At 44.2% G+C, this 72089-nt stretch overlaps 1 protein-coding gene across 3 annotated transcripts; it reads right to left on the bottom strand.

Moving 5' to 3' along the window:
• Positions 1–15145: 15145 nt before the first annotated feature.
• Positions 15146–57389, bottom strand: LOC138294224 (peptidoglycan DL-endopeptidase CwlO-like). Of its 3 annotated transcripts, XM_069233362.1 has the most exons (4): positions 57340–57389; positions 56987–57051; positions 43956–44079; positions 15146–16784 (listed from the first exon to the last, which is right to left on the bottom strand). In XM_069233362.1, exon 4 carries the CDS (start codon positions 16763–16765, stop codon positions 15968–15970), a length of 798 nt encoding a protein of 265 aa, XP_069089463.1. In that variant the 5' UTR covers positions 16766–16784; positions 43956–44079; positions 56987–57051; positions 57340–57389; the 3' UTR covers positions 15146–15967. The 3 variants fall into 3 exon arrangements, with proteins under 3 accessions (XP_069089463.1, XP_069089465.1, XP_069089464.1); XM_069233364.1 differs by lacking the exon at positions 43956–44079; XM_069233363.1 differs by lacking the exons at positions 43956–44079; positions 56987–57051; positions 57340–57389 and adding an exon at positions 34857–34900.
• Positions 57390–72089: the final 14700 nt, after the last annotated feature.

Raw genomic sequence — 72089 nt, 5'->3', positions numbered from 1 at the left:
TGAGCCGGCGTAGTTGCAGGGGTGCGACGGGTGCAGTTGCACCCGTCGCGTATTTCAGTGTCTGCAAAGCAGACACTGAAATACTTTGCGGGGCCCTCTTACGGGGGCCCCTGCAGTGCCCATGCCATTGGCATGGGCACTGCAGGGGCCCCCAGGGGCCCCGCGGCACCCCCTACCGCCATCCTGTTCATGGCGGTAGGGGGTGTCAGAATCCCCATGGCGGCGGAGCGCGAGGATTCCCCCGAGCAGCGGAAAGTCGGCGGGAGACCGCCGACTTTCCGCTTCTGACCGCGGCTGAACCGCCGCAGTCAGAATGCTCGTGGGAGCACCGCCAGCCTGTTGGCGGTGCTCCCGTGGTCGGTGGCCCTGGCGGCCACCGGCCGCCAGGGTCAGAATGACCCCCAAAGTCTTTCTGGTAGGAAAAAATGTCACCTACTTTTTCTACTATACTGTTTTTACAATATGGTTTTCAGTTTTTAGTTCTATCTACCCAGTCAGATAGGGCACATTACAATTAAATTTTTGGTTACATTAAAAAACAGTTTGCATAGTTAAACAATATCTCACAACAACATCACACTGTAGCCACACTTCATTCGACTGCACACGGTCGCCTTCAGTCACAACAAACTAAAATGTCAATAAAAATAGCTTGCATGTATTACCCTTATGGCCTTGCTGATTCACAAAGGAAAAACAAAAATTCACATGTAAGTCGCATACGTTACCCTTACGGCCTTACTCATTCACAAAGAAAAAACATAAATCACACGCAAGTTGCATGCTTTACCTTTATGGTGTTACTGATTCACAAAGAAAAAACACAAATTGCACGCAAGTGGCATGCGTTACTCCACGGCCTAACTGATTCACAAAGAAAAAACAACACAAATCGCACCGTAGTTGCATGCGTTACCCTTACAGCCTTACTGATTCACAAAGGAAAAAAAAAGACACAAATCGCACGCAAGTCTCATGCTTTACCATTATGGCCTTACTGATTCAGAGGAAAAACACAAATCGCATGCATGTCGCATGCGTTACACTTACAGCCTTACTGATTGACAAAGAAAAAACACAAATTGAATGCAAGTTGCATGTGTTATCCCACGACCTTACTGATTCACAAAGAAAAAATAACACAAATTGCACGCAAGTTGCATGTGTTACCCTATACGGCCTCACTGATTCACAAAGGAAATAAAGACACAAATCGCACGCAAATGTCATGCTTTACCCTTACGGCCTTACTGATTCACAGAGGAAAAACACAAATTGCAAGCAAGTTGCATGCGTTACACTTACAGCCTTACTGATTCACAAAGAAAAAACACAAATTACATGCAAGTTGCATGCTTTACCATTATGGTGTTACTGATTCGGCAAGAAAAGAAAACACAAATTTCACGCAAGCATTGCTCTTATGGCCTTACTGATCAACAAAGAAAAAACACAAATCGCACTCAAGTCGTATGCGTTAAAGAAAAAACACAAATCGCATGCAAGTTGCATGCGTTAACCTTATGGCCTAACTGATTCATAAATTTAAAGAAACCCACAAATTGCACACAAGTTGCATGCATTACCCTTACGGCCTTACTGACTCACAATGAAAAAACACAAACTGCAAGCAAGTTGCATGCGTTACCCTTTCAGCCTAACTGATTCACAAATTTAAAAAAACACAAATTGCACACAAGTTGAAAGCGTTACCCTTACGGCCTTACTGATTCACAAAGAAAAAACACAAACTGCACATAAGTCACATGCATTATCCTTACGGCATTACTGATTTACAAAGAAAAAAACAACACAAATCAGATGTGCTTACATTACAGTTACCTCTGCGTTTAGTATTGCCAAGAAGAGTTCACCTATTTAAAAGGAAGATCGCAATTTGCTTTGTCCTCACCTTTAAGGGGACAGCAGTCCCCGGAACATATCCAACACTCGTGCACAGGCACAACTTCAATTAACTCTTCTGCTCACCGCATCAAGTTTGTGCACACTGGTTTCTCTGCAGCAGGGGGCAGGCGGTCTTCCAGTGCCTGACGTCAGGTGGGGGTGCAAAGGAACCTCTTGGGGTGGCTCGCCAACTGTTGCAGGGTGAATGAATATGCTCAATTGACTCAGAAATAGACTCTTCTTGGCAATTCCAAAGACAGTATTTACTAACTGTCCCAACAGGGAGAAAAACACTGTGGACTGCTCCTCCGCCCTGCCTCTACGGTTTCTCTCACCTGCCTGTTCACAGACAGGCCACAGTACAAATCAGTACAATACTTTATTACACATGATTAACAATTGATAACTTGCAAGTTTACAGATTAACGTGGAAAACAGTCAAAACCATGTGGGCCCATAACCCAGAATTCCTAGGTTAAGACATTACTCGCTGTTTATCATACATTCGACAAACGTTTATGACCGAGCATTCTTTGACCTATGAATGTGTATCGGGTGGTTTGTAAATGTAATTTACTTGAAGTGTGTGCTGACAGCATTGTGGGTTCGAGACTCACAAGCATTTGGAATTTGGTTCCTTCCTGCACCAATTGTAAATTGCGCACCTGTGTGCTTTGAGCTAATTCAGTTATGTGCCCAGTAACTGATCAGTCTGCGATCTGTTCGTAGGCATGGAGATTGTCCGGGAGACTCATGTGCTAATGTTGTAAATACTTGCAGGTTGGTCAGACATGAGTTGGCCTTTAACAGATGACCCTTTAGTGTTTCTTACTTGGCTACATCCTTGAGTGAACCTTTCACCTTACTCGTGCCAGTGTGAGGGTTTGGCCTAAACTGCTTTTTTGAACAGCGTTGTTGCCTCTATTGATGCTTAATGTTGTGTAATGTTTTCACGTTTCGTATTCGCGGTAATGTGTTTATTTTTCACATTTGCTACAGCAAATACACACAGCTCTAGTGTTCAACAGGCAGGCCCTGAGTCCCACTTCCCTCACACTAACAATAGTGGTTATTCCCCATTTTCAATAGGCGACATTCAGGTAAGGGCGCACTAGAAGTCAGAGTCTCTGGAATCCCACTCCAACTCTGGTAAAAGTCAAAAGTGTTCCAGCGCCCCAAGCACTATGGAGCAGAACAAGTTCCCCCCATGGCCGACTGGCCCAGAGATCCGTCTTACACATTCCTGCGAGGTTGGTGCAATTGAAGTGTCCACGGGGAGCAGCAGCAGCTACTTTTTCTGTGTACCACTTGCGGCTCAGCAGGGGTAGCGGCTGGGTAACCACAGTCCTTTATCTTACTAAATTGTATGTTTCCTCAGATCCTTCTCACAGGTGGTGGTGTGGAGGTGTTCCAATTCCAATCCTCAGGTGGGGTTTGGGCCTGCATGGGTCACTTCGGTGGCCCCTCCTCAAGACAGGTTTGGGCCTGCCTGGGTCACTTCGGCAGCCACTCCTCATGACAACAGCTTTAACTCGGCAACAGTCCCTGTCCTTTCTGGTGGCCCCAACTGGCATACAGGATTGTCAACTTTACTCCACACATGGGCAACAGCAGTAATCTTCCCGGTGGCCCTTTCTGACATATGAGTTTGTTGACTTCCCTCCGCACACGGGCTATGACCAGGTGAGCCAGGTAGTAATCTTCAAGGAGGCCCCACCTGGCATATGGGGTCACACACTTTCCTTAGTACATGGGCTACAGGTCATTTGGCAGGGCAGTAATCTTCACGGCAGCTCCACCTTGCATATGGGATCTCAGACTTCACTCAGCACAGAGATTACATCCAGATCAGCATGGCAGCGATGTTGACCACTAGCATACAGGGTCACCAACTCGAACCTGAACACGGATGATGACCTGATTGGTGCAGTAGCTGTCTCCCCATGCATTGCTACAGGGATCCACTCACCAGGATCTGCCACTGTACCCCGCTCCCTCAAGCGCTTTCCTCTCCATCTCAGGGCACACTGGTATTGGCAAGCAGGCAGGCACTGGTGCTCCAAGCTCAAGGGACAGGTGATCTTGGATGTCCCCTCACCCAGCTGGGAGACTAGCAGGCTATGCCTCCAGCCCTAGTCACAGGCAGAAATCTTGCAGAGCCTCTCCTTCTCGCACAGCCTGACTGGCTGATTGACAGTTGACCATTTTAGGGACCTTCAGCTCGCTGTGTTATAGTCCATTTCCATAGCCAAATGTGATTTAGGGTCTGAGAGTTTGAAGGATGTGTTGGGAGTCTGCTTCATTTTGAAGCTGTCACTCCTCTGTCTTGCCCTTCCTTCAGAAAGCAGTATGTCATAGCCGGAGCTATTTCAAATCAGAGAGACCCACAACATAGGCCTTAGGAGTGACTACAGGTTGACACTTGGATGTTAGCCACAGTGATGTGTGCATCAAAAGGTTATCCTAGGGCTCCTGCCCCGACTTTCAACGATTCTCTTATAAGTCCATTTCCTTCCTAAGATGTGTCCAGTCTCCTTTCTAGTAACCTCTCCCTGAATCAAAGACCACCCTTTGAAGTGTTCTAAGAGCTGACTTTTCCTCCAGTGTGTGTCACACCAACTCACAGGAATGCAGCAATCCACAGATCAGACGGAGGGCATTCCTCTATGTGAGTTGCTAATCTTCTGCCTGAAGATTCCATAGGAGCAGATGAATTCTCCCAATTCCGTCCTACTCTTGCATGCATAGAATGTACTCTTTGAAAACTCTTCCACAGCAATGCACTTGCAGAGGGAAAAGGGAAGTGGAGAAAAGAGAAACAGCATTAACATATGGACACAAATATTACTTCGACTGCAGGTAGTTCCCTTCCCTGTAACTGACAGCCAAAGAGTTTGTGCTGCAGGGGGTTGGGCCTACTTGTCCCAAGGACAAAATAAACATGAAAACATGTTGTCCTTGACTGCAAACAATATGTCCTGGGCGTCAGGCTGTAGGAATCCCCCACCACTGAGTATGTGTCACCATGTTCTAGTCCTGGGGATTCACTTAACACCTAAATTAATTCTAGTAGATACAGTCCTGATTGCCACAAAATGGACTCTGCTGCCAAATTCATAAATGTCAATGTAAAGCCGAAACAATTTGATGTTTGAAGCAGGAGAAAAATAAAATCTTGTAATATTTGAGAAATAAAGTTAGGAGTTTCCTGCCTATACACCATTAATTTTTACTTTTTGCAGAGGTTTACCGCCACCAGGATACAACAAAGCTTTCCTGAAAATGATCATTCGACATACAGAGAGCAGTCACTAGCCTGGCTGGATGAACAAGATTGTGACACTGATACCAAAGCAAATCCACCACTCTCCTATTTGGAGGGAATCGCATGCTTGAGGTGATAAACTTGCACAATCACCCTCACCCCAGGGGGGAAATGGATTAGGAAGAGGGAAAGATATTAAAACACCGGAGTTGGCCCCACTGGCTTGATCTTATTTCTGTGGTCACTCAGTAAATGATTCCAATATGTCAGCTATCAGCTTTCCACGTATATTGCTTTTTGTAAGAAACAAAGAACATACATTAGAAGTTGGTGAAAACCTCTACAGCCCATTTAGCAACCCTTCCCACATTCTGGAGCACCAGCAGTGGACCCATATGCCAAATGCTAACAGGATCAACAGCTAACAAAGGAACAGTTAAAAAAGGTAAAGGCTGATAAAACAGGAAAAGGGTAAAAAACGGTAGAGCTAGAAGGTCAAAAGTCAAGGCAGCACAAAACAACCCACTAAGTAGCAGCAGTGGAAAGCCCTATGATGGAAGAAGTTGGGAGGTAACTTCTACCTTCCTGACTCTACTTAACCTAAACCTTAAGCACTGACTCAGCTCCTCTTTTTCTCCTATGAGTCCTTCACCTGTTTGTGGCCTGCTGCCACCTCATGTTCTAGCTTTCCAGTCTCTACAGGCCTGATTTCTGACTTCCCCATACACTCAGTTCTGTTTTTTATTTTACTCCTATATCCTGTTTCGCTAGTTTATTGCCCTTCCTTCTTACAAGCTTTTGCCTTACGTTTCTGACAACTCTTCAAGTCTTACTCATTGCGAGTGAGACTCAACACTTGGAGGTCAGGTTGCCTTCTCTCCCCCAACAGGCTAAATGTCACACCTTGTAAGAAGGGCTAGATTTTCAACATAAATGTCATTCTTTGCTAAGCTCTGCTGTGTGAAAAACATCTTTTGGGTGCTGAAAAGACTTCAGGAGGCAATTCCACCACAACAGAAATCCTCTTATAGGCCACTTCAGTTAAAGTACGAAGCTGGTTTTGACACATTAGAGCGCTGCTCCACTACATTGAAAGTTATTGCTCTACTTTATTGAAGTTTTGCTGTTTGTTCACTTTACAGTTATTCCTACTTTTTATGTTATATTTGATGTCGAGGTTTGTGTGACATCACTTTCTGTGTGCTTATTAGTTCTCACTCATAAGAATTCCCAAAACTTGAGAGCTCTGTGAATACATGTCAACAGACTGATGCATACAAAAAGGTGATGGGTGGAATGCTTGAATTGGACCCAGCCATATGCAAATCGGTCTTGACCCCGCTCCAAAATAAATGTAAATGTAATTCTTGTGTGCAGAGCAGCTTCTGGGCACTGAAAAGACTTCAGGAGGTGATTCCACCACAACAGAAACCCGCTTATTGGCCACTTCAGTTAATGTAAGAAGCTGGTTTTCACACATCGGCGTGTTGCTCCACTACATTTGAAACGTATGGCTCTACTTTATTGAAGTTCTGCTGTTGTTTTATTCAATTTACAGTTATTCGTATTTTTTATTATTATTTAACCATTCACTTTTTATGTTAACGCTCCAAAAGGAATGTTCCAGTGCACATTGCCAGACCAGGTCCTCCCTGAACTGGAACACAAACATCCCAAGACCATTTTCACCCTGATCAGGGCTTTTCAATCAGGCGTGGCTGGATTCCACTGGTACAGTGAGCAGGGGGCCCACCATTGGGCACACCCATCGCACATAGGGCAGTGCACTGAAGTGTACAAAACAGTGATGGATAGAATGCTTGAATTAATTTCAGCCATTAGTAAATTATTGGGGCTGCATCCCAGTTCTTTGTTATTTTGCACACCATGTCACTTCAGTTTGGACCCAGCCATATGCAATTTAGTCTTGACCTTACTCCAGTAGGAACAGTCCAGCATGAACTGCCACGCCATGTCCTTCCTGAACCGGAGCACGAGCCACCCAAGACCAGTTTTGCCCTGATTGGGCCTCTTATGTCTGGTGTAGCTTGGTTCCAGTGGCACACTAAACACAACAAAAGTCTGGGCATACTGGTCACCGTGAGGGTTGAGGCTCCTAATTTTTAAAGCCACAAGTGACTTTCATTTAGCTTTTACCCCCAAAATTGTCTCCACTTCAATGGAAGTCAGTGTGGAAAAATAAATTCCCACAATGTTTTGCAAAATCTTGCTCTTTCTTGGTTCCAAATGCAGGCATATATGCTCCATCCTTAGACTCTAAACAGGAAAATTGTTATAATAAGCAAGTCTAACCTATGAGTCAATAGGCCAAACCAGCTTTGGACTCCTTAGAAAACACGGAGGCCTTGGGCTTTGCCTAACTGTAAGTGGACCAACAGGCAGACACATCCTCGACTAAGTTCTGTACAACCTCAAAGCTTTCAGCATGTTAGTCTAACCACAGACTTGGTTAGACTGCTCACCAGAAACCTCATGTTCCACTTGTTTCGAGCGCGACTCACACATTTGGAGGTGATATTGAGCACTGACAAAGGGCTAAATATTACACCCCGTATAAGTGAACACTCCTTCAGATCTCTTTTGTTGATCTGAGGAGCTGCTTTGGGCCTATCAGAGTGCTGTTTCACTATATTTATAGGTCCCTAGACAAATTTAGTCAAGTTATGATGCTCTATTATTTACAAAGATTTAGATTTTTGAATAATTACAATGATGTTGCTCCTCATGTTTTTGTTGTTTTTCATATTAAAGATTGTGTGACGTTACTTTTTATGATGTCATCCAATATGCTAAGATATTCTTACAGATCTTATTTTCAGATATTTTTATTTTCTTTGAAACTTATGTAAAATAGCAACCTTTACAAAAAAAAAGAAAAGTTTGTTATAGATAATACAGCTCAAGGCAAAAAAATGATGGGTGTGATCAACTGACTTTATTTCAGAAAGTGAAATATGAGCCAAATGAATACAGATTTGTTGCAAAGTGGTACAGATGGAAACAGATTCTGTATAAAAGGTTTGCAGAAATATAATTTCAGCAGTTAAGTTTTGTAAAAGATGCCAAAAATCCTAAAGTTGCAAATAATATTACCTACACAAAAATTTGCCTACATGCAAAACTTGGACCAACATTTTTTGAAGAGCAATTTTCCAGAAGTCCAATTTACCATGAAGTCAGCGTTTGCGGATTTTCTCCTAGCAACATGTTTTTGAAGAATGTACAGAGTTTTTGGAATTATACGGAGGATAACCTTTCCAAATTAGGACACCCTTAATTTGGTTTCACAATTGAATATCTGTTTGACCATTAAAAAAAACAGGCTCAAAGACTCATAGTAAAGCTTTACCCCAGAGCAGACAATTAATTTTCCTAAGTGTACTAGCCCTTTAATCGTACAACAGCTTACTATGTCTCCTATTCGTTACCCACATGTGCAAATGACATTCTTTACCAAATGCTATACCACATGGGAGAAAAAAAAACTGGGAAGGCTGATGGTAATCAGGTAAGGGGAGCAAAAAAATGTATGGACATGGTGCTCATGTCCAAGTAATAGATTTGATATGAGGTGGAAACCATCAGGATAGACCACTGCGTGGAGAAAATAAATTAATCAAGGGTGGCAAAGAGCAGGGAATTGAACATGTGTGATGGCAACAAGGGGACTGGACAAAGATTGTGTGTGAGCAAATATTTATAGTGTCAACCTATGCCCTAAGCCTTCAAAGCTCCAGAGAAATGCAGCAACTCACATAACTCCCAGTTAGAAGATTCATCAGGAAAGAAAGATTTTAAGCTCTTTTATAAAAGTACGTAGATTGTCCTTTTGACAAAGTAAGATCGGGAGGGCAGTTCACAAGTGAGGAGCCACTACAGAGAACGTTATGTCTTTGGAGATGCGAGGTAACCTTTTTTTTAAAAATCTTTGTTTATTGGTTTTTCACGCCATTTAGAAATCATTAATACAGATACATATTCTTCAATACAATCTATACTTAAGGGCTCATTTTATACATTCGGGTCACGTTCAACGACAGGGTCATGCGTAATTCGGCTAGTCATTGTATTAATCATCCACCTGTGCCTGCCATTAACGCTTCCCATCCATTCTCATGTCCTGTTTCTACCCGCGCACTTGAAATCCCCATTGAAACTGTAACCCATCTAAACAACAAGGTAGCTAAAAGGTAACTACTAAAAACAAACAGCGTGCAGGTGGAATAAGTGGTGGCATGTGGGATTCATTCTGGCTATTACTTCCAGATCTCTCTACTGTTGGGGTCGGCTTAAGCGTCCTCCTGTTCCTTCCTCGTTGTGCATTGTCCCCTGTTCCAACAGGGATGCTCCAGGTCTCAATTAGAGTCATCCTTCCTGTCCAGTGTGGTATCAGGATCTCCCTTCCCTCCTCAGAGTTCACCCTTCGCTGCCAATTAATACATCTCCGCTCATGGCCCCCCATGCTCATGCCTGTCTTTCCTCCCCCTCCCATCCCGCATTGCCCCCCTCCTCTGCCTCCCCCCCTGGGATTCCATCGTCTCTGTACTCCCGTGCCCTCTCCAATCCTCGTCTCCAGTCCTCCCAGGCCTCCATCATTTCTTTCCACGATGGGGCCAAATGTTTTGCCCTAACCCCTCATGCCTCCTCTCTTTGCAGCGCTTGAAGTTCGGCTTGGGCCCATACCGAGACATCAGTTTTCCAGTCCTCCAATTTCAGTCCCACCTGAGACTTCCAGTTCATTGCTATTCTGTGCCTAAACAAGACCATTGCAAGATCCAAAAAGCTACTACCCACTTTCTTAGATGCAGGTCTCTTGTGTTGTGCAGTCCCACCAAGCACAGGAGAGGGCTCTTGTGTAGCTGAGTACCGAGGGTCTCTTCCAGTTCCTCCAATACTCTCGTCCATCCCCCCTGTATGCTGGGGCAGTCCCAAACCATATGGTGAAAGTCCGGGTCTGGGTCCGCCACCTGACATCTGGGGCAATCCCTGCCCCCCCCCCCCTATAGATCACTCTAAGTCTGTGTGCGGTGAGGTATGCTCTGTGGATATAGTCATATTTAATGTATTTGAACCGTGTGTTTCTGGATACTGTCCGAGGATATGCCAATACTTTTTGCCACGCTGTATCCGTTAATTCTCTACCCCATGTCTCCTCCCACTTCGCTCTCAGGGTCTGTAAGGGCTTCAATGTAGTATCAATGGAAGCCTTGTAAAGTTTAGTGACCAGATGACTGTCCTCCCCCGTCAATAGTAGATGCAGTAAGGCAAGGGTCTCCGGTTCCGCACAGCTAGTACCAGCATTTGGTACGTCAGAAATTGTCCCCCGAGATCCCATCCTCTTCTATTAGTCCCACAAAGATCTCAATACCCCCTCTCGAAAAAGGTCTCCTAACGTCAGCACCCCGCCTGGGTCCAGGCTCTGACCTGGCCCCCACTCAAGGTGTGGCCCGGTGCTCCCAGCGGTATTCCAGTCAGCGGTAGCCCAGGGGAATAGGCCACCGTCACCTCAGTGTGCTTCAGACTCTTCTTCCAGCAGAAAAGAGCTGCCATCAGTAGGACCGATCTCCCAGGCAGGAGGTTCCTAGCATCCAGCAGGCCCGTCACCAGGGCATCTGTCGCTATCTCACCACCAACTACACTCAATCCTGTCCGATGTCCCCCAGAGACCCACCTAGCCACCCATTGGAGCTGGCATGCCTGGTAGTACGATTCAAAATCTGGGACCGCCAGTCCCCCCTCCATTGCAGGTCGGCAAAGAGTAGAGAGCGATGTTTGCTGATGCCCCCATCCCATAAGAGCCCCCTAAGGAGCACATTCAGTTCCCTAAACCAGCTCCCTGGAATAGACACCGGTAGGTTCATGAAGTAATAGAGGAGGTGTTATAACATGATCATTTTAGACAAGGCAACCTGGGCCATCATTGGGAGTCTCAGGGAGTGCCAGAACTGCACAGCAGATCGTAAGGAGTGGAGGGATGCTCCCAAGTTCCCATTGCGTAGATCATACATATCGTGAAAGACCTGGATGCCCAAGAACCGAAAAGAGCGTGGCGACCAGGGGAGATCAGCAGGGCACACGGACAGGGGGTCGGCACCCTCAGATAATGTAAAAACATGCGTCTTCCCCCTGTTAACTCTGAGACCTGATTGTGCACCGAAACCTTCAAGCAGCACCAGTGCCCATGGAATCCCAGACCCGCCGTCCCGCAAATATATCAGCAGATCATCTGCATAGAGGGATATAATGTGTTCTTTCCGGTTCAACATTACTCCCTTACCCTGTCCCTCCACTCGGAACTGCGCCGCCAAAGGCTCAATGGAAATCGCAAACAATAAGGGCGAGAGGGGACATCCCTGTCTGGTGCCACGGCATATGGGGTAGGATTCAGATATCGTTCCTCCTACTCGCACCCTGGCCACTGGTCGATGGTATAGCAGCTCGACCCAGCATACCCAGTTCTCTCCCATCCCCATTCTTATCATCACTGCTCGAAGATAGTCCCATCTCACTGAGTCAAATGCTTTTTCTAGGTCTACCGATAGGAGCATACCCTCAGGGCGCCGCTCCTCTAGTGGCCGGTGCAATATCGCAAATAGGCGTCTAAGGTTCAGGGAGGTGCTTCGTGTGGGCACAACCCCATTCTGATCCTCGTGAATAAGAGCGGAATGTGTTGCAACAGCCTATTAGCCAGCGCCTTGCTAAGGATTTTAAAATCACAATTCAACATGGACAGTGGGTGGAAATCAGACACCGATCTCTTGGTTGATTTGGTCTTGGTTAGCGGAACCACCAGCGCCTCCCTCAGGGTCCCGGGGAGAATGCCAGTCTCAAATGCTTCCGCATATAGATCAACGAGTACTGGGGCCAGGATTTCCACATATGCCTTGTAGTACTCCATGGGTAGCCCATCCGTGCCCGGAGCTTTACCCACAGCCAGCTGTGTGATAGCAATTTTCACCTCCTCTAGTGAGATCGGTTCTCCCAAGTGACTCCTATCGTCCAACCTGAGGCCATCCAATGGAAGGGACTCTAGCTGATCCCCCAGCATCTGCGGCAAGTCGTCCCCTGGGTGCCTGTAAAGAGTCCTGTAATAGGATTTGAAAGCATCATTAATCTCCGATGGTGTGTACACCTGGTCCCCAGCCACCCTTCGTACACTCATTATCAGGGCGTTACCTCCCGCGGGTCATACCAACCAAGCAAGTAATCTGCCCGCCCTGCCCTCCTCAGCCTGTGCGGACATCATGTGCCTCCGGTAATCGTGGCATCTTAATCTTTCTAGCATATGGTGAAATGCCTCTCTAGCCGTAAATAGTCTACGGTTGGCTTCCAGGGCCGCTCCTTGTTCAACCTCTCTGTCATGAAGGTCTTTTTCTAGCTGAGTCAATTCACTTGCAGGAGTTCGTCTAACCCCCACTGACTGCCCCATGCAATGGTCTCTAGTCACTACCTTGAGAGTCTCCCATTCCATACTGCGGGATCCTGTGGAGCCCTTATTGATCCTACTATGTTCCCTGAGGTGTGTCCGGAGCTCCTCTCTGTACACTGGTACCTCCAGTGCCCTCGGCTGAAGTCTCCATGTCGATATGGGGGCCCTCACCTCTGATCTCTGCCAGGTGACCGGTAATGGGCTATGGTCTGTCAACGTGCGCCCCAAATACTCAGAAGAAACTATTTTGTGTGTAATGAAGCCCGAGCACACCACCCGGTCTATCCTGGTGTGTAGGTGGTGTAGCCCCGAGTAAAATGAGTAGTCCTGGATCTGCGGGTGCTGCAATCGCCAAACGTCTTCTACTCCCCAGTGTCTCACCCACTCTCCAAAATTCTCCACCATTTTATGTACCGCCACTCCAGGCGTGGGAGGAAAAGAGCGGTCCATTCCGGGGTCTAGTACACAATTAAAATCACCCCCAATCAAGAAGCGGTCCCCAGTGCACCTAGCCATTCGCCCAGAGAGTGTCTGCCAAAAGAAGGTCTGCTTTTGGTTAGGTGCATATATACAGCTCAGCACTATGAGCCTCCCTTGTAGCCTACCCTCTACAACGACATATCTACCGTCTGGATCTAGATCTATAGAGAGGGCCTCAAACGGGACCCCAGCCCTGACCCAAATCAGTGCCCCCCTCGCAAACACCGAATATGCAGTGGCAAAGAGCTGTCCCCTCCACCTATGCCTCAGTCTGTCTACCTCCTGTGTGGTGAGGTGTGTTTCCTGGAGCATTGCTATGTATACCCCCTTCTCTTGAGGTATGACAGGATCTTATGACGCTTAACCGGTGACCCCATCCCCCAGAAATTCCAAGTTATCAGTTTGTATTCCATCGGTATGCGGGAACAGAGTCAATAAGGATCATTAGCCCCCTCCACTGTTTGCAACTCTTCATCACTCTTTCATGTCTCAGTCGTGCCATATATATTGATTCCAGGGTAATTGACCCCCTGCTCATGAAATGTAACAAAAACATCAAACCCCAACTCCCTCTTCCCAGGGCAATTCCGCAACGAGCGGTTGTCCAGTTTACACTCAGTGAACAAAACAGTAACAGGAAGTCATGTAGATTTCTCGCCATTTTGTTATGTTGGTCGAGAATGAGATGCGAGGTAACATTGAAAAGGATATTGGTTCAGATCTCAGTTACTCTGATCTCTATTACGTGAATATTTTGGTAGTTGCCTCAGGAAAAAAAGATGGTTCTCCACATAGTAGGCAGCATAATTATAGCACAGGGCCTTAAACTTAATGTGTCTCTCTACTGGGAGCCAATGCCGAGATGGACAAGCATGTGAAGCAGAGTCAGATTTTCGAACTTGAATATCACACTTACTGCAAAGTTCTGGATTAACGGACGCTAGTTCATCACTCTAGTGCACGCTCTTTAGGCCTTTAGGAGAGCCTAAACAGCACACATTAGAATGATCCAGACGAGAATTAGAGTAGCATTTGCCAAACCTGATATTAAATTTAAAGGGGAATTTTTTTTTAGAATCCTTACCAGAAAGAAGCATGCCAAGACTGCTGTATTAATCTCCAGTGCGAGGCTAAGGGCATTCACCATTGTAAATCCTAAATTCTTAACTTTTTGAGAGACTGCAAGCAGGGGCTCTTCAAGCCATTGTAGGGGCCCAAGGATTATTTGGCGAAAGCCAATCACCTTGGTTTATGAAAAATTTAGGGCCTCATTACGTGTCTGGCGGTCTCTTGACTGACAGACTCACAGTGGCGTACAGACCGATGACAAATGCGGTGGTCTGAACGCCACATTATGACCTCAGCGGTTGTGCCACTGTCGGACTGCCAGCCCCACCAGGATTAGTCAGACCAGCGGTCCTAATCTCGAGGGGGATTACAACTTCGTTCTCCGCCAGCAATTTTATGGCGGTAACACCGCCATCAAAAGGCTGGCATAGAACGGGTGCAGGGGGCCTGATGGGGCACCTGCATTGTCCATGCATTTGGCATGGGCAGTGCAGGGCCCCCCTCAACAGCACCCTCGTAATGTTCACTGTCTGCTTGCAGACAGTGAACATTGTGAGGCTGCTGGTGTACCCTGTATCCTACAGCATTGCCGCTGGCTCAATTACTAGCCAGTGACAATGCTGTAGGGTGTTTCCCGCTAGGTCAGTGGACGGAAACTCTGGTTTCCACCCAGCGACCTAGAGGGAAACTCATAATGGGCCCGGCGGGGAGGCGGCCACTATGGCAGCAACTTCCCCTGCCAAGACCATCCCCCGAACTCATAATAAGGCCCTCAGTCTTAGAAAATGACAGTTCATCCATTTCCACAGTGCCACTAAGCAGATGCTGCACTCACCCTTAATTTCAGTCTAAGGCATATAAAAGTGCACCTTATTCTGTTTGCCTTCTGTATGATGTATGATATAATTCTGTATGATGTAAATCTGGACCCAAACCATCTAACCATCTAACAATCTGACCCACAGGTTGCATGTAAATATTAAAAATAATAGTTAACAATCCAGATGTATTTAATACTCAGCAAGTTTACAAAAAGATATTTGAAACGTAGGAGTGTAGTCTGACCATAAACTATCTATGCTCAAGAAATGATATAATCCAGCCCAAAGCCACTCCTCTTACCCTCCCCTCCTCAATCTGCTGCTGCAAATGGCCTGATCCACCATATTAAATGTGGAATATATATCAAACAGAATGCAGCAGGTGGGGAAACCACAGACAAGGTCTAGTCCTAACTTGTTCAAAACAGAAACAAAGATATGGACAGGTAAAAGGACTGGAATACTCAGCAAACACAGAGGTGAAAGGGCAGGGGTGCTCAATGACGGTGGGTAGAGCACAGAGATGACGTTCTGTGTGAAAATGCAGTTTCGAATGTGAAGCAGTCTTGGGAGAAATTGTGAAACATTTATGAGCTCATGTTATAAGGAAACATATGTGCAAGGCTATCAGGAATGCATTCATACTTAGTAGAAATAGACCTATTAGATGATCACTGTCTCCGTGATCAGAGCAAAAAACGTCAAGAAATGTGTGAAATTTGCTGTATCCAAAATATTGCTCTAGTACTTTCCTTACCTTTAGTCTATATTTTATATATGAATACTTGTTGAATGGATCTGTATATTTATGTTAGGGAACAATAGTAGTAACATTTGCTGTTTAAATGAACTAAAATTTATCTGCAAGTAGAAATTTGCACAAAAAAGTTTCTTCCAGAGAAATGTTCCTGAAAAATCAACTTTGTTCCACACAAAGAAGAGCCTGTAAATTATGCTCTTTACAATCCCGTTTCAGTTTTAGCTCAGTACAGTCCTGTACTTCAAATTATCTGCAGATTTCTGGGAACTACTGTCACTCTGTGGACTCTCCAGGCTACCTGCGGTTGATGATCGAGTACCCATAGCAATCTTCCTTTTTTCCAGCAGTGCTTGAGAGTACTGGGAGCTGCGTTGTTCGCGAGGGATGCTTCGATAGGTATTTTGGAAATTGATGGGGATGGAGGTAGTAGTCTGCACTGACCTACTGGAAAAGTGCTTAGTGGACTCTATAGATTTCCGCAGTTCCAAATTAATGCGCGCCATCTCATCCCGCTCTTGCTCAGTTTCTTCAAGGAGTTTTGAGAGTCTGGCATTTTCTGCCAGTAGATCTTGTGTTTTGACTGAAGTTGCCTGCAACTGGCCCTCCAGATCTTTCTTCAACTTATTCACCTGAGCCAAGCTAGGCACCACTTCCTTCAGCCTGAAAGTGAGGTGGCTATTCTCCTCTAGAAGCCTCAAGCATTGGTCTTCTTTATCGTGAAGTTCTCTGATGATATCTTTAGTCATTTTCCCTTTGAACCTTGGACTTATTTCCAAGCCAAGTTCTACTCTCAGGCGCTTGATGGTTTTATGTAATATTTTGTTTTCATTTGTAGTTTCTTTTACCCGGTGTTTGAGCTCAGCTATTTGGGTCTTTGTTGATGCCTCAAGACGTTTTAGTCTATCCCTGGAGGATTCTTCCCTGCGGAAAGCTTCGTCTCTCTCCTTTTGGCATTTCTGAAGAAATCTGCTAACTTCTGATGAGGACATGTGTCTTTTCTTCCTTCTTCCAACCATTCACCTTTTATCACAGATTCTGAAAAGAAAGAAAATGAGAAGTCAATTCGAAACTTGAAGCAGGATACTCAGCCAATGAGGATAGTCACCAGAATGCAATTTAAATTCTTATTGATTAATAAAACAAGATGTTCCCAGAATTAGGGATTAACAATTCATATCACCTACAATTTTTTTATAAACATAACACCAGATTATCACTCATTGCAGTCATGCACTCATTGCAGTTGTGATGTTCAAAGATCAAGAACATTATTCACAATATTTAAAAAGTTCTAAGATATGGGAATTCATGCGAGAGCTGAGCAATCAATGTCTTTAAACACAGATGCTAAAGATTAAAGCAGGGCGTGCCGCCAAATGACCTCTAGGAGTGACTCATGAACATATGCAACATTTGTTTTAAACAAGCATTGGCAAAGCCAATAGGTCTAGCTTTCATGAACCCAACCATGCAAACAGATTAAAAAATGCTGTTTATATGTGCTACATATGCCAATACTGTAAATCAGTTAAAAGCCTAACCTATAGGCTTTCCCAATGCCGGGTACAACTAGTAAAACAAAAAGATTTCTGTACAGAAAGCATATGAGACATAAAGAATTGAATGACAAACAGCATTATGTTTGAGTGTTCTTTAAAAAAATAAAATAGTCCCTCTTGTATTCTAGCAGAAGCATTTATTGATATAGAATAATACACCAAAAAGCCAATAGCAAGAGGTGAGAGAGTAAAACTCCTCTGAGCAAAGAAAAAGCCCTCTCTATGTATATTGTCTATGTATATTGTAGAAAACTGGTTACAAAATTTCTTGCATACACCTGTGCTGTCAAGACAGATCTAGATATAAATAGTTATGAAAAATACTTTATGTTTTTAACCAAATTCCCACGGTTATACAATCTTGTACGTTGTGTAGATTACAAAATGGTTATAAGTATTGTTTTACAGTTTTCTTTGTGATGTTTTTTCAGTGTCTTGGCAAGAAAAGGGAATAGTTGGCCAAATCTGAAACCATCATAATGAAGGTAGACCTGTGATAAGGAAAAGAGACGAATTGGCAAGGAGACTTTCATCGTGTAAGTGCCAGGCTTAGATTGGGAACCTTTGGACCTCTTTAAAACAGACCAGAACCTTCAAACTTACGCTGGAGACCTTAAACCTTCAAGTGTTCAATAAAAGTGACTGTTGAGATTCTCCAGGTTGTTCTTTCTATTCTACAATTCTTAAACATAGATATTGTCAGAAACAGACTAAGTTAATTGTATGGGTGTGCATGCCTGTCAGCCAAACCTGGAATAGATTGGAGCAAGGTACACTCAAAAATAAGGCTGCGTATCCTGCATTTATCCTTAAAGCTTGTGAGCAATGTTTGTACTTACTGTTAAGGAAGCTTGCTTGCTGGTCTGCTCCTGAGCTGCCTTCCCTGAAATACACCTGCAAATAGAGTGAGGCTGTGACTAACCTCTGTGGAATAAGGGTCTCCCTAATAGGTAAAATCTGATGAGTGCTATGTCTCCCCAGTCGTGGATCAGGGGGATGATCCTGGCGATGTGATTTGGTCCTGCCCTGAGCTTCAGATAAATGGCTGCTCAGGACTTCAATTCAATAGACATGCCAGGAGGTGTCTCATGAGGAATGTAGTGAAACATATCTAGGGGGGAAAGAGGAGTGAATATTTGTATAGAACCACAGAGGGACTCTTATTGGAAATATGTATGTAGACATTTGTAGGAGCTCTGTGAAAGTCTAGTCATGGACACATTTGCACTTGCTGTGGTTCTGGGGCTGTATGGCTACAGAAAAGCAAAGTAGCAGAAAAGCACAACTTACAGTCTGGAGGCATGTGGGTTCCCACAGGCAGGCAACACTTGTAGAGTGTGGGTCAGTGGAAAGGCCATATCCAGCAATAAATGTGAAACATTCTTGTATGAAATTGGGCTGTTAATTGAGAGGGTGGAAGCCCTTCTCAAAAAATAAAACAAAATCCCTGTCAAGGGGAACCACAAAAGTCACTAAATTAACGTGTGCTTATCCCTCTGGTAGCTTGACACAAAAACAGTCAAGCTTAACTTAGAGGCATTTATGCAGCATTCAAAGAAATTTAAAACTCAACACAAGAAAAATCCCAAACCAATTTAGAAAAAGAGTAAAATGTAATAAATAAAATGACACCAAATAACAAAGGCCCAACCAGTAGATACCAGTTTTTAAGGTTTTTAGTGATAATAGTGCCAAAAAGCATAAATCGCTACTCGCTGTAATGTGGTCGTGCTGGACTGGGGTAAACAAGTCCAGGCCAACTGCACTGGAGATTGAGTTGGACAAAGGGACCATGTTCATCCCTCTGAAAAGTTTACTTTCTCAGTCTGCGTGATGAGGTACCTTTCATTTTGGTCTGGGCCACGAGGAGGTTGTTGTCAGCTGAAGGAGCAGGTTGGGTGTCACAGACGATCACTGTTGTAGCAAGAAGAGCAAGTTTTCCCTGGAGCTCTGTATTAGCGGTCATCACAGATGAATGCTGTTGGCATGAAGAGCAGGTCAAACCTCCCAGATGGTTACTTTTGTAGCACATAGAGACGGTCATTGCTGGAACTTTGCATTGAGGTAATTGCAGGCGGTTGATTCCTGGCATACAGAGTGAGGTCACTTCAGAGTTGCAAGGATCCCCAAATATCTGTATCTTCACCTTTTCTTCAGATGGAGTAAACTCTGATGCCAGCCAGGGGGCCACCTTGTGTGGACCAGGACACACTCCAGCAAAAGCCAGCAGCAGAGCTTAGTCAGGCTCAGGCAGGTCAGGTTGGTGCTATCAGATGGGCAGATGCAGCCCTCTGGAAACCTTTTGTGCCCCCTGTGGCTGACACAGTAGGTCAGCCAACTGATCCTTGGAGTCACTTTTGGGTAGACTGAGTTCAAGGCAAGTAGGTCCAATCTTCCTTCTTCAGGCAGCAGGAGAGTCCCTCTTCTTCATACAGCATGGAAGTCTATTCTTCGGCAGGTCCAGGAGTGTTCTGATGAGAGGTTCTGATGGTGCCACTTTTATATCTGTGCCAGGTTTTGTGTGGGGAAATTTCCTGTCCTGTTCTCAAAACTGTTTCTGGTCAGTTCTTCCTCTTCTCCTGGTCCTGGCTCCAAACTGTTAGGGTGACAAAGGCAAGGCCTGGTTTCAGATTCCTGTGTATATGCTGCAGCTAGGATCCTTTGAAGTATAATCAGGGCAGGGCACAGCTCCTTTGCAGCAATCCGGTTGGGAAGACCATCTCCCTCACACTGAGGTCTCTTGTTCCAGTGTTGAGAAGGAATACACAACCCACAACAGGGTAGCAATTCACAGCTAAGTCATTCAGGACAGTGGCAATAAGGCAAAGTTGGTTTAGGCAGAAATTTCAAAATGTCGCATCTCGGGAGCAGAACGTAAAATCTGACTTTACCATTAAAGGAACAGCATCCCTCTATTTGTTCCCAAACTGAAGTTATCACTCATTAAGTGTAATAAGGTAAAGTAGTGTTAGCCTGTGGGAGAGATAGGCCTTACAACAGTGAAAAATGGTTTTAGGAGTTTTTCACTATAAGGACATGTAAAACTTAAACACACGTCCTACATTTTTAATACCGTGCACCCTTGACAAATAATTTTTAGTGCTTATTTTAGGGGTGACTTACAAGTATTAAAAAATAAGGTTTAGGCCTGGCAAAAGCGTTTGTCTGCCAGGTCAAATTTACAGTTTAGAACTGCACTACAGGGTGTAGTAGAAGGTCTGAGACATGTTTTACCATGCTACTTTAGTAGGTGGCACAATAGGTGCTACAGCCCACTTGTAGCATTTAATTTACAGGTCCTTAGTACAGAAAATACCATTTACTAGGGACTTATAAGTAAAGTAAATGTTGTAATTGAGTGTATGCCAATTTTACCATGTGTAAAGAAGAGAGTACAAACACGGTCCTAATGCCCACAAAAACAAGTTAATCAAAAATCAGGGAGTGAAGGCAAAAGGTTTAGGGGAATACCACACCAACAATGGCAAGTCTAACAATTCTTTCGCAGGACACCATGCTTTCCACTACTGGTCATTTCTCCTAGCTTGTTGAGGTGTTCTCCAATGCTGCATCCCTGAAGAGGTTCTTCACTAAAGACAACCAATTTTAGCATATAACTTGGCCACAAAGTGGTGCCTGTTGCTCTATACTCTTGGAGTCTACTGGCCTGCTGGTGGTGGTGAGCCTTTCTCTGCAGAGTGGAAGTTGTGTGTGCAATTGGACTGCTACATCACCACTGATGGATGGCTCAAACGAATTAAGACATGCAGTTGGCCAAATAGAACAATAAACAATTCACGACATTACCATGTTGTGATAAAAATCAAAACTCGTGGCAACCTAGATGGCCATGCATCTCAAGACCTGCCCGTTCTAAAGTTGCAGTCTAGAACCATCACAGCAATCACTAATACTAGGGAATTCCATCTACAGAACATTGATGCAGTGGGGCTAGAGGTTGGTTTGACCCGACAGAATCTCCAGAAGGTAAGCTCAAGGGTATGTTTGTATATATGTATGCATATATGCATCGAGAGCTATACAGCATGGACCTACTTGGAAGCAAGAAAGTACTGTGCAAGAGTGGGTAGGGTGATTCAGATCATCTATATAAAAAAGTGATTGAAGAGCTTGAATTTCTTCAGGTCAGATTATGGAATAATGGGAGCTGGTAGGTCAAAGAAGCAAAGCAACTGGTATGTGGTACTGATGATGTAGTAAAAATGTTGCACAAATAGTATCCCTGATCCAAGCATACATTCTTGTCAGACAAGAGTTTTAGACTCCAAGGAAAGAGACAGACAGATAATCAAAAATGGCGAGATTCCTAGAGCGGGTTCACAAATACAATGCTGAAAGATTTTTGAAAGGCGAGCTTGGCTCTAGCTCTTAGAAGGTCCTAAAGGGGGCAGATTTTTTCGTTCAATGTTACACCACATGCCTGGAGGGGTGTGGATATATATTCCATCTAGACTTGCTTTATAGTTATTCAATGTACACACCAATGACAACAAAATGTAAATAATAGTGTGTGGTATTATAAAATTCTATTTCTATGTTGGGAAACTCTCTCCCAGCAGTCTGCAGAGGGGAGATTGTGGCATCAAACATGGAACTGTATTATCAATGTGTGCAGGCTCACTAAGTGTATTATTGATACCGCCCTCCAAAATACATGTCTCACCTGGCAGTGGAAAAGGATGTTGCGAGCCCCACTCTGCTGGAAACAATCACCAGTGACAACATCTCACGACGTACTGATGAAATTTATACTGCATACGTTGTATACTCCTAACAAGTTTTTTCGGGCCGCACAAATTTCAAGGGAATAAAAAAAAGACTGCGATCATGCTATGTAAAACCGAGCGCGATCCGGCTGATATTGAAAACCAAAGAACTGAGCACGATTGCACTATGTAAAACCCAACGCGATTGAACTGCATGGAAAATAAAAAATTTAAGTAGCACAAAAAACAAGGCTAAAAACTTGGAGCCGCATATGTTTTTTGTAGTTGCCCGGTGAGGTCGAGGAGGGCTAAACACCGGAAAAGGCATGACGTATGAATGCCTTTCACTAATGAAATAAAGCGGATTTTAAAAGGCAAGCCCACGAACCACTGAAAGTGACAGGCGTGACATGGGTGCGGTTAAAAGCCCAAAGAGAGATTACAACAGGGAAGGAGCGCTTGTGCGCTCGACCCTAAAAATGTTAGCCCTCTCGTTCAAGCGACGAGTAAGATACTTGAGGGAAGTCGGTGGAGGAAATACATACAGGGGCAAGAGGAATGGGAACTAAGATCATAATATTCTAACCTGATATTACTTAATATTGCAGGGTGGGATATTTGAATATGATTTAGCAATTTGGTTGGTACGAACAGTTCCTATGCAAGTTTTTCATGTAACGTAATAAAGGAAAATATTATTAAAAAAGTAAATCAATAGATAAATGTCTATTTCTGTGTAGCTGATATTTTCTTTTTTCCAAGGAATTTTTAGAATTTACCAAAAGTATATGGACTGAATGTTAATATTTGGGCAACTTTTAATAACTTGATACCTGATCCACAGACAGATAGGCACTCCTCGTTCATATGACAGTACACAATTGAATCCCCGGCCCACCAACTACTAAGAAGAACAGATTTGTTTGTGACCAATGCAAATTTGCTCCTGCTCATTGTTGACAATGAATGGAGAGAAACATCTCACACAATGCAGCAATGAGGATTGGCTTTAAGCACCAAGTGATGCTACGGCCAGTGGTTACATATTCAATAAATAATAATGTGAGCCAACAGATATTGCATCCTGGGCAAACTTACAAGCCAGAACTCCTAATATGTAAATGACCATTCTGTGAGAGGACTTATATGTATGTAATGGCAAAGTCCTGCTTTGTTAATAAATATTAGGGGTACTTTCACAAATGACTGCAACAATATTGTAAATGGAAACTCACAAAACTTATTGAGGTTCCAGAGCAACATTTAGCAAACTCTACTTTGCTGCAGTCTGTAACCCCAAATTATAAGTAAACCACGATCGAGGCAGCCAGAGAAGAGGATAAATCTAGAAGGCTGGTGGTGTGGCCGCTTTGGAAGGAGCAGTACTTTAGAGCACACCTACAATGACAATGAATGGGTAGCAAATGACCAACGTGCCATAACTTATGCATTGATTACAAAGAAACACGTTCTCCACAGAAGGCCCTGTTTGAGTAACGGACTATTTGAAAGAGGTGAAATTAATTCACCTGGATGTCGAGAACTGACTAGGAGTAGAATGTCCCATTGCGGTATAGAAATATGACCAAGTCTAGACATATGGCTCACGTGCCAGCAACAAGTGATGGGTTCTTGAATTGGCATGACATAGCTTTCTCAAGTGTTTTGTACACTGCCCTTCAAAACGTGTTTAGTGTTCACCTGTGTAGACTCTTTAGCTACAAACAATGACTGATGATAATCGTAATCTTTACCTACCTCATGCATGCTGCTGTTATTAATGAATATTGATGTGAAAATAGTGAGCAGCGTCTCGACTCATTGGTTGCTCACAGTTGCCTCACCACTTCTCCAGCCTGATCAGTGTTGCTTCATCCCAGCCTATAATAAGGCAATAGAACCCTGTAGGTTGTGTGCATTAATGTTGACAGCACATAGGAATCGGACTCCAAGAAATCACCTACTTAGCCACTGAAATCCAGTCATTTGATTCACTCGACTATGATTATTTTGTCTCACATAATTTTGATTTATCAATGATAAAGTAATTTAAGCTTATCCATATTGAGACAGTGATGCTGGTATCAACAATCTGCATTGTTTCCATTTCTTAGAGATTGCAGAAGTGGATGAGGTAGGGGTGCCCTCTATTGCCTCTTGTGTTCACCAATGGAGTGCCTGGCTAACAGATTGTCACACTTCAGTATAGAAGCTTGCTCCTAGCTAGACAACTGCATATCATGACGGATGACCTTCTGCTATTTATTAGGAATACAGCTGCACATATATTGGGATGGTAGAAGAGAATCTGGAACAGTTCAGGACTTTGAATCAATTAGACCAACTTTGTTGTTTCTGCAAAGTAGTTCACATTGACAACTATATTGAACTATCAAACCAGTTTGAATTCCTAGACATAAAGATCAGTCATAACTGTCATCACCTCCACCATGATATCCACCCACTCGGGAGCTTCCACAGACCCATCCCGCAACACATGTTCAAGCTTGGAAACCAAAGGATCGGCCAGGAACTCACCACCCTGTTCAACACCTCTATTGCAACTGCAAAGTTTCCTGATGCCTTGAAACAGGCTGAAGTCCCACCAGTACTAAAAAAAAACTCAGTCGACCCCAATGAACCCAAAAACTACCGGCCAAGCTCCTTGTTCCCATTGCCAGCAAAGATCATCAACAAGCAACTCATGACATACTTGGAGCAGAACCAGCTACTCAACACCTCCCAGTCTAGCTTCTGCAGCAATCACAGCACTGAACCTGCCCTGATTGCAGCCACTGACGACATCCAAAACCTCCTCAACTGAGGAGAAACAGCAGCTTTGATCCTCCTCGAAATTTTGGCAGCGTTCAACACTGTATCCCACCACATGCTGATTGAAAGTATCCAAGGGGCTGAACTCAGATGTATCACCTCCTTCCTCACCGGAAGAACCCAGAGGATCTAACTCCCACCTTTCACCTCTAAAGCCAAGGAGATCACCTGCGGTGTCCCCCAGGGCTCAACCCGCAGCCCCACACTCTTCAATGCATATATGACCCCATTGGCCAACATCGTCAGATTCCACGGTCTCAACATAATTTCCTATGGCGACAACACCTAACTCACCCTCACTCACCGACAACCCCTCCACCAGCAGAACCAACTTCCACAGATGCATGATTACCGTCGCTGACTGGATGAAGAACAATTATATTCAGTTGAACACAGATGTAGGAAGTTGGCTCTGTATGTACTATTTCAAAGTAAGAAATAGCATGCACAGAGTCCAAGGGTTCCCCTTAGAGGTAAAAAAGAGATAATTCTAATGCTCTATTTTGTGGTAGTGTGGTCGAGCAGTAGGCTTATCAGAGGGTAGTGTTAAGCATTTGTTGTACACACACAGGCAATAAATGAGGAACACACACTCAAAGACAATTCCAGGCCAATAGGTTTTTGTATAGAAAAATATATTTTCTTAGTTTATTTTAGGAACCACAGCTTCAAGATTTACAATCAATACTTCAAATGAAAGGTACTTCACTTAGGTATCTTAGGAACTTTGATTCAGCAAAATAGCATGTACATTTTTCACAAAAATGGCAATAAGCTATTTTAAAACTAGACACTGCAAATTTCAACAGTTCCTGGGGGAGGTAAGTGTTTGTTAGTTTTGCAGGTAATTAAACCACCTACAGGGTTCAACGTTGGGTCCAAGGTAGCCCACCATTGGGGGTTCAGGGCAACCCCAAGGTTACCACACCAGCAGCTCAGGGTCGGTCAGGTGCAGAGGTCAAAGTGGTGCCCAAAACACATAGGCTTCAAAGGAGAAGGGGTGCCCCGGTTCCAGTCTGCCAGCAGGTAGGTACCAGCGTCTTCGGAGGGCAGATCAGGGGGGTTTTGTAGGTCACCGGGGGGGACACAAGTCAGCACAAAAAGTACACCCTCAGTGGCACGGGGGCGGCCGGGTGCAAAGTGCAAACAGGCGTCAGGTTTGCAATAGGTTTCAAAGGGAGACCCAGGGGTCTCTTCAGCGAAGCAGGCAGTCAAGGGGGGGTCTCCTCGGAGTAGCCACCACCTGGGCAAGGGAGAGGGCCACCTGGGGGTCGCTTCTGCACTGGAGGTCGGATCCTTCAGGTCCTGGGGGCTGCGGGTGCAGTGTCTTTACCAGGCGTCAGGTTCTTAGAAGCAGGCAGTCGCGGTCAGGGGGAGGCCTCAGGATTCCCTCTGCAGGTGTCGCTGGGGGGGCTCAGGGGGGTCAACTCTGGCTACTCACAGGGTCGCAGTCGCCGGGGAGTCCTCCCTGTAGTGTTGTTTCTCCGCAGGTCGAGCTGGGGGCGTCGGGTGCAGACTGGGAAGTCTCACGCTTCCGGCGGGAAACGGGCAGTCCTTTAAAAGTTGTTTCTTTGTTGCAAAGTTGTTTCTTCTTTGGAGCAGAGTCGCTGTCCTCTGGAGTTCTTGGTCCTTTTAGATGCAGAATAGTCCTCTGAGGCTTCAGAGGTCGCTGGACCCTGGGGGACGCGTCTCTGGTGCAGTTTTTCTCAAAGTGGGGAGACAGGCCGGTAGGGCTGGGGCCAAAGCAGTTGGTGTCTCAGTCTTCTCTGCAGGGCTTTCAGGTCAGCAGTCCTTCTTCGTCTTCAGGTTGCAGGAATCTGATTTCCTAGGTTCTGGGAGCCCCTAAATACTGAATTTACGGGTGTGTTTAGGTCTGGGGGGGCAGTAGCCAATGGCTACTGTCCTTGAGGGTGGCTACACCCTCTTTGTCGCTCCTCCCTGAGGGGAGGGGGGCACATCCCTATTCCTATTGGGGGAATCCTTCAAAATCAAGATGGAGGATTTCTAAAGGCAGGGGTCACCTCAGCTCAGGACAACTTAGGGGCTTTCTTGACTGGTGGGTGACTCCTCCTTGTTTTTCTCATTATCTCCACTGGCCTTGCCGCCAAAAGTGGGGGCTGTGTCCATGGGGCGGGCATCTCCACTAGCTGGAGTGCCCTGGGGCATTGTAACACAAAGCCTGGGCCTTTGAGGCTCACTGCTAGGTGTTACAGTTCCTGCAGGGGGGAGGTGTGAAGCACCTCCACCCAGAGCAGGCTTTTGTTTCTGTCCTCAGAGAGCACAAAGGCTCTCACCCCAGGGGGTCAATAACTCGTCTCTCAGCAGCAGGCTGGCACAGACCAGTCAGTCCTGCACTGAACAATTGGGTAAAATACAGGGGGCATCTCTAAGAGGCCCTCTGTGTGCATTTTTTAATAAATCCAACACTGGCATCAGTGTGGGTTTATTATTCTGAGAAGTTTAATACCACAGTAGTGTTTCCCACTCCACCCCCGGGGTGCTGTCAGGAATGAGAGCCAGACCTCAGGCCTCTCAAACCACTGTGACTGTGGAGAGTTGGGGGCTGTAGCCCCAGGTGCCTGGCACCCTTCAACCACTCTCCCTTCCACCAGGTCAGGGATGACAGCCTGACCCTGGTCCTCCCCTCTGGGGCTCTGTACCTTCCCTCTAGGAGCGGCACCCCCAGAGTCCAAAATTGTCAGGGTGCTTGTAGAAGCAGTCCTGCACAATTCTTCCACCATTGCATGGATGTGAACCTGCAGCTGGTCTTCCAACCTGGGGTCTGTACCTTCACGTTGGACCAGGGCCAGGTGTGAGGCTTCCTCCACCTGCCCTCCCTTCTGGGGTCCTGCACCCCCCAACTAGGAGTGGCCCCCCTGGAAAACAACATGGTAGGGCCACTGTTAGCAGCAGCCCCTCCCTCCAGGTCAGGGGGGTCACCCTGAACCTGGCCTTACAATCCAGGGTCTGTACTATTCGATTGAACTGGGGTCAGAGGGTGAGTCGCTCCCTCCCCTGCCCTTACTCTCAGGGTTCTTCACCGCCCCTCAGGGAGAGTACCCCTAGAAATCACACCAGGGGGGTGATTGGGCCATCCACCCCTCCCCCCCCCCCCCCTTCGGGTCAGGGTTTATCCCCTGCACCTGATCTTCCAGTCCAGGGTCTGTACCCTCAGACTGGACCACTGCCTGGAAACCCAGGACTTCCTGGGGGCACACCTACCCCCACCAGGTAAGAGTTTACCCTCTGAACCTGGTCATCCAACCCAGAGTCACCACCCTGCGGTTGAACCACTGCCTGGCGCACCAGGACTTCCTTGGGAGCACACCTACCACCCCATCAGGTCAGAGTTTACCCCTGAACCTGATAATTGAACCTAGAGTCACCACCCTGCAGTTGAACCATTGACGGGCACACCTACCCCCCCACAAGGGACACACCGTCCCTAAGGGCCACACAAGAGTCTGGCTGGCACAGGTCTCCTGATTCCTGCCCATCTGGCAGAGTCTGGATTTCCCCAATGCAAAAATGGTTCACCAAGGTCATTCCTGGTGTTGGCGTAGCTCTGGAAAATAAGGTCTAGACATATGCTCTCCAGCAATTACATCACTCAGTCCCTCACATGAATTCACCAAAGTACCCTTCACCCAACCATCCAGTGACTCAGCCTTGAAAAAGCACCCCACATCACCCTCTTGAGACTGGTGAGACAGTACCTGACTGTCCCTGACACTCAATTCACACTCTTCTGGGATGTATTCACACTCCATATCCAGGACTTCTACCTGGGGGGGGGGGGGGGGGGGGGGGGAACACCTCTCCCTGTCACTCTCACCAGAGTCAGTAGAGCGTCCCTCCCACCAATAGGAATATGACTCCCCATGCCAGTTCCCCAATCCACCTCAGGGACCATGTGCATCACTGGAGCTACCTCATACTCCTGAACCTCCTGGTGATGTGTTAACCCCCTCCTTCAAGTAGGGCACCACATCTCTGGGCATGTGCACTTCTTCAGCAGTACTGGATACAATAATTTTGCTGCCACGATCTGAACTGGACTCAACCCTCATGGCTTCCAGCTTCAGCTCTTCACAGCTCAGCTCTTGAGCTGCCAACCTTTCTTTTTCCAGAGGTAAGGCTCTCTTCTCCTCAGCCCCCTCAAGCTCTGCAGCTAGCACTTCCAGGCTCTGGATTCGAGCTATGAGCCAATCATCTCTCTCTGTCCCCTCCTCAGGGCCACTGCCCTCCTCCTCAGAGTAGTCCTCCTCCTCAGACTCATCTGTTGCTGTTGCCTGACAACGTTTCAACTCATACTGAAACAGGGCTGACTCAAGATCCTCCCTTCTGGATTTCTTATTCACAGCCAGTCCCCTTTCAATACAGAATGCTTAAGCTGCCACTTTTTATAAATAAATAGGTGCCAGAAGTTGACTTCCATTCTGCAAAGGCTTCACAACCAAAAAGCAGAGTCTCAAGATATCAACAATATATCCAGGAGGACATCAGAGAACAAAAAGCAGAATCACAAGGCAAGTAGTATGTGGTCACATAGTGGTCTGAACTCAAAACAGTAGTGTACACTCAATCACTGTATATCAAGTACAAATACAAGTTTAATCCCAACTGCTGATCACCAATGTTAGAAATGGGTTCTTTCATTAGCAATCAGGTTACCCCTGTCCAAGCAAGGACCCTCACTCTAGTCAGGGTATAAGAGAATCACCCTCAGCTAACTCCTGCTCACCCCCTTGGTAGCTTGGCTCGAGCAGTAGGCTTAACTTCAGAGTGCTAGGTGTAAAGTATTTGTACCAGCACACACAGTAACTCAGTGAAAACACTAAAAAATGACACAACAAAAGGTTTAGAAAAATAGAAAATATTTATCTAAACAAAACAAGACCAAAACGACAAAAATCCACAATACACAAGTCAAGTTATCAATTAAGAACCAAAAAGAGTCTTCATGTAATTTTAAACACACACTAACGCTGTTAGCGTGAAAATGTACCTTGAGTGCGTCAAAAATAACCCCGCACTGGGGAGTGTGCGTCAAAAAGGGCTTGCAATGTGTCGATTTCAATCAAGAGCCAGACCTTGCATCGTTTCTCCTTTAGTCGGGTCGGAGTGCGTTGTTTTTTCTCTCCGCAGGACAGCAATACATCGATCCAGTCAGCACTCTCGGGTCCGAGCAGGCTTTGCATTGTTTTTACACGCCCAGCGGTGTATGCGTCAGAAATTCAGCCGCTCGATGGTCTGAAGACCACGCAGTGCGGATTGCGATCTCACAGGCCTCCGTCAGTGATGCTGCCCGTCGTTTCACCAGCCACGGGCGGCGATCTTCCGGCCGCGTTGCAGGCGAACGTCGATTTTCAGCCGCGAAGCCGGCGGCGCATGAATTTTTCTGCTGCAGATCGGAGTCACATCGATCTTTTCCCCGCACAGGGGGTCTGTGCGTGGATTTCACACTCTTGGGCTGCCAGCTTCTCTTCTCAGGGCCCCAAGAACTGGATGGGCACTACTTGGCAGAGTAGGAGTCTCTCCAGAGGCTCCAGGTGCTGGCAGAGAGAAGTCTTTGCTGTCCCTGAGACTTCAAACAATAGGAGGCAAGCTCTAAATCAAGCCCTTGGAGATCTTTACAAGAAGGAAGGCAACACAAAATCCAGTCTTTGTCCTCTAGCACAGGCAGAAGCAGCAAATGCAGGATAGCTCCACAAAGCACAGGCAGGGCAGCTCTTCTTCCTCAGCTCTTTTCCAGGCAGAGGTTCCTCTTTGTTTCCAGAAGTGTTCTAAAGTCTGTGGTTTTCAGTGCCCTTCTTATACCCATTTTGCCCTTTGAAGTAAGCCTACTTCGAAGCAAAGTCTCTCTTGTTTGTGAAATCCTGCCTTGCCCAGGCCAGGCCCCAGACACACACCAGGGGGTTGGAGACTGCATTGTGGGAGGGCAGGCACAGCCCTTTCAGGTGTAAGTGACCACTCCTCCCCTCTCCCCTAGCACAGATGGTTCATCAGGAAATGCAGACTACACCCCAGCTCCCTTTGTGTCACTATCTAGTGAGAGGTGCAACCAGCCCAACTGTCAATCTGACCCAGACAGGACATCCGCAGACACAGTCACATTAATGGTTTAAGCAAGAAAATGCCCACTTTCTAAAAGTGGCATTTTCAAACACACAATCTTAAAATCAACTTTACTAAAAGGTGAATTTTTAAATTGTGAGCTCAGAGACCCCAAACTCCACATGTCTATCCGCTCCCAAAGGGAATCTACACTTTAATCATATTTAAAGGTAGCCCCCATGTTAACCTATGAGAGGGACAGGCCTTGCAACAGTGAAAAACGAATTTAGCAATATTTCACTGTCAGGACATATAAAACACATTACTATATGTCCTACCTTAACCATACACTGCACCCTGCCCTTGGGGCTACCTAGGGCCTACCTTAGTGGTACCTTACATGTAAGAAAAGGGAAGGTTTTAGACCTGGTAAGTGAGTACACTTGCCAAGTCGACTTGCCAAGCCGACTTAACAGTTTAAAAACTGCACACACAGACACTGCAGTGGCAGGTCTGAGACAGGATTACAGAGCTACTTATGTGGGTGGCACAACCAGTGCTGCAGGCCCACTAGCAGCAGTTGGTTTACAGGCCCTGGGCACATCTAGTGCACTTTACTAGGGACTTACAAGTAACTCAAATAGGCCAATCATGGATAAACCAATCAACCATACAATTTACACAGAGAGCATATGCACTTTATCACTGGTTAGCAGTTATAAAGTGCTCATAGTTCAAAAGCCAACACCAACATGTCAGGAAAAATAGGAGGCAGGAGGCAAAAAGATTGGGGATGACCCTGCATAAGCAAAAACGTCCAACACTCACCATGAAATCACAGATCAACGCATCTCCGTCTGCTTCCTCACTTTGCGCATGCAGTGTAAGATCTTCAAGTGGCTACCCCTATACACGAGATGCACTGTGACACAGACACTCATCACCAGCCAACTGGACTACGGCAGTGCCCTCTATGTAGGAATCGCTGCACACCCCCTACAGAGACTTCGGACCATACAGAACACCGCAGCCATACTCATCCTCTGCCTTCCCCGATGGACCCACATCACACCCCACCTCAGGCAACTCTACTTGCTCCCCATACAGAAGAGATGCCAATTCAAGCTGCTGACCCACGCACACAAGGCTCTACACAACCAAGGGCCCGCGTACATTAACCACTGCCTTGACTTGCATGAACTGTCAAGAAGACTACTCTCCACCTCCCTTTCACTTGTCCATACTCCCTGTACATACTGAAGCAGAAGTGGAGGACACTCCTCTCACATCACAGCAAAAACCTGGAACAGCTTTCCCACGTTCCTCCGGACCATCCCCTCACTTACGAAATTCGGAATGGCCCTCAAGACCTTGCTGTTCAAATAAGCCTCCAGGACCTACAAGCACCTGGATATCCTATTGGGTGATTAGCCACACTTTATAAATCCTGATTGAAAGATTGAAATGTAGTATGATTTGATGGAATGAGAAAAATATTAGACTTTTGGGCTAATCTTCATAGCAATCAGTAGAATGATAAAAGTGCCTAGATTATTGTGCTTTTCAATGTCTTTCCATTGTGATCCTGTTAAAAGAAATCAGGGAGGTGGACACTTTGTGAGCAACATGGATAATGCACAATAATTCTTCTGGAGCACCAAATTTAAAACTCACAACAGAAAGGGAACCTGACTGTTGCAACAAGTCTCATTCTACATGGAGGCCATACAGCTACTTTCTGCTTAGGGGTGTCACTAATAAACCCATTGCACTGGGGTGCAGATATACTGGTGCCAAAATGGAGATCAGGTGCCCAAAAAGCATGCCTCGCCTATGATGCAATGCCTATGATGTGATATCCTAGGTCCCAAACTGCAGAACTGATTACAAGTGGCCCATTAACCCGCATACCACCTTGTGCATGGATAAACTACTGAAATAGGCCACTAACGTGGGGAGAAATGTATTTGCTAACCATGGGTATACAAACTCTAAGGGAGACCTGTAACCACAGGCAGGAAAGACAACAAGCATAAGGTCTCTGGATCAATGTTTTGTTTTCTGAGGCCCTCCTGTTTTCATTTACCTTGGCACACTGTACTGAACATACTACAAGGAATGCGTTAAGAGTGTTTGAAGGATTGAGATAAACTGCTTTTTTTGCTTGCTCCCACGCTTAGACTTGGTCTTTAACCACTGGGTGACTTAGTCTAAGCCGCTCTGCCCAGATGGCTGTCAGCTACCAAAAAGCAACAAGGCAACCTCCCGCTCTTAAGAAGAGAAGTGGAAGATGAGAAAAATACCCTCAGCTTTCTTTGTTATATGCATGAATGTAATTATCTAGCGGGTAAAAAAAAAAAAAAAAAAAAACACTCCGCTCCTTCGCTCTAGGTAGATTATGAATTAAGGTCAAAAGAGCCAGACACGACTGGTTCAATCTCACTTAATGAGATGTCGTGGAACTAAGGGATGAGTCCTCATCCAGAAACATGTATCCGCCTCTCACCGGCTTTCAGATCAGGGGGAGGCTGAGAAGAAACTGACAGCTAGGTCTATCTTCTCAAAGCAAATGAGAATGGAGCAAGCAGGCAAGGCCAGCAGCCAGGACTCCTGCAAGAGACATTCATTTGTAAGTGGGTTGATTTGACACAAAGCAGCACGAAGTACACAACAGAATGAAAGGTTGTATAAGACAGGGCAAACATCTACTGATCAGGACACCCAGACACCACACTATTGTGATCAATATCAGAAACATATGCTTTATTTGTAGTCCAATAACCAGTTCAAATGCAAATCTGGATCGTAACTCATCACTGCAGCTTTCTGTAGATTTCCTACTGGGTAATGTGACAAAATGAGAACGTCGAGTTTATTCAAAAACGATTCCTATGGTGTTGCTGTTATGTTTTGTTTTATTTTATGTCACAATGGACTTAATTCAGAGCAAAGTCCACAAGGGCGCTAATGTAGAGCACAGGTCATGTATCACCCTCACCAAGGGGCTTTACCTTCCAGTTGTGAATTGCGAGTGAACATTTAAAGCGGAAACTCCATTTGTGTTGTGCTTTAAACGAGCACAAATGTCTCACTTTGTAGAATGTCAGCATATAGGAAACATTTCCACTTCTACTAAAGTTTTCCACGACAGAAGATATTCCGGCAAACAGAGGAGACACGAATATACTTCATTAGAATGTAATATAGTGAGAGGTTTTTGGTTCTTTCGTGTCACAAGAACCCATGAGACCTTTGGCCTTGTTGTTAATGTGGTCACCAGATCCCCAAGGTAGAATTACACCCTGGCATTTTACAGGGAAGTGCAATTGTCCACTTTATGCCAACTTCTACAAAGCTGTGAACGTCGATGGGAGACAAGTTGTTTGTGGTATTAAACCAGTCTTTCAACGGGGGTCCCAAAATGTAGTGAAGTAAAAAGCGAAAGTTATTTTGATGGGGCAACGTTTACTTATACGATTCAAGGGCTTGGACCTGCTCGCTAAAGACTGCTTGTGTCACCGAAACTGCAAACGAATTCACTCAAAGTGATTACTTCAAACCAGCGAAACACCAACATTACCCTGTTGGAGAATGGACAACAGTCTGAATGTGATTCACTGTTACAACAATCAACCTTCTAGAACGGACCGCAGCCGTGGCTGAATGTTCCATGCTCAGTTACTGCTACTACGACACCCAGTACACAGCCTAACACCAAAACAAGTAACTGCAAAACACGCGAAAAACAAATCTGATTTATCGGAACAATCCGAAAGCAATCAACTCCTGGAACTACAAAAAAAAAAAGAAGATCAGTATCAACTAGGTGTATGGGAACAGCGACAGGCACACAGATAGTGGTTGAGAAAATATCACTGGATGTAAATACATGAAGCAACGACAACTGTCCAGTGTCGTAAATAAAATCTGACCTGAATATAAACAGCTACTGGCTGTCTGTCTGTAAATCACTTCCTCAGTGGCCTCCTGTGACGTCATCTGTGGCGCGCACAGACACTATAGTTATCAGCTGTGGAAATGTCCAACCCTCCACTCCAGCACAGGTGGCGTGGTTTGTACGCAGGCACTAGCAGCGTGGACCCGTTCTTCTGCTCTGACCCCACGTGGAGTGACTGATAATGTACACGCTGGTCCTTTTTTACTTTCCGTCTTTATTAAATGTTTTGCTGTCTCATTCAGCAATGTAAAGTTTTGAAATACTGTTCAATGTTCACACATATATATATACATATATATATATATCACTAAAAATTGTAAAGGGTCTTAAGCAATGCAGTTGGTAGCCTAGTTACAGTATTTATTGGGTGCACGTTATGATTTAGGTAATTAACTATAACCTGACAATTTCAGGGCTTTCAGGTTTTATTTCTTAATCATATCTACAATTTAAATGTGTTTTAATGGAATTTCAAAGGTTCTTTTGAGCATACATTATGATTATGATGTTAGGAGCGCAAGAAACCATTACTTCCCTTTCACCAGTTTTTTTTGCAGATTTTTGTTTTTTTGCAATACACGAAAGCCATCTTTAGTGAAAGCAACCCGCCATGCACATAGCCTTTAACAGTGTGCAGTTGGGTTGACCTTTGAGCCTGGTCTTGAGTGAGGCTGTGTACCCAAGCCGAAGGCCTTGAAGCAGCCTCTGGGTCCCCAGTACGCACTGCACAAAGCCTTAAACAGTGCATATTTTGAATGTGATTTTTTTTTCACTTTTTTTCCCCCAGAGTTTGGGTAAGCAGGATATTGAATTTTAAAAAAAATGTAGATTTACCTGCATAGATATGCGGCAAGGTGCTTCCTCTTTTATTTTTTTTACATTTAAATTTTTAATTATAATTATTATTTTAAATCATTTTTAGGAGGCTCATGGTCTCCACCTTGGGGTGGTAATGGTACGGTTGGGACAGTTGGGTGTCACCCTTAGAGGCTCTTAATCCCAAGCCTCAGGGTAAAAATTTGCATTTTTTAATATAGCAACAGGGAGGGTCTCTGCTCCCGCCCTCCACTTAAGCAAGGTTGTCAGTGGATGAGGTCTCCTCTCCCTTATGGCTCCTTCATTTTTTTTCTAGGACACAGGGACTGGGCTACATATCCTATAATGGTGTCCACAGGTAATTAATCTTATCACAGGCTTGGAGGTTCACAGATCCAGCTTTGGGTTTGTGAACCTCAAAATGGAAAACGGGAAAACAGCTCCTTCACCTAATCAGATTCAATCATTTTGTTCTAAATGTGGGTCTGCAGATTACGCATGCACACACCAACGATCCAAATGTCTCTGCATTTTTACTCTCTTAAAGCTCATGCAAAACATTTTTGTAACACTAATTTCTTGCAAACTACTAAACAGATTTACAATAAAACCACCCAAAGGCATGTCCTGGAGTAAAGTTCTACCTTCATGCCAATTTTGGATTAATTCCATTCAGCCGTTTCTTTTCTGTAGAGAAGAGCAAAGTATCCTCTCAGAGTTAAAATGGAAAAAGTAACTTTTTGACTCACTCTTCTCCCACCTTGACAGGTCGGCACAAACTTTTTTCATAAAGTTATGCACACATTCGGTGAATTATGAAGAAAATAAAACATACATTTTTAGTGGAAACTCTGACCTAACCATAACTGCATACACACACAGACATATATATGTGTATGTGCTTGTATATGTATATATATATGTAAAAAAACAAAGGTTACAGGGATGGTATAGTTAGGTTCTGAATTTACTCCCATAGAACCATAGAAATTCAGCAGTTACAGTTATAATTCTTTCAAGTAACTATAACTCGCGTCCTTACCATGCACAGTTTTCTTATCAATAATGTTATTGCAAATGGTGCAGTGATATCAAAGATGCCATACAAGATCTCATCAATTACATAATATGTGAAGTAAAGTGCGAGTTATAGTTACCTTAGGACTCGAGTTCTAGTTAGTTGAAAGAACTCTAAATATAACTGCTGAATTTCTATGGTTTGTACGAGTAAATTCAGAACCTAACTATAACGTCTGTGTAACCTTTGGTTTTTTCAGTGAATTTCTATAGTTTTTTTTTTTTTTTTGTAACGAAAAAGTAATTTTAATTACTACACGTTATGCCAAACCCCGCCGTGCATTGCCAGGCCATGCACGGCAGTGGTTGATCGCAAAGCCTGGCCTGCAGCCAGACCTTGCACCCTAGCTCTTATAACCACCCAACCCTTTGCCTGTGTGCAGTGAACGTTGGCCACAGGGCCTGTCTCCGTCAGTGGATTTGAGAGTGAGGGCTGAATGTCTGAGTGGGTCTGAAAGTGGATGTGTGAGTCTATGAGTGGGTCTGAGTAGGTGCATGAGTGTCTGAGTGGGCGCCTGAGCCTCTGAGTGCATGTACAAGTGAATGAGTTATTGTATGAATGAATCTGTGGTTTTTCTTTGCAATTTTTCCATAATCGCAAATAATTTGTGAATATTCATGAATTTTCACGAATATCACGCACTGTGATGCAAAGTTATATCAAACCACTATTTTGCCCCTAAAACACACCTACCCTTCACCCAGACCCCTTATGCCACTTTGTTTGAATTTTCCCTGTGTCTCGTGAAATAAAATGGCGGTCGCAATTTTCTCGACAGGTTGCCGTCTAGAGATATACAAATTTATTTGCTCTTATAGATCTCCTACACTACTGAACAGATTTACACCAAAAAACAAAAAGAACAATCTGCGTACAAGCAGCTTGCTTTCTGCCAAATTTGGTGTAATTCCATCCTGTGGTTCGGGCAGTAGATGTGTTGACAGGTCCTATGGTAATTAACATGGGAAACACAATGTTTTTTAGCCCCTTTTTCTCATCCCCCACTTGACGGATCATCCTGAATCTTCCTGTGTGCAACAAGAATCATCTGGCTGCTTTTTTGAGAAATTTTCCCAAAGATTCGTCAAACGGTGCCAAAGATACAGGCAAGTCAAAATACACTTTTTCTATGGAAACATGGTCCTAACTATAACTACCTACTGGTGACAAATCTGCACAAACTTTTCTAAAAAAAATAGTGTAAAGTTGGGTCATGTTGTGTATGGAAAGTTTCGTAGTGATCGATCAAGCAGGAGCAGAGAAAAAGGGGAGGTCAGAAAAAAGGGTTTTTCCCATTTTAATTCTCATAGGGATTTTAGACACAGCTGCAACGGAACCACTAGACGGAATTACACCAAATTTAGCAGAAAAGTAGCTCTTGGTCCAGAAAGCACCTTTTTTATTTGTTGTAAATCTGTTCAGTAGTTTTGGAGATATTAAAAGAAAACCAAATTTGTATTTCTAGCGGCACAAGCACTTCACACATCCTCCCGATCTTGTGCAGTGATCTGATGGGATGCCAACACTTCAACCAGGAAGTGTTGGCAGCAATTTTGAGACACGGCTTCAGCTGAGTCTCAAAAACAAAAAAAAAACAAAAAAAGAAAGGGACAGAGTACGTTTACCCTAACACCATAGCCTTGGTCCGGGGTCCCCCCCCGGGACCCTGCCAGGGCAGAAAAATGATTTTTCTTTTTGAATTCACAGTGAAATTTGTGAATTTAGTTGTTGATCATCAGGGAGAGTGGTGCACTACGCCACCCTTTTCCTTGGGGAAAAAACATAGTTATAGATGTGAAGTTATAGTTATTTTGGCTTAGAACACCTTCACATATATTCATTTTAAAAAATAAAATCACTGAGAAAACCACTGAGTACAGTTATAGTTATGTTTTAAAACCAATAACCCCCTCAATCCATTACCCATAAGACTGATCATGCAAACCATGGCTACCACAACGAATTTAGTGCTCATGACCCTACAAAATGAATACCAATAATTGAGAACAGTGGAGGGCACAACAGCATTAAATTACAACACAAAGTCACACAGATAAATCATACTTTATCCATAATGGCTTGATTTATAATGTTAATGATACTGCCACATGCCATGTCACCCATGAGATCATTTATGCCATTTGTGATGTAACATGTCACAGTGTGGATGCAGTCATGAATATTCAGTGTGCATGTTTTGGTTTGCATGGCCGGTGTGAGAGTTAAGAACATATTTCACATGCACAACATTCAACATGAGATGGAACATTGCATGCACATCCAACCTAGCACAGACTTGCAATATATTTAGGTATCCTCATGCTCATAACAGCATGCATTGCAGATCACATACATAATCTCAGAACATTGCACACACATCCAATACAGTAGAAATATGTTCTATAGTGGAGTATTGCAATGCTCACAACATCACTGCCAACTAAGGAGGTTCTGACTGCAGAGAACCTTTAAGCCATGGGCAAAGTGGGCTCTGGCCTAGGGACCCAGCTTCTAATGGGCCTCCCTGATAGACCCAGCTCTCATTTGGAGAAAGCCCTGCCCTGATAACCTTGAATCATTCTTGAATTGATTAAATAGGGTTTCCTTTAATTTATTTTTAATGTTGGTGATGTATGAGTCTATTAAAAACATTTTGCACAGAAAGTTAGTGTTTATATTTTAAGCAACATCCACAAAAAAGTTTGTGTTCAAAACAGAACCTCGCCAAAGAGGGCATGAAGAGCTTAAATGGGATCATAAAATCAAAGCTGGTTCGAATAGGAGCCCCAAAAATACTAGTGGCCCAGGGCCCCCAAAATCCTTAGGTTGTTCCTGTCTGGCTGGGGTTTTGACATGAAGGGTCTCCTTAGCCATGAAAGACTGCAGGCCTGTGCTGGTTGGAAGAGAGGAGGAAGCGTCAGAGCTACCACATGGATGACACTCAACTATTTGTTAGTGACTGTGTCCATCTAAATCTACTGCAGGATCTCATCCATCAAGGGACAGATAGGTTCTTCTGGCTGAAGGAGAGGTTTATTGATGTTCCCTGGACCTCCTTCTTCAGGCCCAAGGGACTGTGCCATGCTTCTGAAACATGGCCCGAACAGAGTTAATTGTCTTAACAGCCATATCAATGAGCTCCCTTGACAGCAGTAGTTTCTACTACATCATCACATTACCCAGATTGAGCAGTCCAGAAACAAGGATGTGAAGTGGCTGAAACTGGGACAGAGTCGATGGTCACAGCTAGTCCCAGGCGAGACTGTTCACATTGTCCTGTCAAAGCATGAGGCCACCTAAAAGGTACATTTTCCCATATGTTTCCTGACACGTTGTCTCACTGTCCACATGGGTGGGGGGTTTGCAAAGGAATTCACTTTGCGGTTTTGGAAAGCCAGCAGCACCTTTAAGGCTAAGCTCCGAGATCCTCGGATACAAATACTGGAAATCTCTATGGGGACAGGAACTTGTCTATCAACCATGCAATGGTAAAATCAGAGAAAGGGTTTATCCGAATCTCCTGTACTTGGCTCAGTAGGTAGGAGGGGCTCTCCTTGACAGAGGAACTGTTGTGGTCACCAAGACACAGATGTCCTCCTTCTCCAGCAGAGATGCTGGTATTGTGATGGGCACGTCAGAAAGCTTGGTCATAATGGTGTGGTGGCGTCTGGTTAGATGCAGGTTCTTGTGGTGACATTTACCATGCTCCAGGTCAACTTCTGACTCTTTTGGGGGCAGAGGTCCTGGAATGAGGGAAATGCCAATCACTAGCGGTCCAGGAGGTTCAGCTTAAACCAAAGTTGGGACTGGTACCTAGACAGCAGACAGTGATGCCAGTTAGGCTGTGGGACTGGTGCCTTGCTCTATGCTTCACCAGAGACAGGAGTACTAAGAGTTGCATCAGAAGGGGGCATTCAGATTATGGACAGTGAGGCCACAGGGGTCGCTCAGACCTTCCCCTTTTACACAGAGCAACCAGGAGTCTGAAGAGAGCATTACTAAGTGGATGGGGGAAAACACTCTATAACCATATCTGGATGACTGTGCAGGGTTCTATAGCCCCTGATAAAGCTGCTCCTGGTATGAAGGGTTAGGCAGGTGCGATTCTCCTGCAATGGTGTTCACAATTTCGATGGATGGACAGCCATGGGAGAGTCAACCAAGAATGGGGTCCTGAGGAGATGTATCGGAGGAACCAAAAGAGTTTCCTGAGAGCCCAGTGGCTAAACATGTGCTAGCTGCTTCCTGGAAATGGACTGATAGAGCATGTGCGCTTGGTGCAGTACCCAGTGTCCAAGGGACCGCCCAACAAGATTGGAGTGGTTGGGGACACCAGAGAAGCTCCTTCAGTGGAAGCCAGTGTCACTTAATTTTCTTATGCCTCCTGTCTTTTGTAGACGACTGAGAGTGCCTCTCTGCAGTAGGAGTGGCATGTTTCCTGTACTTTGCCGAGCTCGCAGGATCTGCACTTTGCGACTGAGTTGCACTCCCCTTATTAACAGCTCTTGGATCACTCTGAGAGCCAAGCACAACTGCAGTGGCAGAGAAGGAGATGGGCCTACATAGTCAAACCCTGACTGTGCTAGAGACCTCCTATAGAGAAAATGGGCTCAACCTTCCAGTGCCAAAGCCAATTGAGCAGAGAAAGGGTCAGGGGGTTGATGTAAAGTTTGCTCCAGAATTTGCACAGCTCTCTCCAAGCCAAACTTGTGGTTCCACTGCCCGTTTGGGGGGGAACCATGGGTTTTCCATCAGTGAACCCTCAATTGGCTCCGCTGTTGGACACCTTGACATTGTGATCCATCCTTCCCTGGTCACCAGGTCACAGTGACGTTAGCTCTGCCGTATTACAACAGGCCTACCGTCAGTAATTTGTTTTCCGGGGCAAGGAAAATGTGAAAATGTCCGCAGGGAGAAAACCTTGCATGTCAGGGAAATTTTTCTTTTGCGTTTCAGCAACAAACTGCTGCTTTGAAGTGGTCTGACGCTGAAAAGTAAAAGAGAATCCCGACTGGACTCAATAATGATGGTGGCCCACTCAGCATTCACCTGGGTTGAAAGTGCACCAGTAGATGAACTTTCATCAAAGAGATCTCTAGGTACAGAGGGTGGTCCTCTGCTGGGATGAAGAAAACAGGGCCTCAGTCAAACAGGTGGAATGCAGGTCTGCTACCTGTGCCCCTTGATTTGCATCCGGGAAGGAAAACTAGCTCATTATCACAGTCCACCTGTCCTGCAACACAACGTTAAGAAAAGGTTGGCCCAATACTTTGGAGCAATAGCAGCTCAGGGCCTCTGTGCCCAGGTAAGGAGCTGGGCTTATGAACCAAGGAGTCTCTGAAGCAGGCAATGGGCTAGATCCATAGAGTTCTTCCTTGGACTGGAGCAACATGGTCCAGCTGGATTAAGTTATCCAGCACTGGGGGATAACATGCTCCAGCCTTAACAAACTCTCAGATACCAGGTACCAGGTGATTTCGACTAGATTCTTACACCTTTCCCAGGTTTGATGGCCCAATTTGAGTGGAGCAAGTGACAGTGACCTCCATGAGGGAGATGAGGGCCGCCTCTGTACCTTACCAGCAGGAAAGGCACTCAGTGCCTTTGCTTATCTCCTCACTCTCTTCCAAGGTGATGGAATCCAGTGTCTCTTTAGTGCTCAGTTCACATTTACTCTGAATAAAAAGCTCTTGTATCTGTAGGGACCTTGTACACATGATAGTGCCTAGAACACAGGTCTCCACTGGATGGCTGATCCCTAAGCATAAGACGCACAGGTGATGCTGGTATGACAGTGACGACTATAAGGTAGAGGAACGGCCTCGGTTCTCGGTACCACACCCAATTGCTAAGACCCTGTACTAGGGTAACCAGGCATCCAGGATTTGCCATGACAGTCCCAGGTTTCGATAATGTGTCCCGGCAGATTTCACTAAATTCATCACTTGTCCTGGATTTTAGAGAGGACTGACTCAACAAGCTTTGATGTGTTCAAGTGTGATTAAGTACGATTAAGTACCAGCATTTTCAGAAATCAAATTAAATATCACTTATGATAGCCTATGTAAAAGTTGTGTTTAACTCAGTCTCCCTAGTGCCTGGGTGTCCATGTTTTCTACTTTAGAGAGTACTGCCATTCTAGCCCCCTCGGTCAATGTAAAATTATAGTCATACTTCTATTTTTGTTAAATGTCCCAGTTTTTGGATTTAAAAATTCTGGTCATCCTACTCTGTTCCATACATGCCAAAAGAACCAATTCAGGAGGCTCCCAATTTGTAAGCCAGGCTTGGCTTTATTTTGTGTCTCCCACCTGAAATTGCCCCTGCTTCAATAGATGTCATTGGGGAAAATACATATTTTTTTTTAACTCCCACTTTCCTCTTATAAAGTGTTGACATGTATGTTGTACTTATCTCATGAGTCCTCTGCCTGGTTTTGAAAGCCAATGTCTCTTTAGGGATCAGTTCACTCTAACTACGCATGAAAGTTAGAGTGTCTAGTGCACATCTATAATGGATGACTGTTCCTAAAGCAAAGGGCACAGCAGCTATTCAGGTAAGCCTACCAATGGCATGACGAACATAGTTTTGAAGCCAGGAAGCTACAGCATATATTTCACAAACTGAAGAGAGAAAGAGTGAAAGTATAGCAAAATAAAACTAAAAGAACACAAATGATCAGAAAGATTCCTCACGCTATCCTGGCTAGGCCCTGCACAAGAAAATCATCCTCGGTCCAAACCAATGGGCAGAAAAAAAATTGAACTGCAATTGCATGACAACTCAAAGTATGGAGTGGATGGCTTGCGAAACAATTGAAAAGAATATAGAAGTCATTTCTGTTCTTGCCACAAGGTGTCAGTGTCACCCACAGACTTAGAATGAGAACAAGCCAAGACTCAAGAGTGACTGTGGCAATGGCATGTCCACATGTCGTTTCACATTTAATCGACAACAAACTTGACCCATCAGAGAGCCCACTCTTTGTGACCTCTTTGGTGGGTGTTGTGATTTTGAATGAAAAAAATCCTAGATATCAAGAGAAAGTTTCAATTCCATTAAGGACACGGAGACGAGGATTATGCATATCTTTTTTTCACTTTTATTAACCAGTACATTTTAAAGAACATTACATAAACATTAATTTAAAAAAATGTTAAAAAAATCTGCATTACCTACATTTCCATGAACCACCAGGAAATAGGTATCCATAGCAACCAGTGATCGATCACATAACAGTCTGTTGTGTATAAATGTATGAAGAACCCTGAATGCACTCCTTATTCGAGCTTCTGTTCGTTACCTATGGGAGAAAAGGTAAAATATGTTATCTAGATCTTTACAGTGAGCTTTCATACCAATTGCCAAATCACTGCATAAACCAGTTATCACTTTACCCAAGCAACAGCCAATGCTTATGATTAGACCAAACTGGAAACACATTCCCGAAATTAATGAAATCATACAGTATTGTTACTTATTGTAAATCAAATTATCCTGGGGTGTAGGGAGGGGTGTGGAGGGTATCTCTCCCTGAAGTCTCTGGTTGGGATAATCCTCATCTTCGTGTCCTTAATAAAATTGAAGCTTTCCTTCTTGTTAGCTAGGAAATTTTTCATTCTATGTCAGCACCGGAGGCAAGGATCATGCTTGTTCAAAGCTTACTTAACATCAAAGCTGCAACATCTGAAATAGGTTACAAATAAAACTTCTTAAAAATCAATTCTGAACACCAGCCCACAGCGTTCATTACCTGGATCGCCTTAGATGCTTTGGTCCCCCTAGTAGAATAGGCCCCATACCAATGTACATCAAGGGATGGAGAGGATACTGCCTTGAACGGTTTCTTCAGAGCAATAAGGAGTTGCCTCTTCCCTGCCGCCCTAATCTCAGATGTCATATCTTTGTATGCTTTATTGCATTTACTGACGTACAACTTTGTTTTTTCACTAAAAGCAGGATAGGATACTCACTTAGTGTTCATCTTTGTCCCTCTAGAGATGGTAAATGTAATACCATCTGGTGTGAAGTCTCAGGCTGAGATATCCAGTGCCCTCACATCTGAAACTCTCTTGCACAAAATCAGACATAACAAAATAGCCAGCTTTGCAGAAAGTTCCTTTCTGGAAAGGTACTGGTTATCCTGCAAACCCATGAGAAGTCTTAGGACCAAATTCACACCCACAGTCCAGAATACCTGAGTTTCGGTGGTCTTGTGAGTCTAGAACCTTTTATCAATTTAGATGTCCAGGGATGTTCTCCCTGGAACATCATTAATGGGGCCATGGCTAGCAGAAGTGGTCAACCTGAAAGAATTCACAATACAATAAGCTAGGCCTGACTACCCCAGTTATGCCAAGAAGTTTAGGATATTTGTCATCTCTGTCCCCATGGGATCCAGATGTCTCTCCACCCACCAATGAACCCATCTTCTCCATGCCGATCAGAACCTCTTGAGGGTACCCATGATCCACACTTGTATGATGAAATCTGCAGTGTCTCTTGAAAGTCGGTTGATTTTAAAGCATCACTGGAAATCCTCCATGCCAGGAGTTTGAGATATCCCAGCAAAGCTAGCGGATGTTGGGGGATCCTGAGAGCCCCATAGAATAGAAGGTAAGAAGGGCAACTCTTTCAGAGGATCCAATGAGAGTTCCATCAGTTTCAGGAACCAGACTTACGACTTCCAGATCTGTGCCACTAACAGCAGTGACGCTTTCTGCTGCCTGACTTGAGCCTATACTCAGGGGCTCATCATAGAAGGTGAAATGGCACAGGTCTGGCAGTTCAACCAGTCCTGGAGAAATGTGTTCACCATTATTGCCTCAGGGTCCTGACACCAGCTCACATACTGGGGTAACTGAAAATTCAGTCTTCAAACTAACAGATCCAAATCGCTTTGTCCCCATCTGTCCATTAAGGCTAGGGAGATTCTGAGATCTATCTGCCAATCGCTGCTGTCCGTGATGTACCTGGAATTACGGTCCACCACTGTATTCTGGATCGTTGGAAGGTATTCTGCTGTCACCGAAGTCTGTTGTTAGAGGTAGTAATGCCAGAAATCCTCCTCTAGCTCCGCCAAAGCTTTCAAGTGAGCGCCTCCCAACCGGTTGATGTATTGGACTGCTGATGCGTTGTCCATCCTCAGAAGAATGCAGCAGGAGACCTTGGCCCTGGTGAGGGATTTGATTGCAATGGATCTGGCCAGGAGTTACAAGCAGCTGATCTGTAACTTCAGTTCCTCCTTCACCCATCATCCTCCCATGGAGATGCTGCTACACCTTGCTCCCCAGCCCTGACGGCTGGCATCTGATTCTAAAATCATGTCCAGTGTGGAATCGAACATTGCTCTGCCATTCCAGGCCTCTATGTGATCTATCCACCACTGGAGCTCAATCCTGGCCTTAGGCAACAAGGAAATCAGCTCAGACTATGTGAGGCATCTACTGAGATGTGCCGCCTTCAGCCACTGCAGCACTCTGTAGTGTAATGTGCCCGGGAAGATGTCTTGGATTGGTGATAATAGCAGTCCCACAATCCTAGGCAACTATCAGAGAAAGATCCTGCCCCGTCTCAAAACTTTCATTAATTCTTTCCTTATGTTGGAGATTTGTGGCTCTGGCAGGCTCAGAGTAGCCAAGAAGGTTATCTTCTGAGATGGATTTAATTCTGACCTCTGACCATTGAGCACAAAGCACAAATCCTGAAGCAGAGCAATACTCATGTTCAAATTTGATATAAGTCAGAGCTGAGACTGATCCATCAGCAGTATGTCATGCAGATAAATGATTATTTGAACTCCCCTCATTCTGAGAACTTCCACCACTGGACATAGGAATTTTGTAAAGCACCACAGGGCAGATGATAGGCTGAAAGGGAGTGCTTGGAACTAGTAGATCTGTTACCACCAACAAATATTGTAGGTATTGCTGGTGAGGAGGGCAAATAGGAACAGTGAGGTACACATCGTTTAAGTCCAGTCTCACTATCCAGTCCCCCGCCAGGAGGACATCTCTTGGCTCAGTCTGGGAGCCAAGCACAACTGCAGTGGCAGAGAAGGAGTTGGGAGATGGGCCTACTTAGTGAAACTGCAACTGTGCCATAGACCTCTCAGAGATACCTTCCACCTTGAATGCTGATAAACCAGACATTCATTGAATTCCTCTAGGTTTATGACTTGTCTGAAGCCTTTGTAATTTTTTCTACTAAGAAGATCTTGCTTAAAAACCCTATTGGGTGCAGTACTGACCTGCAAGTCATGACTTTGCCCCAAAGTTCTATCACCTTGGAGTCTATCAGGCTCATCTCCTGGGATGAGAAACTCAAAGGTCAGGGATGGACCACCTGTGTTGGATTTCTGTATAACGCTACATGGTATCCCTGAACCCTCTCTAGAACTCATGGGCCTGATGTGATTTCCCTGCAACTGCGAACAAACCTTTGGACTCTCCTCTCTAGTTCTTCAGGAAAAGTAAGGATATTGCTTACAGGTAAAGCCTCCAGGAGTGTTTGATCCACCTCTGTCTGATCTGTTGTCTCTGCCTTTTCATGCAGCTCTGTTGGGGGAGAATATCCCTTGGCGTCCATTGTACCAGTCGTTGTTCTGTTTGAATTGGCCTCTAGCAGAACCTTGCTCAAAGGAGCGGACGGAGAAGCAGCCTGCCTCGTCTGGCACTAGCAAAAACATTTCCACAAAAAATTTTTTTTTTTTGATGTTTGCGTCTCATCAAGAGTAAAAAAAGTGGCAACAAACTTTTCCAACTCCTTGACAAAAGGTTCTCCAAAGAAGTTCCCCTGTGCTATGTTCCCTGCCTCAGAGGTAGCTTTCCCCAACTTGGTGTCAATCTTAATAAGAGGGAACCCAATCCTCTCTGCACATAACAGGCACTTCGCGTTGCCTAATAAACAAACAGCTCTCTGTGCCCAGTCTGCCACAATATTGATCGGCATTGGTGCCACCGAGTTTTGGGACAGCTCCATTAACTTTATAATCTATAATCTAGGAGTTTGTCTTTGCACACCCTCCATGAGCGGTCAGTGCCCTTTTTTGGGGTCCTTCATATATTTGCCAAAAAAGGTGCACACCTTGCATCAATCTTTTGTGTTGAAAAGCCACTTTCCCTCCTAAATACGGTCTGGAACATTCCACCCTCAATGAAGCCCTGACCTCCTTCTCAAGAGGTCGATGGATCTTGCTAGCTACATAGTCCACCACATTCTGGTCAGGGGTCTATTCTGAGGAACAAGGATGGTAAATACCATCTGGTTCAAACATATTAGCTTGATCAGACTCCCCATCTAGCGAGTCAGAGGCATTAGATCCAGGGGGCCAAAGCCTTCCAGAATCTTGTTCCTCGCCCGAGAAGATTTCCTCATCGGAATTGCCCTCCCCTTTGTCGGGTAACCCAACATGGGGTTCAGTATTAGATATGACTTAGTTGTGGTTTTCTCTGGGAATGTCCTCCTCCCAGTAGGGTTCATTTTTCAATGTGTGAGCACTCTTACGGAAGACTTTGAATAAGTCAAGTTTAGAGGTCTTCCTAGCCCCAGAGGAAGAAAGCCCACTGAGAACTGTGCCTAAAGCCTTAGGTTCACTAAAATCCCCCAGAATCTGGTCTGCTAACCTACGGGGGCAAGAGCTTTGGAAATAGCTTCTGCTGGCACTTTGTCCACCTCTGCAGGTAGTCATCATCCCTCAGGTGGCCATTCCTCTTCAGTCCCATAATATGATTAATATTTATGGTCCTTGAAGGTCTCCATAATTATTGAGGGTGAGAACACAATGTCAAAGAAAAAACACGTTAAAAAAATAAATACAGGGCAGCCCCCTCACCAATGCTCTTAAATATTTTCTGAAAACGTGCACTTCAAATTATCACAAGGTGGCGTGCTAGGCCAATCCAACCATGTATTAGGTTACGTGAGGCAACAGAATGCTGCAGCGGTGCCAATCTTGGTGAGGGTTTGAAGGGAAACCCAGAGGGAATGCTGCAGTGAAATCTCAACGAGGTTTCCTTAACCCACGTCGCAAGCCCGAGAAACTCACATAACTTCTGTGAGGCCACGACATGCCTAACATATTCCTTCAGCTGAGAAAAACAGCACCACTTAGGGACCCACGTGGGAGCAGAAATCAGCATGTTCAGGCTGAAATGACTACCATGCATGCAAGTACAATACATTGAATCACCTCCAATGTAACCAATATAGCAAAGCAAACACCAATTAAAGCAACTAAAGAATAGTGAGTTAAGAAGGTAAATAACTGACGAGCAGTGAAGAAAGAGGAACAGGAAGGGACACTGTACATATATATATATATATATATATATACACACATACACACACACCCACACACAAGGAACTGTTACGTGATTGAACAATAGTTGTTATGGATATCTATTTCCTGGTGGTCCATGGAAATGCAGGTAATGCTGACTTTTTTATTAATAATGTTCTTTGAAATTTGCCGGTCAATAAAAGTGAATAAAAAGATATGCATAATCCTCCCCTCGGATCTTGACATAGAATTACCAGACATTAGGAATACTATTGCTGTGGTCTTAAAACAATGGCGTTGTAACATGTGAATGCATTTCGTGGGGGACATAAATATGGCAAAGAGGAGCTCTTAGCTTATTCCTGAAGAATGCACACAAACGTGATGAAAAACAGGGCTGTAATATAGCCATGCCCACTGGAATTATTCAACAGGGGATGACCAAGTTATGCAGCAGGTAGGGTAGCCAACTGGCCGGTTTTCTACCGGCAACACCGGTATTCTAATGTCCTGGCAGGCTGTCACAAAAATAAGCAAAATCACCTAAAGCAAGTGCACAGTACAGTACAGATAGCCCTTATCGGTGCATACTTCAAACAGCAAATATAAATAGAAAACATTTTTAAATGTGTTCTCCAGCTGCGTTAACGATCCCTGACTAGTAAATAAAGATATAAAAGTCATGTTACAAATGAATACATTCAATTTTATTTATAGTCCTGTTGCTACAATACCATGGCTGGTATTTTTCTTTTAGAAAGGTGGCTACCTTAGCAGCAGGATGGACAAAATTGAAGGGCAAGAAAGCACAAATTATATGGTGTAATGTAGCACATTTTGTGATAGTGTTACTTTATTAATTTTTTTAGACTTAGCATCAGCCAAAACATGTTGATTTTACTAAAATATGTTTATTATACTTATATGTAGGTGCTTTAAGCTACTTCTTTTCATCCATTGGTCTGTTGCTGTGTCAGTCTCATTTTGCTTCTGCCCACTACAGCATATAGCATGGGGCAGTGGATCAGCGTATTCAAGTTACTTATTACGATCACTATGAGTGACTACTTTTAGCTCTCTCACTAGGAGCACATCCACACACTAACTAGTTCCCTTTAGTGGCAGTGTTTTTGTTTTTACTTTGATTACTTTAGTGTTCCCTTTCTGTTTAGAGCTGCTTGTGCTAGCAGGATGCTTCTGATGCACATCCCATCCGTATCAGTGCCCATCCCCTGCCAGTGTCGTTGTAAATTCATTTGGGAGTGTTTTGCTTTCTGACTACAGTGATTTCACAGCACACCAGACTGTGACCATTTGAAACTGTTTCGTATTGTTATCTTCTTTTTACTTTATTTCCTTCTTTTGTTATTTCTTTGTATCATTCTTATTCTTCTTTCTTTCCCACTTTCTTTCTTGCCTACTATCTGTCTTGCCTTCTTTCATTCTTTCCTTCATACCTTCTTTCGGTCGTGCCTTCTTTCATTCTTGCCTTTTTCTTTATTTCCTTCATGGCCTCTTTCCTTCTTGCCTTTTCTTCTTTCTTGCCGTTTTTCTTTTTTGCCTTCTTTTTCTTTCCTTTGCTTTCATTCCTTTTTGCTTTATTGCTTGCTTATTCCTTTCTTCTTCCCTTTTTTCATACTTCCTCTATTTTTCCTACTTTCTTCCTTTATTTATTTCCTACTTTCTTCCTTTACTACGTTCTTCCTCTTTCTTTCACTTGCCTTCCTTCTTTCCACCTTACCTTCCTTCCTTCTTTGTTTCACTTTACTTCCTTCTTAGTTTTGCATTCCTTCTTTCTCACCTTCCTTCTTTCTTTCTTGCTTTTATTCTCTTGCCTTTTTTTCTTTCTCACCTTCCTTCTCTTCTTTCTCTTCCTTTCATTCTTTCATTCTTTCTTTCTGTCCTAATTTCTCTCTTTCACTCTTTCTTTCTCTCTTTCTTTTGCTCTCTCTCTCTTTCGCTCTCTCTTTCTCTTTTTTCACAAATGCAAGAGGCTTACACTGCAGCCAATGCTAGACTGATTGACATTTTAAGGTCTGTGCTAGCAAAGGCCTTTTGGTTATACTAAAATTACATGTATAGCATAGTTTTGGGGTTTCATCCATTAATCTGTGGTATGTGTAATTTATATTTTTCTTCCACACCCTCCAACATTCATTAAGGGGTAATGTACCAGCCCACGTCAGCCATTGGCTGACTTCACTATGATTTATGGATTGCTTTCCTTTCACAAGGAACACATCCACACACAAAGTAGTTGCCTTCAGTGCCAGGGAGTACTATGGTAATGTGTGTGTTTGAGACCAAAAACTAAAAATATTTTTTTGGGCCTGTAGCAAATGATTTTGTTAAGATTCCTGAGGGCCCGGCGTATTCACAAACAATAAAGTTGAGCAAAAAAGAATTGTCAGAAGTCAGGCTGCCAACACCAGACCGATTGGCTTTGCCAATTCTTGTTACACAAAGGTTTCATCTTATTATTGCAAATTTAACACCCAAATACAGTAGTAAGCTACGGATAAGTGATCAGCCAAGCTTTGCAAAGGGTCTTCAACTGCACAGCAACATCTGTTGCTGCGTTTTAGTAACTTTTGATTTGTTTACACAATAAATATTTTTCTGTTAAAATCTGCAGATTATGCAGCATATGAATTAGGTGATATATGTGGCAAAATCAATAACTTCTGCTGTCGTTCGTGGGCTAGCTGGATGAACTTGTCAAAGAGGAAGAGGGGCAAATTACCCCTAGCTCATAACCCCATCAATTCTTATAAAAGGATCACAAAGCAGACATTTTTAGAGTAAAATGTCTGCCAGCAGCAAGATGGTAATTCAGGTTTGCTACTAAAAAGGGTTAAGTGAACATAACTGCAACATTCAAAATTGCAAATATTCAAATAGCTGCCAAGAGGCACCATGTCTCGTGGAACATCTTCAGCCAGTCCTGGTATTTTAGCCAACGGCATATTACATTTTGTGACTTGTAATTTTGTTTTTAATGTTGTCAGTATGGGCTTAATTATCCTACCATGAAATGTGCTTTTGGCTAAAAAGCTAACATGTGACATGGGCCCAATGCCAACCAAGCTGTTTATGATGATGTGAAACAATAAAAGACAAAAAAAGATCAATTTTTGTGAAAATATTCTGCACCCTTACCTCTAAAGTCTTGCGCACATTTTGACTCCTTTGCTAACAGTACATTGTTAATTTCACATATTCTATTGTAGTGGATCCTACTTAGTTGTACTGGGACTCAGGAGGTTAGCTTACCCCTCTGGCTTGCAGGCCTGTGCCCCCGCCACCTAGTGATTTTTAATCTACTTAGTGTGCTCTGTTTTAGTCCATTTATTTTATTATTTCTTTTAAGATGGACACTATTGTTTATAGTTACATAAATGTTTTGTTTTGCATTATCAGTGCCACTCTGTGAAGGTGTCACTTTCAGCATCATAATCATGTGATGTACGCAATTATTCACATCAGGTCCCTTTGTACACTTGTTGGAGATTGTTTCCATAAGTGCTGCCGCAAGCCTGCCTCCTTATCAATTGTTTGGGAACATACCTGCATCAGGGGTCCTACATAATCTCTATAAATACATCTCACATTAGAGGGATTAATTCCAGATGCCATCTACTTTGCACGTCACCCTGCTGCAGAAATCAGCCTTTGTGTCACCATGGAGTCTGACCTAGAGACCAAAAGTGCTGCCATCCCTAAACCAGCAGTCTCGCCTAGGAGAGAGAGTCCAACTATGACACTGTTTAGCATAAGACATAAAAATAACATAGAACATTGTTTTTGGAGTACTCTTAAGAAACAATCTTCTCCCTTTGTGAGCCTAAATGAAATGTTTAGCTTGCTTACCCTGCTTTACATTGCATATATTTATTTTGGCTAAATAGAAAGGCAACACTGTATATTTTTTCTATATATGTTTGTCTGTTCCCTTGTGCAGTACTGAAAATATTCAAATTTGCTCCAGTATTTAATAATGTATGGAATAAATGTGAGTAAATATGGCATGGGGGAACCCGACTAAATCACTTTACATGAGGGAAGTGCACATGGAAAACCTTAAAGACCGCTGCGCTGGTTGTACATGTCTAAGGATAATGCTATGAGGATCATTTGGATATGTATGGGTGCAAAGGGACCTAAAGTGCAGCATCATGAAGAAGACTGGCCTGCATATCTTTGAAAGAAGAAAAAAAGAAGGTAGTTAAGGGTACGAAGAAGTAACAGCAAACGTGGGGTGGAAGGACGCAGTGATGCGTTTATGCGCGCATTCGCTCATGCATTCACCTGGTCCCTATGCTGCTGTGTGTTTCAGTTCAACATCATTGCCTTAGTGGGCCTGACTTTGGTAAGGTGGTAAAGAGGTGTGTGCTTGTCACCTCATTTTGGGTGCACAGCTTGTATTTATGGTTACTTTTAAGTATTGAGTTTGTTGGGACTTAACCCTTGACTGGTGCTTGATACAGTTTGATTTGCCATAATTTGCAAAGATTTTGTCTACATAATGTTTTAGGTAAACTAAACTCGGATTGTTTTAGGTTCATCATATTAAAATTAAGACTTTTGTAAAGTTCTCCAAACCACTTTACAATAGTCTCAGAACACTTTAGGTCAGCTAGATAGATGGGGCTGGATGGAGACCAAGAGGATGATCAAGCAATCAGTCAGCCTTCATATGAAAGCAAATAAAATAATCCCTCACCATTGTATGCTCACACAAGATGGTCAGACCATATGGAGGAGCCAAGGATTTGAAGGACTCGGGCAGGGGTAAATGGCTGGTTTTAAGAGTCTAAATATCCCATCCCATCTGCTGTCTGCTTCAGGAGAAAGAAGCTGGTCATGCAGAGTTCTGGCCGAACCTGGGAACTAAAAGCAGATCTGAACATTTAATATTGGACCAAGATAACATACTGCCTGATTTGGACCCTATGCAGGAATGTTTCTTACTTTGACGTTTTTGAAAAACGAGGCAAAACCATGCAGGCTTCCTCCCCCCTCTGCCTCAACACTGGGGTGCATTTTTCTTCTGCTTCAACAAAAACATGCCATGCTGCAGAAGGTGATGTGGAAATCTCTCCCTTTGCCTATCCGACCATGATGGTCAGGGAGGAAAAAGGTGCAGTGGAAAACGTGTTAACACCATCTCTCCAGCCAGGATAATCTGGAGTGGTTCTTCCTCTACAAAAACGCTTAAACACTGGTGTAACCATTTTTTTAACAGCACCATTTCTTAACGAGTGTCCCCTTTTTACGGGGTTCTGAAGAGAAACTGAGGAAAAATTCCAAAACCAAAAAGGTCAAATCATCTAGTGTGTACCATTAGTATATTATGTGCCCCTCCCTCGGTGCTCCCCGAAAACAGCCCCTTGGCCCCCTCTGGGGTCTTCCCTGTGTTCCCGTGGCTGGTCGAGCCCAGGTCAAAGGTGCACTCGATTAAAGTTTCAGAAAAGCATTGCTTGGAAGGGTTTTAAATTCAAAAAGAAATCATATACTAATTTCTTCACTCAGTTAACAGTGCGTTTTACCAAGGCTGTGGTCCTATTTCCATGCATCAGTAGTAAGTAAGCAAGCGTTTCATGAACTTGCATTTGAGCTGTGATCTCGACGAGGCCTGATTTTACCGGTTATGTAGCATTTCGGCCCCTCAAACGCAGCACAACCCGCATACGCTATATCAGATTGCATGGCTTTTGCCATCCAGCCTGGGCGACATCACCCATGTCCGCTCAAGTTTCTTTACCGCATGAGCTCAGAATTGGAAGTAGACGGTGTCCCTTGTTCTTTCAACGCAGAAAAGGAAAACCAGAGCTCTAATCCGCAATGCTATAATCCCGGAAGTGGAAGTCAATTTACATGCCCCACCTGGAATTTTAAAGCTTTCTTTTTGTTTTGCAATAATGTGACATCTCCGTGCGTGACACACCCGCAGAGGATGACCTCAGCTATGTCTCTTACTTCAATGCGCTCATGTGGCCACTTGGCGCTCTTAGAAACGTGGGGTGGCACAATGATTGCCATATTTCTGCTACCATTCCCACCACTAAAACCTTACTCATCAGCGGCACATTAGACGCCACTGTCCATTCGTGTCAACCTAGAAGTCTGCCCTGTCTTGTACCAATAAGAAATATCGCCAGCCATACATTCACGGGGCACTGTCATATGATATCACTTAGTGTGTCTAATGCCACCACACAGTGCTTTGGACGAACTGCAGTCACATGAGTAGCTCCAGAGAATAAATAGAAGATGCCAGGCTTTAAGTGGTCTGGGTTCCTCTGGGTCTCAGTCCCGGTAGTAATTTAAAACAGACATGGAAACGAGTCCCTTACAGGCCCTGTATTCCTGTTTCTAGCTTTTCGTGCAAAGGCAGGTATCGATTTTGGAACAATGGGTGTAAAACACGTTTAGGTAGTCCATGTTGTTCCTGCATATAATTTCACTTTATTTACTTAATACTGCATTTCCTGTGAGTGTTTGGTTTTACCAAGATGTTGTGTTACTTTTGTTTTAGCAACATATTACTGGGTCTAGTGCATAATTTGAATTGAGGCGCACCCAGGCCAGGTGTTTATAATGGGCCACAACTGAGTTGTAGCTGAAGGCAGGGCGCGAGTTTCTCTTAAGCTCTGTCAGAGGCAAAAAGGTGTTCTGAATGGGGTGACCCAAACATCGGCCTCTCTGCAAAGCTCAGAGAGCAAAGTCACGTGTGCCAGTTGCAGTTGTGATTCTATGCAAATGTGTGGCTAGGGTGCCACTCTACTAGAACTTTTCAGTACGTTTGAGCCACGCCCTTAGTATATAGATCCCACCCCTTTCAGGGACCCCACCCCCACACTTTTTTCATCCCACTTAAAGCCCTGAAAAAATGCCATACCCCAGGATCACTCTGATACTGGTACCGGCCACACTGCATACAACTGAAATCCCATTAAAGAGCAGGCTGGTCATGCACAAGCTATGTATGGACTGACAGCAGAGACTTAATTTGTGAAAGAAAGAGTGCCGGTGCCTGAAACTCTGCTCAGAAGCCGCAGCCGGTGCAATTAAACGTTGCCACACAGATTACAAGGCTGGTAGCTTTAAAAATACCCAGTGCCGCTGTAATCCACTACCAGACGCTCCCTCGCCCTTTATCTCACTCCTGGAGGTTCCTGCTTCCTCCTTTTGTTACGGGTTTGCCGTCTTTCTCCTGCTCCTTCTTTCCGATCTGTGTAATTTTCCTTTTCTTGCCCTCTGTAAACAAATGATGCAGAAAAATAACTGCCCCCCCCCACCTCCCAACCGGCAATCAACTGGCTAAAATTAAGCACTGACTTGCAGAGGGCTAGGTGTGGTCTGAAGAATTTGATTAAACTAAAGTGTGTGTGTGATAGATTCTCGCAGAGTCCAGGGCCATTGTTAGCTCATACTCAAGGCTTGGCAGATACATACAAGATAAACATCACTAAACAGAATTATGCATAACGTGGGCTATTATGAATGATCCCTCTTTACAACAACGAAACAGCAGTTGCATTAATATGCAAGAGCAATAAATGTACTCGCATAAAATAGTATGTTAACTTAAAATTAATCTGATTAGGACCTCAGTGGAGCCAGAGCGAGCACACGTATCACTAACTCCAAGTCATTAAAACACCCTAGCACTGGCCTTCATTTTAAAGACGGCCATTCACGAAATAGCTGCGAGATCGCCTGCCTAGGCTTTCAAGATCAGGGACTAGTAATCAATAGTTCAGGATTCAGGGGTGTGACGGGCCCACTGTACCCCAATGTCTACAAAACCAGAGAACGGGGAGCATTCTTGCCATGGCCAAGGTAAAGCAGCGTTTGATACACTAGCCTTCAAGCCGCACGCACCGCGCCGGTTCCCTCACACACCCAGACAATGTGACATCCTTACCTGAGGCTGTCCGATCTGTACGTTTCTTCAAAGTGCCTCGGGTCAGCGTTCTGGAACATCCAGTCCTAAATATACCGCATCAAAAAAAGATCAGACAGTAACATTGACTCAAAACGTAGTTCATATAAAGTCATCAGTTTAGAACATATCGACGATAACCCTGTAAAGCAAAAAATGCAACACAAAAGACAAGCAGCCTCAAGCCCTCGAAAGACTAACAAGCTAAGAGAGGAAGCAGTCCCCGGGGTACATGCTGGGGTTTCCAGCCAGTTGCTACATAGAGGCTAGCCCCAGAGTACTGCTGATTTAAGACACCTCAGTAGTGCAGCGACCATTGCCGTGCCGGTGCTTACCTTGGCGCCGTCGCGCGCACTGACGCAGCCAGCAGGTGGACGCAGCGGTGCGCTCCCCCCAGGTGTTCTTGCAGGCTGGCTAAATAATTACCGCTGAGGTAAAACAGGGTCACTGAAACACCACACGGCGCTTCACAGTAACACAACGCCTGGGCCTCGAATTACAGTCATTAACTAAGGAGAAGCCCGCTCATTAACACTCTGAGGGGGGGGGGGGGGGGGGGGCAGTCATTGGCGCTACGAGGGCTGCCATAGGCATGGCTATACATGTTTGGCATTACATTTATTATGTGAATCTACGTGTAAGGTATGTTGCGAGCATCGAATACATGCACACTAGAATCCCGAGAATTAGGACGCACTTAACCCTGATTCTGCAGCTCGTCATCTGCGCTGAGCACTGTATTTTTTCGAATGTATAGAACACTGGCGCTGGGCTGGTGTTCAGTGTAGGTGGACGCAATTTAGATTAGGGTTACTGGATTACTCTCCAAAACTGAGACACATGCTCAACCTCCTATATTTTAAACCTTTGGAAGCTTATAGGTTCAATTGACCAGAACTAAGCCGAACACTTCTCACAGTGACTAGTGCTGAGTCACTAGGAACATGGAATTATTTTGTTGTCCTAATCTCGGTACACCTCGCCGATTTAAGGTCATGGCGAGCGGAGGGTTCCGAATCAAGCATGGAGAGAGAAGGGAAGCCCATGGAACCTTAGAGCTGAGGGGTCAATCCCGGAATCACTGTTTAGTCTTAAATGGGGCCCCATCATTACATACCGGACAAATCTGTAATACAGTAAATTATAAGGATACAGAATCCCATATTCACATAGAGAAACAAGACCCAAGGCCGACTTCCTAAGCAATATTTTAGAGATGACTTGCAATATCGGTATAGTGTGCAGTCAGAATATGTTATTCCTTATATCAGATAGTGTTGTTTTGTATTACATTGTTCATAGGTCACACCTTAACTCTTCTCAAAATCCCACTTAAAATCTTTATGCTGCCGCTGTGGTAAAAAGTTTTTTTCTGTTTGCAGTTACACAGAATCCATGTGTCTTTACTGCAAAAATAAACAATAAAATGTATAGCTCGTAGTTTGTTGCAAACGTATTTCATGCATAGTGATTTAAGTCACTATAAATCCCTGTTCTGTGGTAACATGCAGCTAGATTCCTGTCCTTTATGTTGAACCCTAGCACTGCAATAAATAAGCTGTCATTAATGTCTACTGATAACACCTTTAAGAGAAGAAAAAGGAACGGTCTCTGGTAAGGCAGTCTTTCTTTCAATTGCTTAAATTACAATTGCAACTAATGTTCTGATCACGAATCAGATTTTCATACTTACTGCTCTGACAGCAAGACCTTGGACGTCACAACTCAAATACTACACATTATTACAGAAGAGTAATGAAATTAATGTCTTTTAACATTAACAGCTTGTAATAGTGAAATTAGAGCCAGATTTTGTTATAGGGATGTTAGACTTCCTTATCCTATGATCTAATGCATTCATGAACAAAGAGCAGCCCACACTCTATCCTGCTAATGAAGTCGCCAGCTACACATCACCAGTCCTTTTCATACTCTTGCTGGATACTTACACAAAGTTGCAAGTTGGGTGAATTCTAGTATATAAAGAGGCCAGCCCATACAAGAGTCTGTAAGCTTGGTCAAACAATACTCTGCAAGCTCTACGTAAAGCAATGAAGCAGTACTGTACAAACAATAGATTAAAAATAAACCCATCAAAAAACACGGCTGATTATCTAGGAATCAGGATAACAATGTCAATCACCGGGGAAGACTCTCTAACACTAACTCACACATTTTCAAATACTTCTCAGTAATTATCTCAGACACCCTCGAATTGAAACATTTTGCAGAAGAGTGAATATAACATTGCCACTCTGGAGAGGTTTTTCAATCAACTTAAACCTAACAGATCCAAACTGCCTGGAGCATAGTGTTCCACCTAGCTCCCTGAGCGCACCTTGTTTATGTAGCCCACATTCTTGTCACTCTCACCCAGTTTCTTCTGCTAGCCCTCTTTTCTTCATCGCTTTCCAAATCTATTGCTGTCACACAGCCCTTCCTCCACCCAAAGCTCTTTCAAGCTTCCCTGCACTGTTTTTGTTCAGGTATGGTCATTCTGTTTTCCCCTGTATTCATGCTTTCTATATTCATTCACAAAAGGATGCAAAAACAAACATAAGAATACATTTGAATTTCATTGACTGCACCGAGTAGCTTGAACTCATCGGTACAATCAGAGCTACAGCCAGCAGACTGGTAGGGAGAGTGACGAGCATGAAATATTTAATAGGACCACGAATATAACATCTCCTAGTTTTTGTGAAGAAAGGTTGCAATTCTTTCATGAACAAGGAGGCGAAGATTATGCATTTAATTTCCACATTTACTCCTCAGCAGCCCAAATAAAGAAACATTATACCATAACAACAGAAGAACTACACATCCCATGAGTGCTCAAAACAGTCCAATCAAAATCCTGGTAATCCATGTAAAAAATTTTCAAGAAAAAGTATCTCCTTTTCTTTGTGCTTTAGCCTCCTTCTTTCGGTTTCCTTCTCATACTGATAATCTGTTCTGTTCCTGTTAGGGAGATATGATTTTCAATATGATCAATTACTTTAATTATAAACTTACACCACACAACAATGAAACATTCAAATCCTGGGTGGGTAAAAAAATCCTATTTTCTATCAGAGTGGGAGTCTCCTCACATCTGTATCCTTAGTAGAACTGAAATTTTGCTTTCCGAAACTAGGACATTTTAAATTCTGTGTCAAAACCAGAGGCTGACATTATGAGGGCTTAATACTTACAGACTGCCAATGATGCCACCCCTTCACTATTTTGAAATAGAGTGTTTTGATGGTACAACCTGAGGACAAATCTGCCCCCATTCACACTTCCTACAGACAGTTTTCCAAAGAAATAGCTTTGGATGCCACGGTCTTTCTTAGCAAATGTGAGCCCAAACTGCAGGTGTTAATGCCTCCTTCACTCATAACCCAATGGACCGACCTTGCAGCAAGATTAGATTACCAGGTGTTTTAATCACAATCTGTCCGGTGCCTCTAAGCCAAGCCTCCTCCTTCATGGCCTTAAAGGCTCTGATATATCTCACCATGCACAATTTAGGGGTACCTGGAAAAACTGGATAATGGACACTTTTGCTGTTAAATTTGTTTCTTCTGGACTTTGTGGGCCTCAATGGGAGTTCGGCGGACAGTTTGCACCATCCGCCGAACTTCCGACGAGGAGCTTGCCGCCACACTGGCTACCTCCCCACCCATTAAGAGTTTCCTGTTATGCTAGCGGGTGGAAACCTCGGTTTCTGCCCACCAGCCTAGCGGGAAACAGGCTACAACATTGTCTCTGGCTTGTAATCAAGCCGACGGCAATGCGGTGGCCCGCAGGGTGCACTAGTACTCTTGCAATGTTCATTGTCTGCAAAGCAGACAGTGAACATTGCGACGGTGCTGGGCAGGGGGGCCTAGCGGGAAACAGGCTACAACATTGTCTCTGGCTTGTAATCAAGCGGGCGGCAATGCTGTGACCTACAGGGTGCACCAGCACCATCTCAATATTCACTGTCTGCTGAGCAGACAGTGAACATTGAGATAGTACTGGGCTCGGAGCCCCTGCACTGCCCATGCCCAAGTTCATGGGCAGTGCAGGGGCCACCGTGTGGCCCCCTGCACCTGTTCTCTGCCAGCCTTTTCATGGCAGTGTTACCGCCATGAAAAGGCAGGCGGAGAACAAGGTTGTTGTTCGCAGGGCAGCGCTCCATGCATCGCTGCATTGGTGGATTAGGATCTCTGTCACTGCCAGACCACCGGGATCCAAGATCCTGGCAGAGCTGGCGGTTCCGTGGTGGTTGAACTGCCAGGGTTGTTATGTGGCGGTCGTAAGACCACCACACTCGTAATAAGGCCCCGTATATGTAGTCCCTTCAGAAGTGAACATTGTGGAAAATATATCTAACGCTCTGACATTCCTACCTGTTTTGCAAGAGATGAGACATTACATTGCCAATTTACCTAAAATTTCCCGTTTACGCAGAAATTGGTTACCTTTACAGGTACAGGATTACAGAAGTTGCAGTACCTGAGTCACATCCCACAAGCATTTATGTTGGCTCCATAGGCACTGATAATTGAAGCCCACTGAGGAGTCTACATGCCATTGGGTGTTTCCCCATTGGTACACCCCTGTAAGGCAGATGGCCTGCAAAAACAGCCAACCTGCAAGTGTTGATGTTCCTGTAGACCATAGTCTTAGTGGCCAAGTTTGACAGAAAGTTTAAAATAAATGTGCACTACATCAGCCTCCACAGGGTCCAGATTATGTCCTAGGCACCAACAGGACTATTTGTGCGACGCTGAGCTGAAGCGCTTGTCTGTGACTGGGTGTGACTGGGTAATTTTGATTTTAAAATATTGAGTTTCAGAAATATCGAGTTTTTAATATCATGACAGAAATATTGTGTGCAAAATTATAGTTGACAAAAATATCAATTTATTTAAGGTAAGAAATATTTTTTAAGTTTCTTTATGTATTTAAATAATATTTTAATTGTATGTTTTATATTTTTTGTGTAATTGTTGTTAATGTTTTTAAATATAGATTGTAATTTTAAGTTATTTATATTTTTAATTTAATTGTAAAATAGTAATTTATAGTGTTGTAGCAGGTTGTGAATTTTGTAGGGGGACAGGGTGGGAAGTTAATTAAGTATTATTAATTTATATAGATATTTCAATTAAGATTATTTTTTAATATTAGTGCAAACTGGGTAAATATTTTTTTAAGTTATACTTTAGGTGAGATTGTTCAGGTTTGTAGGGGTGTAGGGTGGGGAATTAATTAAATACAAATTGATTAACTATTAATTATTGATACATTATTAATTAATTGTTAATATGTACATGGTGTACTTATTATAATTTTTTAATTTACATGTTAGGTGCGGGTTGATGGGTTTGTAGGGGTATAGGATGGGAAGTTAATTACATACTTTAATAATTATAAATTATTTAGGTCCTATTAGGTAATTCATTATGTACATTTTGTAATTATTATAATTTTTCCATTTAGAGATATGTTAGACGTTTGGCTATAGAGTGGAAATTTAATGAAATCATTATTAAAGAACATTTTTCTTATATTAATTATTTAAAAAAATATATAATTATTTTAATTGTTTAATTAATAATTGTATTAAAATAAGGTATGTGTTAGAAGTGAAGCGTCCCATGATTCGGTGTGGCGGTGTTCTGGTGACAAGGAGCTGGCGGCGGAGCAGCCCCCATGGATCGCGTTCCCTCCCGGAGGATCACCGGACCAGGTAAGGTGATCGTCCGTTAGGGGCGGGGGGGTGTTGTGTGTTGTGTGCGTGCATGTGGGTGGACGTGTGAGTGTGTAGAGGGGGTGTGTGAGTGCGTGTATGTATGCGGGGGGTGTGTTTGGAAAATGTGTGCCTGTCTGTCTGTGTGTATGTCCATGTGTATGTGTGCGTGTATATGTAGTTGTAGTGTAAGTGTGTGTGTGTAGGGGGGTGTGTGTGTCAATGTTGGGGGGGTGGGGTCCTACCACCTTTGAGGGGTGGTAGGGGGGTTGTGGGTTTGGGGGGAGGACTCTGGGGAGGGGGGGAGACCCCTATCAGTGCCAGGGAACTCGTTCCCTGGCACTGATAGTGCCTACCGCCATGGATTTCATGGCCGTACAGAACCCCACGAAATCCATGGCGGTATGCGGGGTCGTGATGCCGCCGGCGGTGTAGTAACGGCCGCCGGGCTGGAGACCGAAGTCTCCAGCCCAGCGGTCTTTACCACCCTGGCGGTCGGAGCGGAGAAGTGGCGGTTTTGCATGGCGGTCACCGCCATGCTTGTAATTTCAATTTTTTCACAGCCGGCTTGTTTGCGGTATTGCTGCCACTTCTCCACCGACCGCTAGGGTTGTAATGAGGGCCTATATATTTACATATTTTTATAATATTTAAATATATTTAATTTACATTATATAACTGTTACATGTTAATATATTTAATGTTTACTGTTTTTAACTTTAAATATCTTAAAAAACAATATTTTTGTATATATGTTTCGATATTGGTGTAAAATTATATTTTTCTATATTTTTGCAGTTTACATTGTATGTATAGGAAAACAATATTTTTGTGGTCGATATTTTTGACTCAATATTTTTTTCACAATATTTAGGGTTTCAATATTTTGTCAGTGAACCGTGACTCTTACCATGACTTTGTGTTGAAACTTGACCCCTGTCCCGAACATCCTGGATGTTCCAACATTTCTGAAAATCTACCATGCCATCAACCAGAGTGTTCCTTCATGAATTAGTTGATGTGTATTGCAGTGAGCATCCTTCAAATTGTTCTGATGTTGGGGAAAAAGGATGGGGAAATCCAAGAAAAGTGTCAGAAGTTCATCATTTAACTGGAAACCGAATTTGCAATCTCAACACCTGTGTCATCAAGACCAAGTTTTCGTTCTACCTCCTACCTGTGACATAATTCTCATAATCATTGCAAATGGTGGGAATGCATGCCTGAATATCGGACTGCAGTGCTGGAGTAAGGCATCTGTTGCCTCTGCCAGGATCCATCCTCCAAATGAAGAAGTATGGGAGTTAATGATCCAAACGCTACATGAAAAGAGCTATTTGGCCACGTCCATACTTTTCCATTATCTTCTGGAATAACCCCAAGTCCAGTTTCCATGCAATGAAGTCCCTCGGATATATGGAGTTCCAATCTGCTATCCGATTTTGCTTCCCTGGGAGATATTCCGCTGTGAATGAGATTATCTTGTCCAGATAAAAATGTCAAAGGTCCTTGGCTAATTTCCTCCATAGCTTCGGCTGTATTCCTCTATGTATCGGACTGCTGGAGGACTCTCTATATTTAACAGAATGGAACATGACCTTTTGTTCTTCATTAGGCACTTCAGCATGAAGGATCCTGCTAACAGCTCCAGATAATTGATGCACATTGCTTTCTCTTGCTCTGACCATAATCCTCCTGCGGTAATAGCCCCTCAATGGGCCTCTCCTTCTGACTTGCATTTGATTCTATGATATGGTTCGGTGTAGAATCAAAAAATGGCTTTTCTATTCAAGGAAACCACTGGTTCACTGTCCTGGTTTCTTTTGTTTAATCTATTGCTGCATAGGTCAGCTCTTCCCTCATATATGAAGACTTTAGCCTCTGTAGTGCTCAATAGTGTAGGATACAGAGAATGAATCATTGAGGCTAGAAGTCCCAACATCCTGGTAAGATGTTGTAACAAGGCTTGGCCGTTTTCCAAGGTCCACCTTAACTCCCTTTTAATGCGTTCCATCTTCGTCTGAGCAAATGTCAGCATTTGCTGGGCTGAATCTATAACAAAGCCCAAAAAACGATTTTCTTATTTGAGCTCATTTTGGATTTCTGCATATTTATCCAAAGAGGAAAATGTGGTGACAAACTTGATGAAGCTGTCCCCAGGGAGATCTCCTTCCACCACATGGACCATTTCCATAGTCGGTGTTAGAAATGGGGTCTCTGGTTGGCAGTCAGTTTACACTCTGTCCAAGCAGGGACCCTCACTCTAGTCAGGGCAATGGAGATACACAGTTGAAATAACCCCTGTGTACGCCCTTGCTAGCTTGGCACAAGCAGTCAGGCTTCTCTCAAAGGCAATGTGTAAAGTCTTTGTACCAGCACGCACAGTAATAGAGTGAAAACACTACAAAATGGACACAACACAGGTTTAGAAAAATAGCCAATATTTATCTAAATCCAACAAGACCAAAACGACAAAAATCCAACATATACTGGCAAAGTTATTAATTTTTAAATTAAAAAGAGTCTTACTCCATAGAAAACAATGGATGTGTTGCTTTTACACAAAGTACCTGGCTTGAATAAAAGATGAAGCCGCACAGACGAGTGTGCATTGGAAAAGTCAGCGATGCTGTGGTTACTTACTCAGAAGTGAGGCCGTGCATCGTTTCTTCTCCAGTTGGGAGGGCAATGCGTTGCTTTTCTCTCCTGAAAGAGAGTGATGCAAAGATTTCTGGTTGGGCACCTCGGATTCAGGCAGGTTTACGTTGATTTGGATGCCCAGCAACGATGCATGCGAAATCTGGCTGCACGCTGATGAGTAATCGTGCTGTGTTGGGGTTGCGCCGATTTCAGCAGCTGCAAGTGGGTGTTGCTTTGTTTCTCCAGCCACGATGCAGGTGTTGTGTTGATTTCCCAGCCGTGATGCAGGCGTTGCATTGATTTCTCAGCCGTGATGCAGGTGGTGCATCATTTTTACAGCTGCATTGCAGGTGGTGTGTCAAATTTTTCCCCGCATGGCTCCTGGGGGTGGATTTCCACCTTGGTTTCACCAGCTTCACTTTCAGAGGCCCAGGGACTGGAGTGGACACCACTTGGCAGGGTAAGAGTCTCAGCAAGAGAGTCCAGGTGCTGGCAGATGAAGTCTTTGATGACCCTGAGACTTCAAAATAGGAGACAAGGTCAGTCCAAGCCCTTGGAGACACTTCACAAGTAGGAATATACCACAGAGTCCAGTCTTTGTCCTCTTTCAGGCAGAAGCAGCAACTCCAGGCCAACTCAGCAAAGCACAGTCATAGGCAAAGGGGCAGTACTACTCCTCCAGCTCGTCAGCTATTCTTCTTGGTAGAGGTTCCACTTGGGTCCACTACTTATACCCAGTTCTGCCTTTGAAGTAGGCAAACCTCAAAGGAAAGTCTCTGTTGTTCACAGGATCCTGCCTTGAGCACAGGACTGGCCCCAGACACACACCAGGGGTAAGTGTCAGCTCCTTCCTCCCCACTCTAGCCCAGGAGACTCATCAGGATATGCAGGCTACACCCCAGCTCCCTTTGTGTCGCTGTTTAGAGGGAATTCACAACAGCCCAACTGGAAGTCTGACCCAGCATGGAATACACAAGCAGGCAGAGGCACAGAATGGTTAAGCAAGAAAGTGCCCACTTTCTAAAAGTGGCATGTAACCGGACGTCTCCCGACGCCGGTTTGCAAGAAGATGCGGAAACTGACGAGGAATACCCCGGGGGCACCCGAGGAGCTCTGGACGTCATGACGTCGAACGTCATGTACGCCAGAGAGGAAATTGAAAAGGAGGACGCCGCCAGAGACGCGGAGAGAGACGCGAGGAGAGACGCGAGGAGAGACGCGAACAGAGACGCGAGGGAGAGAAACACTTGGAAAGCCTCACAGGAGGAAGACGAACGGGAAAACGCCCACCAGACCGAAGCGCGCCCCCACCAGATGGACGAGCGACGTGGACGAAGAGAGATACTTAGGGAGCCTCCCGCCCCTGACCCAGTAAAGTCGGGAGACTACCAGGAAGCCGGCCGCGTCCCTGGAGGGGCGTGGCCTTCAGAGGTACGATCACACCGCAAATGGGAGTGGGGTGCCGGGTGGTTCTCAGGACTTTGGGGAAATAAGGAAAAGGGACTGAGATCCTATAAGGGAGGGGAAACAGTATAAGGGAGGGGAAACAGTGTAAGAGGGGAAACAGTGTAAAAGGAGAAACAATATATCCTCTAACATCACCGAACCCCAAACCTAAATAGCTGTTATCAAATAAAAAGGGGAATTCCACAACGTGCTGCGATAGGGAGAAAGGCACGACAAAAGTAAACCCCTCACCCCTGCACTCCCACCTACCCTCACCAACCTACTAAACCTAAATAACCCTATATAGTTATTTAATTTCCACTTACCTGTGTTCTTTTCTTCTTTATTTTTGGGAGCCTGGCCCGCTGACATATGGGAAGACCGGAACTTTCTTAAGCCGGACCAGACATCACCAAGAACCTTATCAGAACCCTAAAAGAGAGAATATAAACAAAAGGGGGACTTTATTACTTTCGTTGAAAGACTAAATCAACCCTGTCATTGTGTGAAGATGATGAATTCATCCTAGACCCCAGACCAAATTAAATTCATTAACCCTTGAGCACGCGTCTGTCGCCTTAATCCAATATCCCTTCAACCCGGGATAAAGAACCCTTCACATGGCATTTTCAAACTGAAAATCTAAAAAACAACTTTACCAAAATGTGTATTTTTAAATTGTAAGTACAGAGACCCCAATCTCTATCTGCTCCCAATGGGAAACTGCACTTAAAAGATATTTAAAGGCAGCCCCCATGTTAACCCATGAGAGAGACAGGCCTTGGAGCACTGAAAAATGAATTTGGCAGTATTTCACTGTCAGGACATGTAAAACACATCATTACATGTCCCACCTTTAACATACACTGCACCCTGACAATGGGGCTACCTAGGACCTACCGTAGGGGTGCCTTACATGTGAAAAAAGGGAAAGTGTGGGTCTGGCAAGTGGGTACACGTGCCAGGTCGAATTGGCAGTTTAAAACTGCACACACAGATGCTGCAGTGGCAGATCTGAGCCATGTTTACAGGGCTACCACTGTGGGCGGCACAATCAGTGCTGATAGCTTACTAGTAGCATTTGATTTACAAGCCCTGGGTACCTCTAGTGCACTTTACTAGGGACGTACTAGTAGATCAAATATGTCAGTCATGGAAAAGCCAGTTGCACATACAGTTTACACAGACAGCACTTGGACTTTAGCACTGATCTGCAGTGGTAAAGTGCACAGAGTACCAAAACCAGCAAAAACAAAGTCCAGCACACAGACAAAACATAAGAAGCAGAGGCAAAAAAGACAGGGGAAACAAAGCCAAGGATGCCATGTCTAACAGTCAGCAATCCACCCAGCTTTGGGTCTACATTAATCAATAGAGAATGTTGTCTATTCATAGACAATGCTTAGTTCTCATTTCTGAGAAAACGTACTGCAATCTGTCCCACCCAGATGAAAATATTATCTCGCCAGTTTTCCTAACATTAGCAGCTTTATCTAAAATTGTTGTTAAGAATCCCACAATATTCAATAGTTTGCCCTAGGATGCTCCCCAGGAGCAATCTATCCTTTTTTAGATTCTTTTACTACAACATTTGTGGTAAGTGTGTCCATTTTGTCATCCTTCTCTTGGGTTATAGTTACCTTGCTTTCCAAGGAATGCCTTAGACATTCCATCCAGAAGTACCTCTTTGTCTAAGGGTTTTCTCATCCTGCTGCTCACGTACTGAGTGACTTTGACTGCTGGGGTCCACTCCAAAGACCATAGGTGATACATGCCCTCCAGAACCAGCATGCCCAGAGGTTTTCTAACCCCAGATGTACCCTCAGTAGTGTTCCCTTGCTCCCTGGGATATTTGGCACTTCCTTCTGGCCACTGTGGTCTGCTAGAGCCCAGCCCCTCGCACGAGTACTCAGTCTGGTCAGGATCCTCTGATTCTTCCCAGTCGTCGTGGTCTACCAGATGAGAAAAACCATGCTCTATGTGACTATTCCTGAGGTGCCATCATGCATAAGCTCTTCCAAGGCATTAGCTCGTCTTTTTAGGAAAGCCCATGTAAGTCACTTCAAAGTTTTTGAGGGAGAGAAGCTTTTCACATTAGCTCTACCAGAGAACTCAGACGTCACTTGGGTTCTATGGGCCAAGAGGACCCCATGCCTTCCCCCATAGAGGAATTCATGGTACATTTGGCAGCTAACTGAAAACAGTGTCTGTAAAGGGGCTTCAAAGTAGAAGAAACCGATTTCTCTCTATGCTCGTTACGTGCAAGTAGGGTCACCCAACCAGCTCAAAATGAATTCTCTGATATACTGGACAATATCTGAGGGGCTTCAAAGGTTCAACAGACATTATCCTGCCCTCCCTGTATTATTCGGGTAGTAGAAGGTCAGGAATGAGCGGAAGATAGGACACATGAGATGTGTTTACAGTTGGCTGCCAAAATGCCGTGCCGCCTGGCTGCCTCAGAGTGCCATCGTAGTCAGGCTCAGCGGAATCGCAGCCCTGGCCCCTAACCAGACAAACCCAAACCCTGCAGCTATGATGGATACAGGTGGCACCAATGAGTTTGAATCTTCCGAGCTGCAGCGCCAATCCGAGTGGTGTCTGCAGATGCCCCACTAATTGCAGCTGGATGAGAAATCGCTCATTAAAATGTAGGCGTCTTTCAGGACACAAATCTGAAAATGCACAGACCTTCAAATGATCATCAAGGGTCCATTCCAATCTCCCCTGTAAATACAATAAACTCCTTGTCAAAGTTCACACATACAATAATCCCCCAAAAAGCACTGATGCGGCTGCCAAGCTGAGAAGAAAAAACAAGTGTTTTTTTTCTTGAGGACTGCCTTACATGGATTACTAGGGTGCTGATTGGACATCTGAGACGGGCTCCTCTAGTTTTCTTGCCCAGGCCCTGTGTGCCGCATAAGGGGTACTTGTCATATCATCCCGAATTGCTTTATAAAGTAAAGTGATCAGGTGCCTCCCCTTCCCCCACTGGAGAAACCCACCCAGAACCTGAGAGGGCTGTGGTGCCACAGGAAACCCAGTCCACACCTCTCTTGCAGTGTGTTCCAGCCTGGCATAGTGAAGGAAATTACCCAACCCCACTCCGGAAGCTTCCTGTGCCTCCTGAAATGTCAGGAAAGTTTCTCAGGGATACAAGTCATCCACCTCCTGACAGCCACCCACCCTCCAATGTTCCATGGACATATCCATATCAATTGCCCAGAACGTGCAAGATCCGGAAGTCGTAGTTCTATATCAAAGGGGACCCTGCAAAGCACGTTACCAAACACTGCCTCCCAGACTGCAGCCATCTGTCGCACCAAATAGGGAACCAAACGCCCAGAATAACCCCTCTCCCCGCATCAATAAGCATGCCAGGGTATCCTCGACTAGATTCCCAATGTATTTCTGAATTAACAGCTTTTCAATTAGATAAACAGGATTCCAAACGTGTTTCACTCTTATTAGATTTCATCAGAGAAGTATAGTGATTACTATATGAGGATGTCTATGCAGTGCAGAACATTACATGCAACAGGACCTGGGTTGAAGATCGTGAAATATAAAGTGTATTCTACTGTAATGGTTGTGGCAGGTGTGGTGTCATCCATGTTTGAGTGTCTTCCCCATAACATTCAAGAGAGCATGTTTCTGAAAAGTAAAGAACACTGGAATGACCTTCAAAAACAGAAGCTTGCATGCCCTCCAGATGCAGGAGACCAGCAATTCTGTGTTATTTTGAAACACAAAACATTACCTAACAAGAATTCAGATCCTTAGAGGCCAATTTGCTCGAAGAGCAAAACCTGTTTGGAGAATTTGGATCTGCCCAAGTACAACGTATGTTCTAGTATCAAACATGCAATTAGAGGTCAACAAATGTATAATGCTACCCTTGGCTTCTTCTTCCATACCTTTGGCACTAAGACATTCCCAAGTCTACTTCAAATGACTTCAAGCTATGAGAAATCCAAAGTCAATGCTCTTTTGCTTTCCCCTTCTTAAAAAAAACATCTGACAGTATAGTCCGCATGTGACACAGACGTGTGTTCTATTTTATATTTCTAGACTTATATGGAAATAATATTTCTTTTTGATTAAACATAGCAGATCTTACACATTATGGGCATAAACTGTCTTCCTTGCCTGTATTAAAGAAACAGTCATTAGACGGTCAGTTTTCGATTAGTAGAAGAACAATAACAGTACTAGCACAATATTTACGGCACCCCCATAATGCCTGTGCAAGAAATGTATTTGTCCCTCACCATGAGTATCTTCGACGCCACATATGTATTTAGAAGGAAGTGTATAAATAGTATTATTAAAATCCCCAGCACACAATAAAAACGATTCTCTGCACCACAAGGATAAAAACTGATCTAAATCCTTTCCCAGATTGTAGACCACATTGGCCGGTTTTGCATCAAATCTGTTCTTATAAAAATTGATTATTACTACATCTGGGAGTATTTTCTGAGCCCAGCAATACAAATTGATGTAAAGGAGAATCTAAAAATGTCTTCCAGATTTTAACAGGCAATAGAACTGAAATAAAATGCCCCCAACCCCACCTTTTGCCCTCCTTGTGTGATGTCCTGCATCGTAACGGACATAAAGCCCTTAATATGGACTTTCCCTACAGCCCAGGTTTATTGGAGACAAATTATCTAGTCCTGAGATATAAAGTTATGGCAGGCAGTGCATTCACTTTTAGTAGAAACACAGGCAATATTCCATGATGTAAATTAGAAATTGGTACCACTCCTTATTTGACTTCTATTGTCAGCTGAGAGGCGTGAACGGGGCGATCATCATTGGAACTATCTTTACAATCATGCTTCTTTAAGGTGGTTGCAACAACTGGCTGATCCCCGCCTCCCACAAGTCAATCAAGTGTATTTATATATTTATGTGGTGCAAACCTATTAAAAGTAGGAATCTTGACAAAATGTTCAGAGGGCTTAGGGCCGTGAAATGTGGGACAATTAACAGTGGGTACTTTGAGCCCTGATGCTACTAGGTCGATAATATTTGATCTACTTTCCCCCATTGTATTCTAGTTTACAGAAAAAAAAACCTTAAGGTAGAGGTATAATTGTTCTGAACACTTACTAAAATAGTTTTTTTTTTAAAAGGAACCTGACAAAATGGGGTGATGGAAATTTATAACAATGCAGTGTCCAACACAAGCTTTACTCAACCTCTCTTCCCAAGAAACCCTCCTCACTCTTAAATAATTTTTGTAGAGAAAGTGTGCATGTCCTCAGC

The sequence above is a fragment of the Pleurodeles waltl genome, chromosome 4_2 (assembly GCF_031143425.1).
Source record: "Pleurodeles waltl isolate 20211129_DDA chromosome 4_2, aPleWal1.hap1.20221129, whole genome shotgun sequence".
In the NCBI taxonomy this organism is placed as follows: domain Eukaryota; kingdom Metazoa; phylum Chordata; class Amphibia; order Caudata; family Salamandridae; genus Pleurodeles; species Pleurodeles waltl.
This window is presented reverse-complemented; position numbering and strand designations above follow the sequence as displayed.

Bases quoted from the DNA above. Each gene is read 5' to 3' on its own strand.
- LOC138294224 (XM_069233362.1), bottom strand. From the start codon at position 16,765: ATGGTTGGAAGAAGGAAGAAAAGACACATGTCCTCATCAGAAGTTAGC.